The 72,089-nt window shown below is 46.5% G+C and overlaps 1 pseudogene; it reads left to right on the top strand.

The window, feature by feature from the left end:
- The first annotated feature begins 41,993 nt into the window (after nucleotides 1-41,993).
- LOC146856656 (pyruvate dehydrogenase (acetyl-transferring) kinase isozyme 2, mitochondrial-like) lies at nucleotides 41,994-52,199 on the top strand (annotated as a pseudogene).
- The last annotated feature ends 19,890 nt before the right edge of the window (nucleotides 52,200-72,089 follow it).

Below are 72,089 nucleotides of genomic sequence, written 5' to 3'. Positions count from 1 at the left end.
CACTCGACATCCTTTGTGAGACAGCTCAAATCCAGCTCCTGGTTGTCCTCAACGCCTCCTGGTCCTTTTGGCTGAAGAGCCAAGCTTCACCTCCTTCACCTGAAATCACCCAACATCGAGGTGCATTTGCTCATCGCCTTCCTGGTCACTGGCAAGTGACCCATACTCTGTCCACTCTGCTTTCAAAATCTTCTCATTTTTGATCCAGGCTTGGATCTCTTCGGACACTTCGCATCTTCACGGAAACAGCACTTCTTCGCCAGCTCCCATTGCAATCGACGACGCAACCCGACACCAAAAGACACCTATGCATCTGGCTTCCCTGGGTGAGGTAACACGAGTACTCCAGTGCTCCCGTGGGTGCTAGCCCTAGAACTTCCTAAGTCCCAAAAGTTTTAGTCCTGACTCATTTCTAAGTGTTCCTAATCTTTAAAAATCTAACCGCGACTTTCCCCATAGAAGCTAACAGGAGCTCACAGCTGTGTTCACACACTGCACACGGCCTCCGTGGGTCCCCTGTGTCACTACCTTGGGTGGTTCCTTGGGGTCCCAGTGATTCTACAGGCTCTAGGCCTTGTGTCTAGTTAAGTCATGGTTCTTATACCACTATTTTAGTATATGGTTTGGTTCGCCCCTAGGGCCTGACGTGTATTTGTGCTGTTTTACTGTACTATTCGAAGTGTAACTTATGTGTTTAGACCTCTAGCCTCATAAAGAGACTAGTAGGGTGGGTTTAGAAATAAATAGATATATTTTATATAAATACCTGGTGTGGTTGCCTTTCATTTGGTCATTCAAGAGATTATATACTGGTAAAACAAGCTGCTTTACATTCCTTCAAGACTTAGCCTGAAGGCTGCTCTCCATAGCTACCACTAGGATAGCTTTCAATAAAGGTTGTCTTTAACCTATCATCAATAAGGGGTTGTTTGGACTGGTGCAAGGTGCCCACTATAATTAGTGGACAGCATATACCAGGCCAACGTCTCACAATCATAAATGCATACAAGTATATAAAACACATGATAAAAAGAGTGCGTACTCCTATGATATCTCTCCAACTAGATGTACCTAAATGTACCTAGCATCTATGTAGGTGTTATGACAAGAATCCCTCTAGGATCTAGTCAACCCCATTACCTGAGAAGGAGAGAGTATGGGACCCCGTGCTGGTCTCGAATTGGACAATCTGCGAGGGATGTTAGACCACTGCGTGCTGGAGTGTCTGCATGCAGGAACCAAAGCATCTCTGGTCAGTGTGTAAGCCGGGAAGTCTCGGTCTCCTCTATCTTTCTAAGCAAGATGTGATGTATAAATACCGATAGGTCTCCCCAGGGGTCCTACTTTGCTGTGTTACTGTGTCGGCCTAAAGGATGACGTTGGGCCTGAACTTTATACAGAGATATTATACAGGAGAGGTTGCTCCTGCTGTGCTTCCAAGAAGTCTCATGCATAATGTATGAGATTCAAACAAGGGATAAACCTGCATTCTGAATGCAGTGTCATATCAAGGTAACAGGTCAGTCCCTATGAACTGTTAAATATGTAATGTAGGGAAGAATATAAGTGAAAGGTTGTAATGTTACCTGCGCCTATATAGGATACCTATATGGAATACAACACCCACTCCTCTTCCGACTGGAGGACATATGTAACTACTAGGCTAACTGGATATTGGTATGCACAAAGTTTATAAAAACATCTCTTTAGCTAAAATGTTTAAAACTTCTAAAAAAAACGTAAAAAGTCTAATAAAAAATTCAAGCCATAGCTCTAAAGTGTCCATAGTTATAGTCCGAATCACTATAAGCATTAGAAAGCCATGTATGCCCAATAAATGAAAGGGATGTCAATGTCAATTTAGCTTTTGAGTTCCAAATTTAAGCATGTTTATAAAAGGGCGAATTTCTTCCAGCACATGATGAGCCAAAAAAATGAGTCAAATGTTGATGTGTCCTGGCTGGTAGACGCAACATTTTAGTTGCTTGCTTCCACGGTAGACGGCCCCTGTAGCACCTCGCAGAGTATGTCAATTGAGCACAGATGATGTTCCGCGCAGTCCGCAGCCTGTGCTGGGGCAGCCCATGCACTGTCCAAAGCCTGGGTGTCAGTGGAGGGGCCGGTGTCCATTCCAACAGGTGCAGTTACTACCTGTGGTGGCTCAAGGAATGCCGCATACAATATTGGAATATGCTGAGGACACTGCAGAACATGGGCCGTTATTGGGTCCAGTAGAGCATTCACGTTCAGTTGCGCACATGTTGGGAGTGTCAAACAAAGGTCTAACACGCATTCTTCTCCGCAAAACAGGCATCGCAGGACAGGTAAGATGCAGTCCATCCAGACTGGTCGAAATGACAAGAATCAAGATGCACTTAGTTCTCCTAGGCGAGGCATGCCTAGATGTTGTACCATGCAGTCACGGTATTTACACTCCAGGAGTGCTTTTCCCATCTCCTTGGTGACTGAGACGTCCATTGCGTAGCAGGTGGAAAACAATCAGGATATTTGCTATTAGAAACAGGATCAGCGGAGATCCTCCAAAGAAGCTTCAGAATACGGAGTGTATAAAGTTTGGTATAACTCCAAGTACCGTCTGAAAGGTGCCTAGAAGTCCAGATGGAAAATCGCCTTTGACGCAACAACCTTCGCGTACTCGGAGTTCCGGAAAAAATTGAGGGCGATGATGTACGCTCATTTATAATCCAGCTGTTCAAGGACACACTCCCTGAGCTTGTATCCTGGAACTGGGACTTGGAAATTCAACGTGTTCATAGAGTCCCAATTACTTTAAAGACTTCACCACAAGGGGGATACCCCCGTGCAATTTTGGTCTCTTTTGGTAATTTTTTACTCCGCCAGGCTATCGCGGAGAAAGCAAGACCTGAAGCTCGGCGTAGCAGAGGCGCTATCTCCTATTTTGTGAGGCCTGATTTTTGTCACACTACTGTTGAGAGGAGATGGCGTCTCCGCCAATTGATCAAACCTTTTCAGAAAAAAAAAGTGCAGGTGTATCTCAACAACCCTGCTAAGCTTAAAGTTATCCTCAATGGTCAGGCTAAATTTTTTGCTTCAGAAATTAAAGCTAAGGAGTTTTTAGATAGCCTGCCCTGAACCTTTAAACTCTCTTGTTAATATCATATATATTATATATACTAGTAGTACTGAGTTAGGAAAATGGGCTGGGTTGCTTAGTTTCTCTATCTTTTTTTCTTTTCCATTTTCTTCTCTTTACCTTTTTGCTCTCTTGTACCATGTTTGCACCCATTTGGCCTTATTGGCTTTTCACTCTTGATGTTTATTCCTTATGTGCTGGTTAGGGTATATCTCTCCATCACTATAGACTCCTTTGGAGTCTTAATGCCCTGTCGGCTGCCGTTTGGGGAGGGGGGGATTGGGGGAGTGGGAGGGAGGGAAAAGTATAAAAATGAGCAATTTCATGCAAATAAGGTAACTTTTAGTTTTTTCTATACTGAATATATTCTAGTAATTAGAGGGGACCAGATTAAGACTTATGTTTTGTTTCTTATACAGCCTTCTGTCTTTTTGGTGTTTAGGTTCCGGAATTTTTCTTGTTTTTATAGATGGGGAGAGTAAAACTTTGTAGTTGGAACATTGCTGGTCTAAACGATAGAAAAAAAAGGGTACAATTATTTCAACTTTTGCGGCAGGACCCTGTCGATATCTTATGTCTACAGGAGACACACATTTCAGAATCTGATAAAGAACTGCTTAATTTTCCAGGGTACAATGTTATTATAGCAACTTCACAAACATCTAAAACACGCGGGGTTGCTATTCTTGTAAAGCCCTCAATTGGAGATCCTACTCGAACACTGGCCGATAAACATGGCAGATGGGCTATAGCTCAATTAAAATCTGGTCTCGTAATTTGTGCAATCTATGGCTCAAATCTGGACGACCCCCTACTCTTTAGAGATCTAGAGCTGGAATTAGCCTCTTGGTCTGGACCTCTTATTCTATGTGGGGATCTAAACATTGCTATAGGGAGTCATTTTCATACTCAAACTTTCGCAAATTACAAGGGACGTAAACCTAGGGTATACAGGGCCTTCCGTCAATTGATGGATAGCCATAATTTACAGGATATATGGGGACTAAAGAAGAAAAATGATGACGGATTTACCTATTTTTCATATCCACACAACAAGTATGTCCGAATTGATTATATTATGTCATCATTAGAGTCCCCGTTTTTGTTAGATATAATTAAATCCCCGAAAACGATTTCAGATCATAACACACTTACCCTTATATTTGATTTTCCAAACAGTATGAAGCCAAAAACGCAATGGTCCTTTGATAGAAAGCTACTCGTTAATTATCAATATATAGCCCATATAACATCTTGGGCCCAGGAATTTTTCGATTGTAATCAGTTTAGTGCTTCTAGACTGATCGTATGGGATTGTTTCAAAGCAGCATTAAGGGGGGAGACTATTGCGTTTGTTGCTAAACGCAAAAAGATAGAGGATAATATTAATATGAGCTTAATGCGCGAACTGTCCAACCTCGAGACGTATCATGCTACCCAGATACAACAGGGAGTCCCAACTCTTGATACTCTTCAAAAAATACTGGTATTAAAAGCTGAAATTAATGGTACCTTAACTCGAAAAGCTGTAGAAACATATGAAGCCAATAAAAGTAGATTATATGAATCTGGAGAGAATGTAGGCAGATATCTAGCCCTCCGAACACGTCAAAAACAATCTCAAAACAAGATTCAGAAGATTGAGTACGAGGGCCAGGAATATTCCTCCTCATGTGAGATTGTGGAGGTATTTAGAAAATATTATCAAAAACTTTATCACAGCGATAATTCACATTCTGACAATGCCTTAAAAACTTTTCTTAAAAATTGGCCATCGGATCAAGATCTTAACCCGGTGGCTGATGAATTAGTTAAAGAAGATCTCGAAAGAGAAATTTCAATGTCGGAGTTGGAGATTGCACTTTATGATCTAGCAAATGGCAAGGCAGCAGGACCGGACAAAATTCCACTTGATCTCTATAAGGTGCTAGGTAAACAAATCTTACCCTACTTACTGGACTTGTTTCTGGGGGTTCAGTATCATTCACTTCCACCTGAATCATGGAAACATACTAATATAGCCATTTTTCTGAAAAAAGGTAAACCCCCACATATTCCATCCTCTTATAGACCTATATCTTTAATAAACTCCGACTCAAAACTTTATGCTAAGATTCTAGCTAATCGGCTGAGTGGGATCGTCGAACATCTTGTCTCCCCATGGCAACATGGCTTCATCCCAGGTAGGGGTACTACGGACCACACGCGGAGAGCCATCACCCTTTTTGACATCATGGGCAGCACGGGGGGGGGGAGATGTCGATGATCCTTCTCGACGCCGAGAAGGCATTTGATCGCGTCTCATGGAGTTTTCTTTGGAATATCCTGGAATTTAACAACTTTGGGAACAAGTTCATCAGAGCTATAAAGTCCCTATATATCGATCCTAAAGCAAAAGTATCCATCTGTGGTGTTGAGTCGGAGTTTGTTGAGATACAGAGAGGCACGAGGCAGGGCTGTCCCTGTTCTCCTATATTATTTTCTCTCTATATTAACCCCTTAATTGTTAAATTGCTTTCCTCACCCGTTATACGGCCTATTGATATCGGTGTGTCATCGACGAAAGTCCTGGCCTATGCCGATGACGTGGCCATTTTAACAACAAATCCTGCTGATGCAGTTCAGGAAATTGAACTAATCACTCAGTCCTTTGGTTTCTTTTCAGGTTATTCCCTCAATAAGGATAAAACAATGGTTCTGTGTACAAATAATACGGTTTTTGATAGTCCTCTAAGAGTGAAGCAAGCCACCTATCTAGGTGTCTGCCTCTCTTCTGATGTAAAGGAAATTGATCATCTTAATTATACTCCCTTGATTAATAAAATAAAGATTGACCTCAGGAGAGTAGATAATTTACATCTATCTATAATTGGCAGGGCAAATTATTTAAAAATGAATATTTTCCCAAGGATACTCTACCTGTTTCGAGCAATCCCGCTTCTACCTGGAGGTAGTTTTATTAAGATCATTGACTCCTCCATGTCCAAGTTTATCTGGAGCTTTGGAAAGATCAGAAGAGCCCTATCCTTTTTAACTTTGCCCCAGAGGAGAGGCGGGATGGGTATTCCCAGTTTAACATTATATTTATGGGCAACATTTCTTCAACAAATGGCCCCATTATTAAGTTATAAAACTACCACCTCGCTTAGTATGGAATATTTTATCCCTTCCATTTATGAGCTGAGTCTTGGAACCAAATGTCAAGGTTTATTTTTAAGGCAGGTTGAGCCGCTATATTATAAAAAAATTAAGCTAAAGGTAGTCACGGATGCTTGGAAGGTATGGAAATCTGTATCCAAATATTTATTAATTCCAAAATTCTCGAAATACACCCCCTTATGGCGTAGCGCTATTATTCCTATTAGTCTTAATGATTCTACCACCCGTAGGTGGGAACTTTTAGGTATTAATACAGTGGACGATTTCTTCGGCCAGGATACTACTTTGTCATTTGGACGGTTGCAGCAGAAATTTAATATTCCAACTACTGATTTTCTGAAATACCTTCAGGTGTTTACAAGCATTCGTGACTGTATACCTAGAGTTAAATTGGACAATATTAATTTCTTTTCTATTATTGAGAAACATTCCACTAAGATCGGCACTCTTTATCAATTGCTGAACCAAAGTACTCCAGATGATTTAGAACGGGTTGAACAGGCCTGGGCCACAAGGTTAGCTAATCCAAATGTCGATGTTGATCTTTGCTTGGTCCTTTCATCTGAGCTTTTTATTCCATCGAATCTTAAAGCCCAATATTATAGAGTTCTTTATAACCTTTATTTTACGCCCGCAAAGTTATTTTCTTGGGGCCTACGGGCTGATGATAGTTGTCCGAGATGTACCCAACCCCAAGCGAATTTAGTACATATGTTTGCAAACTGTCCCAAATTAGATTTATTAAAGGCTTCGTTTATGGGCTTTTGGGCTCAGGTATTTGGTCATTATATTCAAGACTCAATAACTCTTTATTTATTGGGACATGATGAATCGCTCGGTTATAGTACTGAAGAACAAAGGATACTTTTTTTGAGTACCGCTATTTTTCGTATTATTTTAGCTGCACGGTGGAAAGATTCTGAATTACCTACTTTTCAGATGTGGCTTAGCCGGTTTTTGGCAACATATAAACAGGAGCTTTTAATTTATAGCTCTAGAGGTAAAAAAACCCGGCTTATTGGGGCTCAGATTTGGGCTCCTATTTCTAAATGGTATCTAAAACATAGGTCTAATGATATACCTCCTTTGAACTAAACGAGCTGTTCGTTATTTAAGTCCTATGTTTCTTTGGCTTCTAAAATTAGTCAAATGTAAGTCCCCTCTGCTGGGCTTTATATTTATGTAAATCTTGATTTGATTTTCTATTTCAGATTTGGTATTGTATTTTCTGTATATTGTTTGAAATATTATGCTGTATGAATTTTGCTCGATAAAAAATAAAAAAAAAAAATAAAAAAAGAAGAAGTCCAGATCCTATGGTCTTAAATAGGTGGACTATGCCTGTCGTATCAGACATGTTAAAGATACAATGTACCATTTCTGCAAAATGGAAAGGGCAGTTTGTATGGATAAGTGCCTGTACCTCTGCCGAGGACCTAGCGATTTGGAGATCAAAAGTCTCTCGAGCGGAGGTTAAGGGCACAGACTTCTGTAAAAGCATGGCTTTCATTCTGCTCAGAGTATCAAACCGTATTAAAGAAACATTCAGCAAAGGCCATAACAGCGCCTCCCTGTCTGTATGTGTCGGTGGAAACAATACTTGCATACAACAAGTAACCCTGGAGCTCACGGTTACTAGATATGCAATGCCCGGGAGCATTCCACAGCAGCCTTGACTGTTCACCATCAAGTAACTCCCATTTGAAAGTAGCCCAAATGCTGGATTAATCACTGCACCTGGGGCACCAGTCAGATGACAGGACAAGTTCGCTACAGAACCATTACAAGCTCCGTGCAGCATTATATCCTGACATATGAGTGATCCACTTAAAGCGTTTTCACAGTTTGTACCGCTTAGAAACACTTCTCTGTCCCTACTCCGGCTTCGAAATCTGTATGATAATTCCCAAGATTCCTTAATGTATCCCTTATCCACTTTTTCATATCTGCCTGCCTGCTTTTGCTCAAGGGAATACTGAAGCTGAAAAGTAGTGACCAGTAGAGTTATGTGGCCATGGATTAGTCATTCTGTGGACGGTGATTCTGCCACTGTAAATGGTAATCTATCCACTTTTTCTATAGCAGCATTGTATATTTTGCTCCACTATGTGCTATTTCTATCTGTTTATCTGTGAGATTGTATTCAGATAACTGAGACGTGCTGTTGATAAAATGCCAAAGCACATAGCCTGCACACAAAGATTGCAGCGTCCAGCTTAACAACACAATAGAACGTAATTGAGATTGCCCATGTTGTAATATGTCCAAATCTTGTTCTAATATGTCTATCGCAGAAGATACAATGTTGCCTAAGAAATATATTCTGGAGGTTAATGAAGTAAACCCATTATCTACCTGTGTACAGGGAGATGGCCCGGGAAGGGACAAAAGGATAAACACGCCACGAATAGAGGGGTTTCTCTGGTTCTTTATTTCCCTTTTTATGTTTTTGACAGCGATATCCCAGCACTCCAAAATTATAGTTATTAATCGTATTGTAAAATAAAGCACGGTATAATAATAAGAGACTGGCTTTGGAACAGAAAGGACCTCGCAATGATATATAACAAAGGATAATTTAATTAAGAATTTTACAAAAAGGGCGGAATAGAAATCGCAATCATAAATACAAATCAGAGTTCCCTAATACAATAGGTTCTAATCATTGTTTCGTGAAAGAGAGACCTATAGTCTCCACATCTTGATCCAGATGGATAACAGCCGACACGTGTTTCGTCACGTATAGTGACTTCCTCAGGGCTTCGATTATCATTTTTAGAGACAATATAAGTATCAGTCATGCGATTTAAGCTAGGTTTCGGATGATAATTCGATTGTTTGTTCAAAACGCGCTCATTAGTTCAAGAGATTCTATAGAAAAATCCGTAATCGTTATCCTTGTAGGTATTTGAGAATGTTGTTAATTAACATAGAATATGGTCCTGGTATTTATTCTGCTTGCTTTTGAGGAATAACAAAACTCCGTCAGCTGTTTCTAATATTTAGGACAAGTAGACCATATTACAGTTGATTATAACCCAGTAATTGGTGATTGGTCGCTATAACAATCTTCTTATAATCATCTAAATAATGATTCTTAATATGGTTACTGGCTCCGCCATGTTAAGTGAGGTCAGAAAACCGGCTATGATAAGCTCGCACTGATGTAAACGGTGATGTCCGAAAAGCGACTCCCGTGTCTTCTTCACAACGAAAGACCTTTTTATGTGACAATCATTTGTGGGAACCTTGTTTTGTTAGTCCCATAGGATCTATGGGCTCACAGAATACAGGCAAAGTACTGATTTTCCATAAAGAACAAACATAGAACGGTTAGGGATCCTCTTCTCTCGGGTGGCCGTCGTCTTCAGGGCTTCTGAGGCTTGCTACCAGCATGGCCCTTGGCGTCGTGTCGTCCCTCAGCCTGTGCAGTCCAAAAGAGAAGAGGGGAGGGAACAACAAGTGTACTGTCCGCTCTCTCTCTTGGGTCTTAGTGTTACCACCAACAAAAAGAAGTGCTGGGGAAGAAAAACGGAGAATCGCGTGCAGGTGCCTTATGTGAATGAAGTGCACAAAAACAAAAACACACGCATGCTCTACGTCCCCACGCTGCCACACCACCACCAAAACGACCCTCTCAGAGCTACTTGCCTTGAGCCACGGCCCTGGACCAGGGCCGTGGTGCTGGGACGCGGGGCGTCCTCTGCCTTCTCTGGGCTCCAGGAGTTGGTGGTATTTCGCCACTGGGCTCCTCTCTCAGTTCGCCGCGTTCCTCTTCCTTCTCCGTCGCCTTCGGGTTGCCTCTTTTGTCTCTCTCGTCTCTGAGCGTCTTGCTGCTTGAGACCCAGCCTTTTAGTTGGTCGGCCTCCAGTGACATCAGGCATTCCTCGTTGGGGCGTCTAGCGCTGCTAGATGGCTGGGTTCTTCCGGTCCGTTTTCTGTGTCCCGGCCCGTTTTGCTACACTTCCGGTTTGCCGGTTCCTCGAAACCCTCACACTACCACTGCTAGAGATTTTTCCAGATGTATACAGTCTATTTCCCATAATGTCTCTGCAGCCTCTTGTTGGGATATTTTCCATATTTCATTGTAGGCAGTATAAATGCCAGCATAAATGAAAGGTTTCTGATGTGGCTTCCTGGGACCTAGTAAAAAATCCCTAAGATCCACATCTTGTGATAGTAAGGGTAAATGTTGTTTCACCTGTGTGAGTGTTGAGGTTTCTAGCCATTCAAGGCACAACTTCCCAACACTGTAGGATGTCACTACCCCTGGATGTTCTCTCTGTATATAACGTGGATCTGGCCTATGGATACTGACCCCTTCGGTACTACCCATGAACCTAGCTTGACAACTATTGGTCTCTGTGGGCCCAATCAACCATTTCTTCCAATCAGGGTATGATCTATTGCATCATATGATGTCATCTAATGTTATCCCTTTTTGTGATGTTTCGTTTCCCTCAGTGTGTGATCGAGTTGGCAGCCGAGGTGTGTTCAAGTCTTTGTTCTTGGCTAGTCCAAGGCAATATGTCTGTTGTACTGTCACGTTCAAAAACATGATCTGTTGAGGGATAAGGCATGCTCTAAACAAAACTTCTGTCCCCTGAGCTTGCCATTCTCTAGTACCCCAGACTGATTTTAAGTCTATGGTGCCCTTTCATAAGTCAAAACCTTGTTTAGACATCTGGGCAACAAATGAAGCAGAGTAAATCTGTATGGTGCTTGTTAACATATTTTTCTGTGATGATGTTGGTGCAACCTTATAATAATATGAGGCTGGGTCAGACATATTATACCCTGAAAAATATGGAAACTTTTCAAACTGCCCTTCGGCGATGTTGGATAATGTTCCCACTCGTGGTATGTGAACATATTTCTAGGATTAGCAGATTTATGCAAAAAATGAGGACCATAATGTTGATAACAATACATTTAAATGAAATCTGTGTGCTTTCCAATGTTTCACTATTAGAAAATGCATCAGATTTCTCTAAATCAGACAACATGTTATTTACAGTCTCAAAATCCCAATCATGGGAACATGTACTTGAGGTAATGATATCACTCAATGATATTTTAAATAAATAAGGAATCTTTAAAAGTTTGGTCGGCAAAATATATTAAAATCAACCTTGTCCCAAACTATACCATCAGGTATTGGAACTGCTGTAATGTTCACTGATGACAAGTCTCTTTGTTCTCGATGAGATGATTGATGTGGTTTTAAAATTAAATTCATCTTTTGGGCTGCAGAGCTTTGTCAAAGGTATTTTCCATTAACAATCATTATAAAAACTATTACTAAGCCTACCCAGAAACGAAAGAAAAGTATCCTGTGATTACCCATAGTTCTACCCAAGGTGACACCAGGTAAGTCTTTTTAAGAAAGTTCTAAAAGTCTTTAACTTGCTGTTTGCGTGATATTTGGGCTGGCATGGTTTCAGGTTCACTTGGATCCAAAGAAAACATATCAAAGTTTATGAAGAAGCCAGAAGCAGTTCGATCAATTGTTGGTATTGCATCAGGATTTGTTGAAATGGTAGTTTGCTCTTGTCGAGGCATGTTGATGTAGATATCTGTATTTGGTCGAATAGAAATTTGTTGTTCATTTTGGTTCTGAATTTGAACTTCAGGTTCAAGAGGAGCGAGTTCCATAGCATCATTGCATAGTCCTTCATTCCCTGCAGGGAACTCTTCGAACGTGATGATTCTTTCCTTTTGAACTTCTTGAATTGTAGCGAGAGGAGGGCGTCTGCTACTTTGGAGCCCACGTGGCCTACTACTCAGTATCGGCCACACAGTGTGGTTTGATTAGGTCAATTGAGTCAAATCTTTTCTCCTTTTTTCCGGCAAGAGGCGGTAGAAGTACAGTTCTTGTTCCTTCGACTGCTAGGACTTGTACAGGCTGTCTGTAGGATGGCCCAAATTATTTCTTGTCTGCTATTTTTTCTCTGATCAGATCCCTGACTTTTGGGATCCAGACAGGTCTTGCCGTGACTGATTTGACTTCCCCAGTGGCGGTCTGCTTCAGGTGGACATTACTTTGTTGTGTCCTGTATTCATTTAGATCCTGTAAAACAGCCAAGCAATCATGGTTGTCAAAACGTTTTTATCCGCCACTGCACCTTCACAATCAAGATCAGATGCCCACATTCTCATCCCAAATAGGACCTCATATGGAGTGACCCCCCTTAGAGAACTTCATGGCATATTGTTCAAAGATCACTGCACTCCATAAAGCTGGTTTACCCAGCACTCACACGTGCCTAATACTCTGGCTGTCAAAGACTGCTTTAAGTCTCGGGTTTTCATCTCCACGACCAAATTTCCCTCGGAATGGTATGGAGAGGAGTACCGCAATGCTACACCCAATCCTCGTATGGCCTCCTTGTAAGCCAGAGAGCTAAACGCAGGGGCCCTAGTCAGAATGTAATGTGCCAATTGCGTATGTACCTTTAAAGACTCGCAAATCTTTGAACAGTTCGAACGTCAGCCGAGCGTTGGGGCCACACCCATAGGAATCTTGAGCAGGAATCCACTGCAACCATGATATACCTGTAAGCCCCATCTCTTTTTAAGGGGCTGCAGTAGTCCAAATAAACACACACTAGTGGTTTGTCAGATATTACCAATGGTGTCTGCGCTGGATCTGTTACAGTGGAACATTTCATCTGCTGGCAGATATCGCATTTCAAGACATAGTCTTTAGTCTTCTTTGTTAACCCCGGCCACCAATCGTGTTGTTTCAATTAAGAAACAGTCACCATAACTCCTGCATGTGCAGAACCTATCCCTTTGTGTGCTGCCAGAATTAAACCTAACCTACGATCCATGTTTGGAATTACTCAATCCCCCACTCCAGGAATCTGAGCAAATGGAATGTTATTGGCATCTAACTTGTAGGAGTACTTAAGTGGAAACCTTTTTGGTAATGCATTGCTGTTTTTCCGTGAAGCAATGACAGCCACCATAATCTCACCGTCTATTCTCGTTTAAGAACTAGTGATTGCAGCTATGGAAGCCGTGCGTACAGCTCCCTTTACAGCTTCATCAGCTAATGAATTCCCTTCAACGTGAACGCCATCACGCTGATAACTCAGTGTATGTATCACGTGAGTTCTCGGTAGTTCGGTTTTCAACTCCACTACCTGTTCCCAAAGCATTTTATGCTGAATTGTGCCACCTTTTGCGTCTTTGAACCTGTTTTGAATCCAGTGCTGTAAATATTCATTGTATGACTGTACACAGTAAATGAATTGCACACAATTAGTGTGTGGAATTATCTATCTGTATTTACCAGTGCCAGTATAAAGGCTTTTAACTCCGCCAGCTGTGCCATGCAGTCTCCTAGGGATTGCATTTTCGTGCAACTTGGATGGAACTTTCCATCCCGCATGCAACCTTTTTTTTTAAAAACATATTTTATTTGTCAATTGCAGACACGTCGCAGGGCTCTGTACACCAGAGACAACTACCACATCTAACCATACAGTGGCACAGGAGCAACTGACTTTTGTAGGTGGCAACAAGATAAATAATGAAAATAAACAAAATAATACGACCAAACCCCCCCAACTCCCCCCTCCCTCACCCTCTCCCCTCAAGTCACACCAAGTCCACATAGCCCTAGCCACTGCCGTTATATACGGCAATAAAGTCATAGCATGATAACACTCGCCCCCTGATCCTCCCCCCTACCCTGCACCGCCGCATCCCTGTGTACATCAGAAGTCATCCCCATTAATGAGCTGCTCCAGCCACTGGTGGCTCCAGCCACAGACCCCGGTAATCCGCCCACCTTTTCCATATTCTATAATGTTTACGCGAACATCCCATAGCTACAAAGACAGGCTGTTCCAGCACTATGCAAAAGTCTATGCCGTTCTTCCAAGCGGTCACCGATGGGGCCCACGGCGCTTTCCACGCCCTGGCGATATCTCGCTTTGCCAATGTGAAGCCTAGTTGCATGAGGTGCCTTTTATAGATGTTACCCCCTATTCCTTCCATAACATGGAGCAGAGCTAGCCGCGGCGTCCGCAGGAGTTCCCACCCCAGAACCTCTGAGAGGCAGGAGAACACCACCCTCCAAAATCGATCCAGGGAGAGGTGCTGCCAGATAGTGTGTATGAATGTACCTTCCTCCGACCACATCTAAGACACTCTGGGGAGGCAACCAATCCCGCTCGATACAGTCAAGCCCGGGTAAAATAGACCCTGTGCAGGTATTTAAATTGGATGAGGTGAAGGCGCATCGCTATAGCCGCCCCCCCCCCCCGTGGAGCCGCCAGGGCCTCCCTCCAGTTCTTCTCCTCCAGTGTGCCCACATCCTTCTCCCAATCCCCACGCAACTTCTGGAGTGGGGTAGAGCAATGCGTGACTAAGGATTGGTAGATCCGGAAAATCTTTTTGGTCTCTAGATCCCCCATAAAGACCTTCGCCTCCAATGGACTGAATTCAGGGAGAGATTCCATCCCCTCCAAACTAGGGGACAGCGCATGACGAAACTGGAGGTACCTATAGAATTGTGATTGGGGCATACAAAATTCCCTCTGTAGGTCCCGGAAAGACTTGAGTGTCATGCCCCTCACAACATCTCCCAGAGTCGAAATACCAATATCATCCCATCCCCGGAACCTCTGTAGGGCCGCCAGTTCAGGCAGTTGTGGCTCCATGACCAGGGCGATTAAGTATGGAGATAGGAGGCATCCTTGCTGGGTACCCCTCTGGATCGAGAATGTGGAAGAGACCGCACCAGCCACCCTTACCGTCGCCGTAAGGTCTGTATAGAGGATTATGAGATAGGAAAGGAAACGTGGGCCAAGGTTAAGCCAGCGCAGTAATGCAAATAGATATACCCAACTAAGGGAATCAAATGCCCTGTCCATGTCAGCTAATAGGAGTGCCGCTAATTCCCCCATCCGTCGAGCAGCCACCACTGCAATATTTTCCCGCCTTATATTGTGCCTAGTCGCCCTCTGGGGCATGAACCCCACCTGGTCGGGATGTATAAGGGTCGAGATATGAGGCAAGAGGCGAGTGGCCAAAGCCTTGGTCAGGATTTTAGCCTCCACTTTCAGGAGGGAGATGAGGCGATATGAGGCTTGCTGCTCCGGGGGCCGGCCGGGCTTAAGGAACACCACCACCTCTGCATGCTGCCAATCTGGGGGTAGTAGGCGCTGTTCCCAGGCTTCCTCGACCACTGCCTGATAGTGGGGGGCCAACTGCGTATTATAGCGCCTGAGGAACTCGCTTGGGAACCCATTGGGCCCAGGAGCCTTCCCGGAATTGAGTTCACCCAAGGCTGTGCCCAGCCCCTCGTCAGTCAGGGGCAGCTCCAATTGATCACGTACCTCGTCCGACACCGCTTGGGGCGGTAGATCAGCTAGGAATTTATCGACAGTGTAGTCTGGCAAACACTCCCAGGGGGCATATAGATCAGCGGAGTATGCGGCGAAGCTGTCTGCTATTGCAGCGGGGTCAGTAATTGGCATTCCCACCTCATCCCGAAGACCTGGAAGGGCCTGAGAATGGAAGGTGCCCTGACAAAGCCAATGGAGCATCCTGCCGGACTTGTCCCCCCATTGATATACCCTGCTACGTGTCACCAAGCAGACTTGGCGGGCCTCATCCATCATGAGGGCGGCGCAGGACTGTTGGGCCAGAAGTAGTTGTCTCACATGTCGTCTGAAGAAATCAAAACCTTCTTAGGGATTTCACTGATAAACCTGGTCCTTTTAAATCAACAAAGAAGAGATTGGCACAGAAGCTGTAATATAAAAGACATCTTTTTTATTAACCTCAGATGAGGGAGATTGTGTCACTGTAGGGGGTATTCTAAGGAGTACAGAGAACAGGGACCTTATATACCCACACAGGGGCTCAAAAGTAGGCGGTATAATTACACAGGAGAAGTGTTACACACATAGATGGTCATACAAAAAATGCACAGTCAACAAGTAGGCGGAGTAATGAGTTGCTGACATCAGTTAGAACAGCCTGACAGTTCTATACCAGGAGCAGGTGCATTCTACTAGCTAGGCCCCTCTGAGCATGTGCAAGGCTCTGGAAGAGAGAAACAGCAAATGGCCAGCATTTAGCTAACTAAAATGGCTGCCAAGTACAAAATGGCTTTCAGCTCATGCTAACAGATCCCTGTAATCTTTAACAGGTCCATCTCCCTCCTCCCGAGCCCGGGGCTCAAGGGCCTCTATTTCGGCCTCCGCCCGAATCAATTCCTCTTTACGCTTCCTATGAGCCGCCACACACCAGGATATGTCGGCACCTCGCAGGGTAGGCTTCAGGGCCTCCCATAAAGTCGCAGCACCAGGCACTGACCCCTCGTTTAAGGTTAGGTATTGGTCAATGGCCTCTCTCATGTGCGTATCATATTCTTGATTCTGTAGATGCCACACCGAGAGGCGCCATCGGAAGGGTTGTTGCCCCCTACCTATATAAAGCTCAAGAGACACTGGGGAGTGATCCGAGAGGCCTCGGGGTAGGATTTCAGCCGACGCCACCCTACTAACCATCACTCGAGGAATAAAGAGGTAATCAAGCCTGTAGAAGGATTTATGGACCGCTGAGAGGTACGTAAACTCTCGTCTATCCCCATGGACACGCCTCCACACATCCACCCAGTCTAGGCCTGTCACTTGCGAGTATAATTTCGTGGGATGACCACTCCCTGAGCCACCCCCAGCCCCACTCCTGTCTCTGGCTACCTCACTGGAAGAAGAGTCCGATTCCCTCCCAGGCGGCGTGTGCGCTCAAACTCGTACTGTTTCGTCTGTCCATCGGAAGACCTTCTCCGGGGTGTCTAAGAAATGGGTGCGGGTTCGGTATACCACCCGCAGACGAGCGGGAAACAAGAGGGCGTAATTCTCTTAGGTGGGCCTTCGCGGCCATAAACAACTGTTGTTGCACGAGCTGCGTATAATCAGGAAAAATTAAGATGCGCACATTGTCATAGAGCAGTGGTTCTTTAACCCGGGCCTGTTTCATTATGGCATCTCGGTCATGATAGTTCAAGAGATTTGCTATCACTGGTCGTGAGCGAGTCACCGGTGGTGGTTTCTGCATGAGGGCTCTGTGGGCCCGCTCCATGAAAAAGCACCGTGACATAGCCTCTGGGGGAAGCCAGCTTTCCAGCCACCGCGTGAGGAAGCTTTCCATGTTACCCTCTTCACAGCCCTCTGGAAATCCCACACATTTGAGGTTATTGCATCGGGCGTGCCCTTCTGCATCCTCAACATGGAGCACCAGACGCTTCTGAGCCGTCTCCATATTCGCCATTTTCTGCTTTAGGATTGCGACCCCGTCTTCCACTCCCGAGACGCGGGTGTCAGTTTCAGTGATACGGGACACTGCATTGTGCAAGTCCTGCCACAGCAGCGTGACGTCTGACCCCATAGCTCTGATTTTAGCATCCAGCATGTCCCTAGATTGGGTGATGGCCGCCATGAGGGCTGCGTTGTCTGGAACAGGCTCCGGTTGGCCCCCTGTCGTGCCCACCGCTGCGCCCGGACTGGTGAATTTGTCAATGGGCCCATGCTTGGCCGAGCCGCTACCACTCTTATCCCTCGACATAGCTGCCTCTAGGGTCCCGATCAGACCCAAGGAGAGCCGGACCAGGCACACACGCAAGGATCTCTGTTCAGGCAGATCCACACAGGTCAATCGGAGTCCCGGTTAGTTGTCTAGATTATCAGCAGCTGCACCAGGGTCAGTGAATCGCCCCGGGACCCCGAAGCCACCAGGGTCTCCTCGCAACATGCACGCAGTCCGATTTGACCGCCAATGGTAGGACGCTTGCTAGATGATGGGGGGGGAAAAGCCCAGGCAAGTCCCAGTCCAAGCGCCTCCAACGATTTGCCACAATCACCAACCTCCAGGGTTTTAGGGTCCAGTTAGCCACTAGCGCTGGTGACCCTGAGGCGGGACAACAGAGCCCCCAGTCACTCCCCCCGTGGCCCGACAGCGCCGCCGATCCCCAACTGCCAAGTTACACCTCCGATCTCCTGTTACTACCCTGTGGATGGGGGAACAGTCACGGCAAGTCGTCTCTTCACGTCCACCATTATTCTCCACCACGGGCTGCTGCCCTCAAAGCGCCTCTGCACTCTTCGCTTGCGCGGCCCGACCTGGCCGCCGTGCTACCCTCTCCAATCCTGCTCAGGTCACCGTGCAGCGCCGAGATGGGGTAGTCAACCGCAGAGGCCGCCACTGCCGACCCACAGCGTTTCTAGGGCCTCCTAGATATTCTACCACCCATGCATGCAGGGGGCCAAGGTCATGCAGGCCGCCACCGCAAACACTCGATAGAAATGAGGAGGAAGAGGGCCCAAAACCAAGTCTCACTGTCAGTCAGCCCCCCCGTGGCTCGACCGTGCTGCCGATCCCAGACTGCAGTCCCAAGCAGGGGGGGGGGAAATACGAATCCTCCACATGCTGCCACTGGTCCCGTTTCATGGAGGCACCCACCGCTGATACGCGCTCTGCTCATCTAGGGCACTACCGCTACGCTGGCCGCGCTGCACCTCTCCTCACCCGCGCAGCCTGATCCGGCCGCCGTCTAATCTCCTGCCGTCTCCTCACCAGCGTCTCCGCAGGGTATCTGGGCCGCCGCCAATTTTCCCACTGACGCTGCCGTCCCCCGCAGCCATCAGGTCCCTCAGGCAGCCAACTCCGCCTGCGGGTGGGACCCAGCGGGACACCCGGCACCTCCAGGAGGAATCACACAACACCCCGGCTCCTCCACAGCAGGCAGACCGTGCCACACACTTAGCGCGATCACTCCGGCAGGAACCTGCTTGGGCACCACCAAATCACATCAGGCAACAGCTATGGTGGATCAACGCTGTGAAGACTCCTCCAGAATCGTTTGGGAGTCAGAGGAACCAGGATACATGTAGGATTAAAAGCGGGCTGGACGGAACTCGCTTAGCACACGTCCGCCATGATGGCCTGCTAAGCCATGCCCCCCGCGCAATGCAACCTTTAACAATTGCACATACTGCACTATATTGTTGCTTACTTCCTATGGCTGGTTAAACAGATCCGTCAGTGTAAATAATATATTCATACTGAATGAATGAATGAATGAAATAAGCTTTATTTCGATAAAAAAATATCTTAAAAAGCACAGACAGATATAAGTTATACAAACAAGTGATACCAAAAAACCAATCATATGAATATAATATTGACATAATCCCAAGATATACAAAGAATTGTAAAATACATATAAACATTATAAATAGGACAATATAAAATAGATATGGATATGCAGACAAACAGTAAAAAACAGTCTGATTACTTAGTCGAGGGCTGCAAGGCCTTTAGATCTCAAAAGCCAGGACCACCTCAGATATTTCGATAAAGCGCAAACGAACAGAGATCGTGTGTCTGATTTAAGAATGCGCAGCGCTATGAGGTGGTCGCGTGTGCCCAAGGTTCTGCATAAAGGTTTAAGCCAATATGATCTTGGGATTTTATATTCTGGGCATGCAAAAAGCACGTGTGCAATAGATTCAGGTTTGGTTACACAGAAAGGACAGGAGGGCGAAGTTTGGAAGGGAGGTTTCCAGCGGGCAGTCAGCTCGCGTACCGGAAGTGTGCCAATCCTGAATTTAAAGTAGAGGGCTCGATCGTATGGCTTCTGGATAATATCAAGATAAGGCTCAAAGTGGACGTCATCTTTGAGCAGAAGAAATTCGGTAGTGCATCTACTGGAATGGGAGCTGGAATTCCTTTTTCCTATAACCCAACTCCAATAAAGTTTCTTCAGCTCAGCTTTCGGAGGCGAAGTTCTATTTACCCAAGCATCTTGTAGGCCGAGATCAAAGAGCAGGGACTTTACCTCTTTCGGCCATTTGATTTTGTTCCAAGAAGGCATAGAGAGTATTTTGGATAAGCCCTCCGCATACTTGGCTAACTCGGGGGTCCGCCAGAGCCGGGCCCAGAGAAGTAAAGGGCGTACTTTTGCCAAATCTTTCAGCGCATGGCACCCTAGATCCGATAGCAGAGGCACTATAGGTGTGCTCTGCGGAAGTGCCATCAGTTCCTCATAGAAACTGGAATCAGATTTGGCAAGTTCCTCGATATTATTTAAACCCCATAATTCAGCACCGTAAAGTGCCGAGCTCACGCCCTTAGCTTTGTATATGTCCAGTGCTGGGGCTATTGGTCTAGAAGAAGAGGAACGATGTTCTCTGAGAAGGGCGCCAGTGACCCTCTTGTGAGTTAGAAGCATTTTTTGCAAATGAGATGTCCATCGCATAGTGTCTGTAATGCGAATGCCTAAATAGTCAAACTCTTTAACCCTTTCGAGAGAGACTGCATTCAGGACTGGAGGCTGACCTAATTTTTTGGGGGGATTTAAAATTAAGTATTTTGTTTTGGCAGTGTTGATGATGAGACCTCTATCATTACAGAAGGTTTGGAAACTGTCAAGAAGGGTTTGCAGGCCCATGGGTGTTTTGGAGAGGAGGAGAGTATCATCAGCAAACAGGAGAGTTGGAACACGTTCGCCCGCCAGGGATGGTGCATCAGCAGGAACTTTCAGCAAATGGTCCACTACCCCATTCACATAAAGTGAAAAAAGGGTGGGAGCAAGAACACACCCCTGACGGATGCCCCTGTTTACTGGAATTCTCTCAGTTTTCTGGCCCTGTGGACCCCAACGTACTTGGGCATAATTGCCATCATGGAGTTTTATTAACAGGGCCAACAGGTAGGGAGGAATGTTCATGTTGGTCAGAACACGCCAAAGGGTGTCGCGGGGGACAAGATCGAACGCTGTTTTTAGGTCTATAAAGGCTAAATAGAGAGTGCCTTTTCCAAGGAGGACAACCTTCCAATAGATAAGGATCAATCTAAAGACCTGTTCTATAGTACCTGTCCCGACCCTAAAACCTGCTTGATAGTCTGACAGGACATTGTTGTCATTTGCCCAAGTTAGTATCCTCTCCAGAATCACTTTCCCGATAACCTTCTGAGATGAGTCGATCAGGCTTATTGGGCGGTAATTAGCCGGATCTTCTCGGGCACCCTTTTTAAAAATGGGGACGACCTCGGCCCCCTTCCATGATTCAGGGACCGGGGCGCCATTAGCAATAGCATTAATAAGGGTGGAGAGGAGCTTCCCCCAGCTAGATGGGTCAAGTTTAAGCACATCACCGGGGATACCGTCCGGACCAGCTGCTTTCTGCGGGACAATAGACTGGATAGCACTGTGTACCTCCCTGTCAGAGAAGGGGTCAATTTTCGGAGCGTCCACGACCCCACTACTGGTCTAAAGGGATTATTTCGATTAGTAGAGGATATTCTTGTTCGGATTGCAGAATTGCTTGTGTCTTTAGATTTGGGTCATACCTGTATTCTACATCTGTTGCAGTGAGAGAATTAGCCCATTGTATCCATCTCGGATGTAAGGCTTCAGCGTTAGGAACGCTCGCTTTTGTTGCAGCCTCTAAGACTGGAACCAGAGTCTCTACTATTATTTGTTTCCCCTGAGCCAGTGCTCTTTCTCTCACTACAGCAGTCTGTCCTGCTGTTAGAATCTTTTTTGTAGATGCAAAGCGCATCTCAGCATTTGTGTACAAATGTCATTTGTATGCAATTGGTACCATTTCACCTTCATTATATGTTAGATAGGTGTACCTAGATTGACCCGCAATTATACGGATCACCAGGTTGCGTACGTTCATGCATGCCTGTATGTGTTTTGAAGTTATCATATCAACTTGTAAGGAACGAAGTGTATCTGTGTGTTCCTGTGTCCATTGTCTTTCTGAAATATCAGGTTTTATCAAGTCATAGAAAGGTTTTACTTTTTCTGCGTAAACCAAAATGTATGTTCTACCAAACTTTAGGAATCCCAGGATTGATTGTAAAAATTTGTATGATTTTGGAGGTTGGAGCAGTCCACATTTTTCTAGAAATTTGCTGCTAGGCTTTTGCCTTCACTTGAAAGCTCATATCCTAAAAAAAGGACACTGAGGAGGGCAATTTTAGATTTTTTAAGGTTGAATTTGTAGCCCTCAGATGCAAATCCCAAAATTATGGTATTCACTCTGTTCAAGTGCTCCTCTAGGTCATCATCCGTTAGATAAGTATCATCTACATAGGACAATGCCTCTTCATCTGAATTTTGAAGTAACTCAGTTACTCTTGCTGAAAACAACCCCAGGCTATTCTTATACCTTTGGGGGAGTCGACAAAATTATCTCTGTGACCCTAGCGCTGAGAATGCTGTTAGATACCTACTTTCAGGTGCTATATTTTTGGCAGAAAAATCCATTTGAGATATCAAGTGTTGTTTTATATTTTTTCTGCACAATGTTATTCATTAATGTGGCACTGTGTGCATTTTGAACTGCAAATGTCTTAGTGCAAGTGTTTAAATGTCTGTGATCTAAAACTAAAATATATGAATTTTCAGGTTTCATGACTGAAACAAAGGATTGTTCATTGATGAGGTGCAGTTTTCGGTCACCCCTTGATGTTCAAGTTGATCTAAGATCTCCCTGACCTGTTGTTTTGCTTTTTGCTTTATTGGATAGTGCCTCTGTGAAGTTGGAGTATTTTTTAAAGACATTACGTGGTGGGTTGAATCCTCATCCCATCAGACATGGTTATTGTATAATGCTGGAGCCTGGGCTACCGCCCACTCTTGCGCATATGTGTGTTGTAAGTGCCTGGAAATATGGTCTGAGAAAGCTGGTAGAATTACCATTTCTCCTTTAGGGCAATCCATGATGAATGCTGACGACCAATCTCATTCAGCTAACAAAATGTCATAGCCAAACGTAAGATTCTCCCAAAAGAGACTTCTCACTGTTCTACATTCGTCCCCCTCCATCTGGAGCATTATTTCATATACTTTATGTGGGACACTCACCCTAGTATAGGGTGTTTGTACCGTGATATAATCATTCAAGTCCGCTATCTCCAGAAATTCCATCAGGTTCTAGTGAGCTATTGTTACCTCTGCAGCACTGTCTAGCATCGTCAGAGCCCACTCCCCGTTCTATAGTAGAGTCCTCAGAATTCTGGGAATGTGTTATCTTTGGAACTGCAGCCTTCTTCTTTATGATCTGTGGCTTTTGCTTTGGTTTCTCTTCTTTTTTAGAAGTGTAATCCTGAGCGTGTTGCTTGTCTCTGGACTTTGTACGCTCTTCTTGTCTGTATGACCGTCCTTCCCTCTTGGAGTTTTTCTATGAACCCTGAAAGGAACGAGAGGAACGTGTATCAGTATCCTGATACCTGTCAGGTTTCCTAATATCCCTATTTCTAAGGTTATACCTCTTTTTGAGGGCTCCTGTGGAGGAGATCTACCTCGGGATTGAGATCTATTTCCTTTAAAGTTTTGTTGTTTTTTATTGTACCACTACTTCATTGTTGAAGGAGGTGTCTGCTTGGAAATGTCCTTTTCAGAACTGCCCATCAGTTGTGGTTTTAAAGCTTTCCCACCCAGACTGTCTCTGCCTAATTCTGCATATGCAGTTTCAATAATTTTTGGTAGTTTGTGTTCTTGTTCTAAAGGACTGAACTGCCTTAGGCATTAGCAGATAGCCACCGAAGCTGCTTCCCCTTTCATATTAGCTAATATTATGGCTGATACCTGGGCACAGTTACCCAGTAACTTCATCCCGAAGTTCAGATCAGGCTCTGCTCCGTATTCGTTTTGTATTTGTATCAATACATCTGGTATCACTGCTAATGAAGGAATACCATGAGTCCTGGTATAAATGGCAGCAAAGACTGTACCCCAAGTGGTATAATCATCTACTCGTGTTGTTATTCCCAGAGGCAAGCAGATTGTTAGCATTCTGTGTTATTTATACAGGGTAGTATTCGGGAATACTGCCTTGAGCTGAGTTATTTTCCGAGCTACCCAGAATGGCACTTGTTCACGTTTCGTGGGCATTTTCCCCATCACTGCGTGTAATGTTTTTTTTTTCCCAGGGTTAAACCCACCAAACCCACAAGGAGTTGGACTCACTCAGTTATCTTTTAGTTTTAGGGGAAAAGAAAAAAATTAAAAGAAAAAAGACAAAAATAAACCCCAAGATGGACATATGATATTTACTTATTCTTCTTGAGCCACCTGGTCAGCGGTGCCCAACTTTTTAGGCCTTTAGATCGAGACCGCAATCCCCTCTTTGCGTGGATGGCTTTTTTTAAATTGTAATTTGCCAGTAAGCGAGAAAGCCATTGGTGAAATCCGGACTTGAAGGTATTTGTAGAAATCTCTCCGATCTAAATTATACCGCTCTTTAAGATTTTCGAAGCAGACTATATCGGTTAGGGAGTAAAAATCACCAAGCTTGGACAGACAAGTATCACACCATCTTTTGATAATAGGATCTTTAAACATTTCTGGCAGATAGGGGTGATTCAGGCGGCCTAGCCCTAACAATTTCTGAACTGATCTCATAATTCTATGCCCTCCTATTAAGGTTTTAAAGCCGACCTTCTTATAATGGCTGTCATTCAAAAATCCCCAGACCCACCCCCATGCGTCTTTGCCCATTATAAGTTATATAAGTGTTGGTATTTCTTCCATTGTACTATCTCTTGGCTTATCACGTATAAGGGTTAGATTAATTAATAAAGTAGTGGCCCAGTAATATAATCTTATATTAGGTAAGGCCAAGCATCCCCTTTCTCTTGGTAAGGATAAACATTTATATGCTCTTCTGGGCTTTTCATATGCCCAAATAAAGCGAGAAAATAAATCTTCAATTTTTTTCAAACAAATAGTGGTGAATTCTAGTGGGATTGCCCTAAAAAAATACAATAACTTAGGGAAAAAAATCATTTTAATTAAATTACATCTACCAATAATCGACAGGTGTAAATTATATAATCTCACTAGTTCGCTTTTTGTTTTGGCAATCAGAGGATCAATATTACCATGAACAATTTTATCAACATTAGCCATAATATCAACTCCAAGATACGTTGCCTTTTCCACCTGTCTAGTGTCATTAACCATGCTGATATTATTGCAATCAATTTGGGTTTTAGTGCAATTGAGGGAATACCCCGAGAGCTGTCCAAATCTCACCGCTTCTGCCTCCATCTCGACTATAGCTGTTTCAGGATCAGGTCTAATAATCATGTTGGTTTCAAGTTGTCGTAAAAAGTGGTCTATATATAGTGCAAACAAAAGCGGGGAGCTCGGACAACCCTGTTGGGTACCTCTAGTTATCTCAAATGAGTCTGTAAGTACACCATTTAAAAAGAGTCTTGCACTGGGGTGGAAATAAAGCATCTTAAAAGCCTGTATAAGTCCCTTGCCTATTCCGACCCTTGCCAGGGTGTGCCATAAAAAGAACCAGGGGACCCTGTCAAAGACATTTTCAGCATCCAGCAATATAAGTGCTGTCGGATCTCTAGAGATGTTAGCGGTATCAAATAGTGAGATGACTCTTCTAATATGGTCAATCGTGCCACGCCCTGGTATGAAACCATGTTGTCGGGGTGAGACTACCTTGTGAATGACAACAGCTACGCGAGTGGCAAGGATTTTAGAATAAATCTTACTATCAACATTAATCAAGGTAATAGGGCGATAAGAGCCAGGTTCTAAAGGTGTTTTATGTTTTTTGAGAAAAACTATAATTGTAGCTTGTGTCCAGGATTGAGGTGGTCTTCCCCCCTTAAATACATGTAGAAATAATTGTAGCATACAATATTTCAACTGTATCGCAAATTTCCTATAAAATTCTAGGGGTATGTTATCTAAACCAGTGGCCTTGACACTTGGAAGAATGTTAATACATAACAAAATATCCACCCATTGGGGGAGTTCCTCAAGTTGTTGTTGATCGTCTTGGGAGAACTGTTCCATTGCAACCTGATTAAGATATGACATAACATCCCCCAAGTGGCCAGGTGTTATCTCTTGATATAGATTTTGGTACTATGAATAGAACACATTGCGAATTCCCTCTGGGTCTGTAGTTCTCCCTCGCATAGGGTCAGTGATTTCAACTATTATGTTCCATGTAGCTTTTTGTCTAGCTCTAATTACAAGGTGAAGCCCGACCTGCTCACTACACTCATATGCCTTCTCCCTCCATACAGCTAATCTATCTGCAGCTCTTTTTGCTGTTATCTCAAGAATTGCTGACTTGGATACCATCACTTTTATATGTGCTTCCGCGGAATCTTCCCCGTTCTGGAGTACGGTAATCAAATCTTCTTCTGCGGCAGCCAAGCTACCCTGCATATCATTAAGAAAGCGTCGCTTTTCTTTATTCAAAGATAGCGAGAAGCTAAGTGTCTCTCCCCGTATTCCTGCTTTCAGCATATCCCATACCATGTCTACCCCTACACTCCCTATGTTCTCTGTAAGAAATTGGGGGATCCACGTTCTCATATGTTCACAGTATTCCTCGTTAAGTAGTAGTGATCGTTCATAACTCCAATTAGTCATACCCATATTTCTAGACACTATCCCCTTGAGTTCAACTATTAAAGGAATGTGGTCAGCTAGTATACGTGGGACTTTCTCGATTAAGCATGCATGAAGAATAGTATGAGATGCTAATATAAAATCTAATCTTGCATGTTTATTGTGTGGAAAAGAAAAAAATGTGAAACCCGGGTCCGTGGGGCTCTGCCAGTTCCAGATGTCTGAAAGTGCTTGCTCGCGACACAGTGTCCTCAAAGCTCCGAACACCTTAGGTTTCCAACCACTGTAAATCCAGTCATTGCCAAGAGCTAGATTTTGATTGGCAGGCAAATTTATGTCAAAATCTCTGCAGACAATTATGGGTAGCGACCAAGTAGCTAGTTTGTTATTTATATGATCAAATACAGCTGGATCATCTAGGGTACTTCCATAAATAGAACATATTGTAATTGGATCCCCATTATCTCTGTGACATTCTGTAATTACCCACCTCCCATTCTGATCAACTACTGTTCGGATAAATTGAATAGATCGACTAGCTGTCAAAATTGCTACCCCACGTGTCCTTGAATTTTGAGTTGTAGCCCCTACCAATGTATACCCAAGTGTTTCCAACAAATATATCTGTGCTCTTTCGATATGCGTTTCTTGCATGCAGATAACATCAGCTTTTAAAAGTCAGAGCCCCATAGCAGTATTCCGCCACTTTTTAAGATCGTAAAGGCCACAAATATTAATTGTTGCTATGCGCAGTTTACTCATTAGTGATGGCATTATCGCCCAACATGAGAAAAACAAAACCCCTTAAAACTAGCCCCCGAAGTGCCAACCCCTTCCCCCTTAACCCTGAGCCAGTTGTATCTCCTTGTCCCAATCCCAGGCGTGTAGTTCCGGGAAAGATCCCTTGAGGGTTGTGATCATAAAAGTCCTTTGATCGTTCCCTTCCGCTCCCTCCGGAATACCAAGAACGCGTAGATTATTACGGCGTGATCTGTACTCTTGCTCCTCGACTTTAAGCAATAGATCTTTAACTATACCATCGTGTTCATCTCCTTGTGTCTTCAAAGTAACAATGTCTTTCTTGAGGTTATCAGTGCGTACTTCGACTGAGGCCATTGTGTCCGCAATTTCAACACAGATCTTGCCCACTTTCCTTCTGGTGCCTTGTAGTTTCTGCGTGGCTAGGCGTAATCTTCAGTTATCTAGCTTGACCTCCCCTTGAAAGGTCTTAATAGACTGTAGCACTACAGCCAAAGTAGGTTCATTCTTGGTGTCGGCGGCTCCATCCCCTATACTTCCTGAGAGTGTGCGGTTGCCCCTTGAGCACACCGTTGGGTCGGTCAGAGATGATAATTGTGAAGCAGAGTAGTCCCATCTGAGATCCATCGTGCTACTCAGGTTTTTTTTTTGTGCAGATGCTTTCATGGAGAGCTCTGAATCTGTGCTGCTATCCCAGTTATGGCTCCCTCTTTCGCTAGTGGCGAATACGCTTGCATCTGGAATTTCTGATTTGTCAGTTAATGAATAAAATGTATCTATGTTGTCTGGCATTTTTGGCAGGGGTCATGGGTTTTTTCGTTTTCACTATGGATAGCCGGATCCTTGTTTGTTGTACCGCTTTCTCAGCTACAGTACCATCAAGATTTTGTAGGTTGTCTATGGGGCAAGTTGGGGGTTTCTGACCAATTTCTTCATGAGTCAATCCAAGGCTCTTGGCTGGACTTGATTGAAAAATAGGATTAGTAATCTCCAGTGCATTTCCGCGCAGAACAACAACATCGACTATACCAGTTTGATCAGTCTGGCCCTCACTTTCAACAACTTCTACTGTTAACACATTATGGGGCCGATTTCAATCCTGTAAAAAGGCAGTACGAATCGTTGTACGGAGCGTTTTCTCCGTACTACTCGAACCCGGTAAACTGTCCTTACAACCTAGGAAGTACGATTCGTACAGAAAGCCTATTTCCGTACAAATCGTACAAAAGACCGTACGTGCAAAAAATACCTACGATTCTGATCCGGAACAGCTTGTACGTGACGTCCGGACATATTCAGGCAGCGTTTTCCGACCCAGCAAGTACGATTCGTCCCTACGTCACTCCGTACAGCTCTTTTTTTACGGGAGTCAAACACAGCCGGAAAAGCAGAGTTCGACGCGAACCGCCACACAACGAAGCCCAGGTACGCGACGTACACGCCATGAACCCCATCGTACGTGTCATCCCGGTCCTCCTAGCCTACGACCTGATGCACCGGACCCGACGCACACGCCGCAGAAGGTGAGAACAACACCCAGGGGCCAGAGTGGGGGTCAGGGGCAGGAAACATACCCCATACCCAAATCCAAACCTATAATATGGAGCCCATACATTACCACCAGGGTCTGGTCACTTGGGGGGGTGTGTCCAGCAACCCCTGCGTACTGCAACAACGGAAGTGGACGTGTACGGTGCGTACCTCACGTACCCCTACGGCACCATTAGAACAGTGACACGGACCGTACACATGCATAGAATGCGTGGGTACGGTGCGTACCACACATACCCCTACGGCACCAGTACAACAGAGATACGGACCGTACACACGCAATGAATGCGTGGGTACGGTGCGTACCACACGTACCCCTACGGCACAGTAGAACTGTGATACGGACCGTACACACGCAATCAATGCGTGGGTACGGTGCGTGTCACACGTACCCCTACGACACAGTAGAACAGAGATACGGACCGTACACACGCAATGAATGCGTGGGTATGGTGCGTACCACACGTACCCCTACAGCACCATTAGAACAGTGATACGGACCGTACACACGCAATGAATGTGTGGGTACGGTGCGTACCACACATACCCCTACGGCACCATTAGAACAGAGATACGGACCGTACACATGCAATGAATGCGTGGGTATGGTGCGTACCACACATACCCCTACGGCACCATTAGAACAGAGATTCGGACCGTACACACGCAATGAATGCGTGGGTATGGTGCGTGTCACACGTACCCCTACGACACAGTAGAACAGAGATACGGACCGTACACACGCAATGAATGCGTGGGTACGGTGCGTACCACACGTACCCCTACAGCACAGTAGAACAGTGATACGGACCGTACACACGCAATGAATGTGTGGGTACGGTGCATACCACACATACCCCTACGGCACCATTAGAACAGGGATACGGACCGTACACACGCAATGAATGCGTGGGTATGGTGCGTACCACATGTACCCCTACGGCACCATTAGAACAGTGATACGGACCGTACACACGCAATGAATGTGTGGGTACGGTGCGTACCACACATACCCCTACGGCACCATTAGAACAGAGATACGGACCGTACACATGCAATGAATGCGTGGGTATGGTGCGTACCACACATACCCCTACGGCACCATTAGAACAGAGATTCGGACCGTACACACGCAATGAATGCATGGGTATGGTGCGTGTCACACGTACCCCTAAGGCAACATTAGAACAGAGATACGGACCGTACACACACAATGAATGCGTGGGTACGGTGCGTACCACCCGTACCCCTACGGCACAGTAGAACTGTGATACGGACCGTACACACGCAATGAATGCGTGGGTACGGTGCGTGTCACACGTACCCCTACGACACAGTAGAACAGAGATATGGACCGTACACACGCAATGAATGCGTGGGAACAGTGCATACCACACGTACCCCTACGGCACCATTAGGACAGTGATACGGACCGTACACATGCACTGAATGCGTGGGTATGGTGCATACCACTCGTACCCCTACGGCACCATTAGAACAGAGATACGGACCGTACACACGCAATGAATGCGTGGGTACGGTGCATACCACACGTACCCCTATGGCACCATTAGAACAGAGATACGGACTGTACACACGCAATGAATGCGTGGGTACGGTGCGTACCACACGAACCCCTACGGCAACATTAGAACAGAGATACGGACCGTACACACACAATGAATGCGTGGGTACGGTGCGTACCACCCGTACCCCTACGGCACCAGTAGAACAGTGATACGGACCATACACACGCAATGAATGCGTGGGTACGATGCGTGTCACACGTACCCTGTTAATACGAGGCGTACACACGCCATGAATGTGGGCGTTGAGGACTGGCCCAGCATGTTACCTTCATATTGGCGTGTGTAGGTCCAGGCCAGCAGTGTACTGCTCCAAGGGGGTGCGTGGGTGGGTGCAGAGGACTCCCAGCAGTGTCCACACATATGAGGGGTGGGTGCATATGACTCCTAGCAGTGTCCACACATATGAGGGGTGGGTGCAAATGACTCCTAGCAGTGGCCTGCAATATGAGGGGTGGGTGCATATGACTCCTAGCAGTGGCCTGCAATATGAGGGGTGGGTGCATATGACTCCTAGCAGTGGACAGAGATATGAGGGGTGGGTGCATATGACTCCTAGCAGTGGACAGAGATATGAGGGGTGGCTGCATATGACTCCTAGCAGTGGCCTGCAATATGAGGGGTGGGTGCATATGACTCCTAGCAGTGGACAGAGATATGAGGGGTGGGTGCATATGACTCCTAGCAGTGGACAGAGATATGAGGGGTGGCTGCATATGACTCCTAGCAGTGGACAGAGATATGAGGGGTGGGTGCATATGACTCCTAGCAGTGGACAGATATATGAGGGGTGTGTGCATATGACTACCAGCAGTCGACAGAGATATAAGGGGTGGCTGCATATGTCTCCTAGCAGTGGCCTGCAACATGAGGGGTGGGTGCATATGACTCCTAGCAGCGGCCTGCAACATGAGGGGTGGGTGCATATGACTCCTAGCAGTGGCCTGCAATATGAGGGATGGGTGCATATGACTCCTAGCAATGGCCTGCAACATGAGAGGTGGGTGCATATGACTCCTAGCAGTGGCTTGCAATATGAGGGGTGGGTGCATATGACTCCTAGCAGTGGACAGAGATATGAGGGGAGGGTGCATATGACTCCTAGCAGTGGACAGAGATATGAGGGGTGGCTGCATATGACTCCTAGCAGTGGCCTGTAATATGAGGGGTGGGTGCATATGACTCCTAGCACTGGACAGAGATATGAGGGGTGGGTGCATATGACTCCAAGCAGTGGACAGAGATATGAGGGGTGGCGCATATGACTCCTAGCAGTGGACAGAGATATGAGGGGCAGGTGCATATGACTACCAGCAGTGGACAGAGATATGAGGGGTGGGTGCATCTGACTCCTAGCAGTGGCCTGCATTATGAGGGCTGGGTGCATATGACTCCTAGCAGTGGCCTGCAACATGAGGGGTGGGTGCATATGACTCCTAGCAGTGGCCTGCAATATGAGGGGTGGGTGCATATGACTCCTAGCATTGGCCTGCAACATGAGAGGTGGGTGCATATGACTCCTAGCAGTGGCTTGCAATATGAGGGGTGGGTGCATATGACTCCTAGCAGTGGACAGAGATATGAGGGGTGGGTGCATATGACTCCTAGCAGTGGACAGAGATATGAGGGGTGGCTGCATATGACTCCTAGCAGTGGCCTGTAATATGAGGGGTGGGTGCATATGACTCCTAGCACTGGACAGGGATATGAGGGGCGGGTGCATATGACTCCAAGCAGTGGACAGAGATATGAGGGGTGGGCGCATATGACTCCTAGCAGTGGACAGAGATATGAGGGGCAGGTGCATATGACTACCAGCAGTGGGCAGAGATATGAGGGGTGGGTGCATATGACTCCTAGCAGTGGCCTGCATTATGGGGGTGGGTGCATATGACTCCTAGCAGTGTCCAGACATATGAGGGGTGGGTGCATATGACTCCTAGCAGTGGCCTGCAATATGAGGGGTGGGTGCATATGACTCCTAGCAGTGGACAGAGATATGGGGGGGTGTACACCATCATCAGATGACCACACCTACATGGTGGTATGGACGCATCCCTAACTTTGGACAATGATTTTAGTGCCATTACAACACATCACTGACAGCAGGGTCCCACTCCCAGGATGATGGATGTCTGTCACATACTGCATGACATACCACATGTGGGTGTGAGGACATATAACACATACATACCCACCCATGGCGGATGCAGCACAATACAAACCCTGATTTTATGCCAACAGACTGTATAGTCATGTAACTGCATACAAAACTAAGATAGCCAAAGGGAACACACACTGTCACACACATCCCAGGACTGATAGGAATGTACAGGTGCTGGTCCAGCCACCAAGATGTTGTCTCTCATAGAAGGAATAGGGTTCAATTCCACCACATACAATGCCCACAATTGTGAGTCATGTGCCCAAATACCCTGCATAACAAGCACCATTTGTGTGGTAGGCCGTGATTGCACACATGCATAGTGCTGAAAAGGGCCAATTTGTCCCTGAAGGCATTCCTACATACCCAAAACACAAGTACAGTGACTAGCAAGGATGGCACAGACGATTCAGAAGGAGATATCGGTGAGCAGGCATGGCCATTGTTGAAGGGATCCGTCACCAACAAAGGAAATGTGGACACAGGTCAGCACAACAATTGTGCAACTGTTTGCAGGGAAGATGTCAGGTGCCACAGAGGAAGGAACACTCATTGGGACAATGTCTCCAAACTAAACGAACACACCCTACCAATGAATCTTTGCATGATGGCACACAGATACCATGGTCCACCTCATGACCATCATACAAAAACATTTCTCAGAACCCTAACACATTACCAGAACACCAACTCACGGAGCCTCATCGCCAACATCAAGTACCTGAAATGCAATAGTGTTGAAAGTAAAAGAAAAGGCTTTATTCAGCACCAAAAATAAATTAATGTAAAAGATACTATGTACAAAGGCCAATGGCCAGTCCAATTCTCAAGTCCAAGGGTGGACGTAGGGTACCGCGTCCACCCCTACCTTGCCTTCACTAAGGAACCTCAAGGTTTGTCGACCGGGGGGGGCATCATCTGTGACAGGACCAGGCACCGCAGGGACATGAGGGGGAGTGGTAGGTGTGGTGGGTACAGGGGTGGATGTCTCACCACAGGGGGTGGGGCAGCGACAAAGGTGGAGGTAAACACGGCGCTGCACACTGCTGCTAGGGCCTCCATCCTAACCCCTGCACCTGAAGATACCCCAGGGCCAACGGAGGGTGTGGTGGCAGAGGGATGGGGTGCAGCGCTCTTGGGGGATGGGGTAGACATGGTGGGGGACTCAACTCCCGTGCCCAGGGACTTCCTCGCCCGCTTGTGGGGTGGTGGCTCAGTGGAGGCGAGGCCCAGCCCAAACATACAGGTCTCCTTAGGTGACAGTTTGGCAGGGGAGCTAAGAGGAGTGGTTTTGGAGGAACAGGGTTGTGTGGACTGCGGACTGCGACTGTGGCTGCGTGTATGTCGTCTGCCCCCAGCCCCTGTGGGTGTGCCTACATCCCCCTGAGTGTGCGTGCCAGGAGGTGTGCGCTGTGCCTTACTTGGGGGTGTGCTGGATGTGTCTGGTGGGGTGCGTGCCCGTGACTGTCTGGGTGTGCGTTGGGCAGGCATGGGAGAGGGCAGTGTGGATGGGTCCGGGGTAGGGGGGGATGGAGCGCTGCAGGAGAGAAACTGCTGCCATCAGGGAAGAGTCCATGGACCGCAGAAACCTGCGTTGGTCAGACATCGTTGCTGACATGCCCTCCATGAACGACACCATCTGTGTGAGCAGTTTAGTGTGTCCATGGAGGGCAGTCAGCACTGAAACCCTGCCCAACCTGCAACTGCTGCAGTATGTCCAAAGACTCTTCACTGAGAACAGCAGGGGTGACAGGGGCAGGAGGTGCGGTGCCTGGGACGAAGGAGAAATGGTGGGACTCGGCACGGACAGAAGGGACAGGAGCAACTGGGAGGGCGGAGATGGTAATGGAGGAGGCTTGGACAGATGTGGGGATGCTGCCAGTTGGAGTTGCAGCCTCCGCCTCCTCAGGGAGGTCAGCCTCGGACCCGTCGGCGTCGTAGCTGGTATCATGTCCAGACAGGTCCTCCGACTGACTCCCCTCACCCTCTGTGCCACTGGGATCACTGACTAAATATAGAAGGTCAAAATATCGACCTACAAAAATATCGGAACAAAAATATCGATGTCAAGAATATCGACATCCTATCTACATCATGGTAAGTACAAAAATATCGATAATTAAATATCGAAGTCAAAAATATCGTTAGTAAAAAATATCGTTTTTTTTTAATTTTAAAAATATATGTAAAATAAACCAAATAATACTTATAAATAAAATAAACATAATTAAATATATTTTATAATATTTAAAATTAATAATTAATACATATAATTTAATAAAACATTAATTAAACAGATACATATAATATATAATATATATACTTACTTAATAATTAGTTTTAATAATTATTTTAGTAACGTATCAATTATTAAATGTTTTTAAAAATTACCAATACATCTATACACATAAAACAATTACATTAATAAATATTAAATAATTACATATAGCAAAAAAAATAATTGAATTTGAATATTTTTTATTATTAATGATATATTACATTAGCTAAAATAATACAAAACATATTAAATATCAGAGAGAATAAAACTACTAGTCCAACTCCAACAAAAACAACAGTAAGGAAAATGTTGGATAGCGTAGGACTAAAAATTACTATTTCCACCACAGGGAGTGTAACAGTAGGGAAAGTGTTGGATAGCGTAGGGGTAAAAATAACTATTCCAACTCCAGAGAGTGCAACAGTAGGGAAAGCGTTGGATAGCGTAGGGGTAAAAATTACTATTCCAACTCCAAAGAGTGCAACAGTAGGGAAAGCGTTGGATAGCGTAGGGGTAAAAATTACTATTCCAACTCCAGAGAGTGCAACAGTAGGGAAAATGTTGGATAGCGTAAGGGTAAAAATTACTATTCCCACTCCAGAGAGTGCAACAGTAGGGAAAGTGTTGGATAGCATTGGTGTAAAAATTACTATTCCAACTTCAGAGAGTGCAACAGTAGGGAAAGTGTTGGATAGCGTAAGGGAAAAAATAACTATTCCAACTCCAGAGAGTGCAACAGTAGAGAAAGCGCTGGATAGCTTAGGAGTAAAAATTACGATTCCCACTCCAGTGAGTGCAACAGTAGGGAAAGCATTGCATAGCGTAGGGGTATAATTACTATTCCCACTCCAGAGAGTGCAACAGTAGGGAAAGCGCTGGATAGCGTAGGGGTACAAATTACTATTCCCACTCAAGTACATGTCCATGACAAAGGATTTAGAGAGATTGCCCGACAGATCCAGCGTATCCATGAAATTAACAAAACCGTCTATTAGACGCTGCAAGCCCCTGGGTGTGCGTGCTAGAAGTACCGCGTCATCTGCGTAAAGCAGAGCCGGGATTGGCCTAGATCCTACCCTGGGGGAATCCACCTTTAGATCAAGTAATGCTTGCTCCAATCCATTAATATATAGGGATAACAAAAAGGGGGCCAAAATGCACCCTTGTCTAACCCCACTGGTGCATGAGAACGATGCTGATAGGTTCCCCTCACGGTTATATCGGACTCTAGCAGATGTGTTACAGTGTAGGTCCCTAAGTATATTTATAAGTCCCCCATCCACCCCCAGCCTACTTAAAAGGGCCCATAATTTCTCCCTGTTTACATGGTCAAATGCAGCCATTAGGTCCTTAAAACCTAAATAAACCGACCCCTCACTTGCTAGTGTATATTTAGCCACTAGTAAATATAAATTTATACACTGGTCGGATGTAGATTTCCCCGGTCTAAAACCATATTGAACATCAGTAATGACCCGATTTTCCTCCGACCAATCCATCAATCGTGCTAAAATCACACGTTCCATAACTTTCGCTGTGACGTCGATCAAAGAGATCAGGCGATAACATTGAGGATTGTCCCTATTCCCTTTTTTGAATATAGGGACAATTATCGCTGTGGACCACGAACTGGGACAGCCAAACGTTACTGCAGCATTGATCACTCTTGTCAGTATGGGCACCCACAACTCAATATTACTTAGAAAAAGATCCGGGAGAATGCCATCCGGTCCTGGCGCTTTATTAGGGGATAGACCCTGTATTCCCCCAATGATCTCCTCCAACGTAAACATAATTGCAGGTACCTCCCCTGCCTCCACCTCAGAGGGAATTGTACTATCCGCTACATAATTATAAAGGCCTCTGAAATGTGCTACCCAATCTTCCGGCAAGATATTGGTGCCGAGTGCGGGAACACTGGCATCCTGGAAACATGGATTATTAATTATTTTCCAGAAAGCGGATGTGTCCCTCCTTAAGGCAGCCTCCCTTAGGTCTTCCCAGGCCTGTGTTTGAATGGCTCTTTTCCTGCATTTAATGGCCAGATTATATATCAGCCTTAACTCTTTTACTTTCAACTTATCCCTTGGTGAGATTTTTAAACAACTTTTTAAATTTTTAAGGGCTGAGGTGCAGGATTTATCAAACCATCTTGGATTATCCATAGCTGGACCATGGTGGGTGGAGCACAACAACTTGTCCACTTAATGGGCAACTGCCTCAAAGCATTTAACTACTTCTGGACCCTCAACCACGGGGTCCAGGCACCTTTCTAGTTCTCTCTTGCCTTCTCTTATGAGTTTTTTATAAAAGGTACATCCATCCACTTTGGCCCATTTTAATCTTCTCCCCTGGTCTGTTATTTTCTCTATGCTACCACCCCTTCCCTTCTTCTTAGATTTTTTAGTGACCACACCCTCAACCACCAATGTTAAAGGGTTGTGGTCACTAAAAGCACTTAGGTCAATATCAGCCCCACTTACCCGGTCTTTTAAAAATTTAGAGAATACTATAAAGTCAATGAAAGAGGAGCACCCCCTCCCCTTAAAAGTGGGAATAATCTCTCTCTCCCTCTCTTTGGTTATCAAATCCACGGTATGTTCAAGGGCGTGTTTGCTTAACACCCTTCCCAGCTCATTGCCCTCAATTGAGTGCTCAAAGTGTGGTCCGATCCTAACCGGGCACGAAGACCAATTTCCTTGGGCCGGTCTCAGATCAGGGCAAAGATGACAATTAAAATCACCCACAATGGCTACCAACGGGGCCACCGCCCCCTTGTAGACCCAATTCCCTGCAGTGAGCCTAGCATCTAACTCTTCCACACCAGACCCTGTCTTTTTTTGTGACGTTGGGTTATAAAAATTGATCAAGAGAATACAGTCCCCATAATTAGAAAACCTAAGGGCCTGCATACAAGCATAGGACCATTTTAGATCGGTCCAAGTGCCTCCCAATTGTAGGTCCACAAAAATACACAATCCCCCAATGGCTCTCCCTGAGCAGGACTTTCGGGCCGGGACAGCGAAGCGCTTGTAACCTAATAAGTGAATATTACTACAATCTATTATCCAGGTTTCCTGTAAACATATAATCTGGAAACCCTGAATATATTGCAGCCAATCAGGGTCCTCTATTTTGGACGCAAGCCCTGCAATATTCCAAGATGTTATTTTTATTATATTGGAATTTTTAACCTTGTGTGCTTCCAACTGTGACGAGTTTACGGGGTCCTGTGCTACTCTTTCTGGTGTGATACCCTCTTACAGTGCTACCATAGTGGCAATCCTCCCTGCCATCCCTACATTTTCCATTAACAGGTCCATGTTATCCCCACACCCCGCATCAACACCCTGTGAGACCCTACCTGATTCCTTTGTTTGGTCTAGCTGCTGTTCCCTTCCATTTTTCGCCCACCGTCAATCCACCTCACTTAAAACTCTCCTTCTAAGCAGTGGGTCGAACCTGTTGCGTAAAGGGATATCTCTCACTCCCCCTGCTCCATATGCACATTCTAATATTCCCTCTCCATAATTGCTAACCTCCAATGCTAATCTTGCCGGCTTTCTATAAAAGAATTCCAGGGGCAACAAGCCTATCGCCAATCGTTCCTCCCACGCTCGATCTCTGAAGCAGCGAAGTACTTTGTCCACCAGGTTAGGGTGCCTGAGGGTTACTACAACACAGTCCCCTGGGTATACTTTTTTAGACTTCCCTTCCCATGCTACTCGCCTCGCCATTAAAATATGCCTAAGGTCTGTACCATTAAACCTCGCATTCTGACTTAGCCAGTGTGTCGTCTTGTTTATTAATATTTCTGTCGTTTCCCGGGTATTCCCTTTGGGTGCCGGCACGCCCACGAGAACCAATGTGTATGGGCTGCATGCAGGAGGGAGATCTAGATGTATCAACCCCTTTGATCCCTGCACACAGCCTTCGCCCTCCGAGTCCCTGTTATATTCCTTACTCAAGATCCCCTTAGTAGCCTTATCCGGAGTAGGTCCCCGCCTCTCTGTCTCGCCCTCATTAATCGCTTGTCCTTGGTCCTGTTTTTTTCTAGTATCGGGCACTTGTTTGACCCTCTGTGCTCCTAGTCCATTCTTCCCATCAGAAGGCCTTGTCTCTACCGCCACATGATCACTAACGGTCCTCCCTATAATATCCACACCTTTCCCACTTATCAAACTCTCCTGGTGCAACTCGGGACCCTTTCTCCAATTTCCCATCTCCATCAAGTGAGACTCAATCCGGTCTAATTTAGATAATGAAGGTTTTAAGGCAAGGATAAGGAGATGCTCAATTTTGGCCCAAAGTGCGCTATTCCTAACCAATTCTAAATCAATCTCCTCATGCACCACATTGGGACATGAAGCTACTTTGTTTGAATCATCTACCCCCTCCTCCCTCGCCCCAGCTGCGCCAGTCGAGTGCTTACTTATATTTCTTGGGGGGCCCCCTTTGTTTTTTTGCCTGGGCTGTTTGGTTAATTTCGATTTTATTCCCCCCCACCCCCTTTCACCACCGGCTCATAAACTGCTGGACTTGCTTTTTTCTGGGACCGTGTCGTAACTGACCTATTTCCCCTGGCTAAAATCGGGTCTGCGGCATTTTCATTAACACCCTCATTCATACTCTCCCCCATTTCCTCATGGATCTCAACAATCACACTCTTGCCCACCTTAACTGAATTATGTGCCTCTTTACCCTCCTCCCCCTTTGACCCTTGATTATGGCTAATACTAGTACCATCCTTGACCCCCCCTGGACACTGTGGCGGACTTAAAGGGCGTGACTGTGATTCTGTAATACAACACGGATTCCCCTCTGGAATCACAGACTGGCTCAGCCTACTCGTAATTGGTGATTTTGACAGGGCAATATGCCCGAGCGATGAGCGTCTCTGTGCCTGCGCCAGTTCAGTCGACACCTTTCTTTCCGTCAGCTGGATTTGATGTGACACCAGGGATTCTGCTCTTATGATGAAAGCGTCCAAAGTCCCTACAATGCTGCATCCTCCCCCCCGTCCCGAGGTTCTATGTTTACTCATAGTTCTCCGCTCACGCTGATGGTCTCCAAGAGGTAATTACCGGCTTTTGTGAGAAGTCCTTAGGGGTGTGGCCCTGCCCTGCCTCTACCGGCCCACTAATGACCACAAACGGCCCGCCCTTGGCCCGGGCTGAGCCCGGCGTCCTCCGCGGGTATCCGGAGCGCGTTTTTTGAGCGCGAGTCAGGAGTCAACTCCTCCCTCCAGGGAGTAAGGACCTCTGGAACTTAGAGTCCCTGATGGAATGCACTGCAGGCACTCACCAGATGCCAGGGGAGCCTGCACACTAATTAGGGAGCTCTGGCACGAACCACAAAAGGGAACAGCCGCCTCCCAATTGTTGTCAGTCAGTGCTACAGCATGCAGGGGCCCAGGTGGACAGACCAGGGACCAGGAGTAGAGGTAAAAACCTCAATTTTATTGTGACATCTGCTAGATGGCCAGTGCGCCACCGCCGCCGCAGTCCAGGAGACAACGCACATTAATTTGTCAGTCACAGCGGGACCATCCGCAGCCCCCAGGCCCGACAGCGGCATTCAAACATCTCAATTACCGCCGGTCAGGGCCCTGCTGCAGTACATGCACCAGGGTCGCCAGAGATTCCGAGCCGGGAGCAGCCTGCTCTGTCGGGGTCACTGACACCCAGGCCGCGGCAACAACGTGCACCCTACCTTGGGGGCCTCAGCTCAACAAGCGCGAAAAACCTCCAATGTTGGCAGGGCGTCTCCAAGTGGTTCTCTCCGGTACCGACTCCCGGGGTTCGGATGTCTACCTTACAGCCAGGGCAGCGTAGTACATCGGCGCCTTCCCCTCCGGTCCGGAGGATTGCAAGTTTCACTCGTAGCTCCCGGAGGCCTCCGCACCACCAAATCGACCCCAGCCGAGAGCGCCTGCTGTAACCAGCTTGGCGTGCCCGGAATCGGTGCTCCTACTCTAACATTCTGCTTATTCTGCTCATCGTCGGTGTTAAGGGGTAGGTAGCGTGTTTTGCGACCAGGATGGCCCCCGCAATGCCACCCGTATCTGCAGGATCGCAAGCCCGGTCCCTTTCACTCATATATGCATGTTTTCACTCATCCATCTTCACATTCTTCTTTTCACTCATCCATGCACCCTCTTGCCCATCCATTCTGTCAATCATTCATCCATGCTATCATTCATCCATCCATCCTCCCTTTCTCTCTCCAATCCCCTTTCAATTAGCCACCCATCCTTCACCCATCCACCCACCCATCCAGTTGCAGACAGAAGAGGCCCATCTAGAACTTCGCCCATGCTGTAGTTCCTAAAGCAAGGGGTGGGGTGGGGGAGAGTTCACTATGCCCCTGCACATAGGCAATCTGAAAACTTGAAAGTGATGAGCCATGAATGATGCACAGTGCCAGGACACAACGTGACTTTGACATTGTGTTGTTTCCAGGGCTTCAAGTGGGATGAATAATCTGGGGGTCTCTCCAAGGGGCGTGTCTGATGTAATTAAGGGTGTGGCTTAAAACACCCCACCTTAAAATATATGCTGAGCATAATGTGCCGCCTGACTGGTATTTTGCTGTTTCTATCATTGCATCCAGTAACATTAGACCCACAACAAGCCAGGGCTATTGGCTTTGTCAATGGATGTTAGTTGCATAAAATAAATAAAAAAGCAGCAACTATGTCTTCATTTTATATAATAATAAAAATGCTTTAGCTCTCATTCGGCAAGAGATGTAGAGTCAACTGAGACCCTCTGGACGAGGCCAGGGCCCAAGAACCCGAAATCTAGAGGCGGAACGAATAGAGTTTCAATTGAAATCCGGAAGACATAGCAGGCTGGGAGAGTTGAGCCTGACAACCCTGAAATCAAGCCCTGAATTAGGGCTGCAGAGAGCAGACACGCAGCAGCCCATGCACGTCCTCCTCTGACAGCCCCACTATGAGGATGCCCTCGGTTCGCACCCTGATGCTAGCCCCGAGCTGGGCAGAGGGCGCCCCAAAGCAGATTGACTATTTCTCTAAGTTTACTCCCTCCCCGCTCTCCATGAAGCAATTCCTAGACTTCATGTCTGGCAATGCCTGTGAAAAAAACCTCCTTTGCCTTCCTGCGCCAGAAGCTGCCAGTGCGCCTCACCAACATCATGAAAGAGATTAACTTGCTACCAGATCGACTGCTGGGAACCCCTTCCGTTCAGCTGGTGCAGAGCTGGTATGTTCAGAGTTTGTTGCACATCCTGGAGTTTCTTCATAAGAGTCTAGAGGACCAGAGCACCCTTGAACAGTTCGCAAACGCCCTCATCACCATCAGGAACTGGCACAATGATGTGGTCCCAACTATGGCCCAGGGGGTCATTGAGTACAGGGAAGCCTTCGGCGTCGACCCAGTGACAATTCAGAATGTGCCATTCTTTACGGACTGCTTTTACCTGAGCCGCATCTCTATCCGCATGCTGATCAACCAGGACACTTTGATTTTTGATGCAACGACGAACCCTGCACATCCTAAACACATTGGAAGCATCGATCCGAACTGTGATGTGACTGACGTAGTGAGAGATGCCTATGAAATGTCGAAGATGCTGTGTGATAAATTCTATATTCCATCAAGGGGATGCTGGCTCCGGGCGGCGAAGATGTCGCTATTAAGATGAGTGACAGAGGAGGTGGTGTCCCACTATTTAAGATTGAAAGGCTTTTCAGCTATATGTATTCTACTGCATCCATGCAACAGCTAGGTGTAGGTGAAACACCTCTGGCTGGTTTTGGATATGGTCTTCCTGTTTCTAGACTCTATGCCAAGTACTTCCCGGGTGATCTGCAGCTGTGCTCCATGGAGGGCTTTGGAACTGATGCAGTCATTTATCTTAAAGCGTTACAACAAACAAATGATGGACGGAATGCTGACAATGCAGACATTCTCCCCCAGTCAAGAGATCTGGGTTAAATCCATCGTTCTTTTGCCCACTACGCCACCCCAGTTTAGACATGGCCATATGCAAATCAGTCTTGCCCCTGTGCCTCATGGGAACAGTCCAGCCCGAACTGCCAAGCCATGTCTTCCCTGGACCGGAATCAAGCATCCTAGGACCGGTTTCTGGCTATCAGCCGTCATCAGCCAGGATAGCTTGACTCCAGTGGTGTAGTGAGCACGGGTCCCACGTCTGGGAATACCCATCCCACTTAGGGCGAAAAGCGTTACAACAAACAAATGATGGACGGAATGCTGACAATGCAGACATTCTCCCCCAGTCAAGAGATCTGGGTTAAATCCATCGTTCTTTTGCCCACTACGCCACCCCAGTTTAGACATGGCCATATGCAAATCAGTCTTGCCCCTGTGCCTCATGGGAACAGTCCAGCCCGAACTGCCAAGCCATGTCTTCCCTGGACCGGAATCAAGCATCCTAGGACCGGTTTCTGGCTATCAGCCGTCATCAGCCAGGATAGCTTGACTCCAGTGGTGTAGTGAGCACGGGTCCCACGTCTGGGAATACCCATCCCACTTAGGGCGAAAAGCGTTACAACAAACAAATGATGGACGGAATGCTGACAATGCAGACATTCTCCCCCAGTCAAGAGATCTGGGTTAAATCCATCGTTCTTTTGCCCACTACGCCACCCCAGTTTAGACATGGCCATATGCAAATCAGTCTTGCCCCTGTGCCTCATGGGAACAGTCCAGCCCGAACTGCCAAGCCATGTCTTCCCTGGACCGGAATCAAGCATCCTAGGACCGGTTTCTGGCTATCAGCCGTCATCAGCCAGGATAGCTTGACTCCAGTGGTGTAGTGAGCACGGGTCCCACGTCTGGGAATACCCATCCCACTTAGGGCGAAAAGCGTTACAACAAACAAATGATGGACGGAATGCTGACAATGCAGACATTCTCCCCCAGTCAAGAGATCTGGGTTAAATCCATCGTTCTTTTGCCCACTACGCCACCCCAGTTTAGACATGGCCATATGCAAATCAGTCTTGCCCCTGTGCCTCATGGGAACAGTCCAGCCCGAACTGCCAAGCCATGTCTTCCCTGGACCGGAATCAAGCATCCTAGGACCGGTTTCTGGCTATCAGCCGTCATCAGCCAGGATAGCTTGACTCCAGTGGTGTAGTGAGCACGGGTCCCACGTCTGGGAATACCCATCCCACTTAGGGCGAAAAGCGTTACAACAAACAAATGATGGACGGAATGCTGACAATGCAGACATTCTCCCCCAGTTAAGAGATCTGGGTTAAATCCATCGTTCTTTTGCCCACTACGCCACCCCAGTTTAGACATGGCCATATGCAAATCAGTCTTGCCCCTGTGCCTCATGGGAACAGTCCAGCCCGAACTGCCAAGCCATGTCTTCCCTGGACCGGAATCAAGCATCCTAGGACCGGTTTCTGGCTATCAGCCGTCATCAGCCAGGATAGCTTGACTCCAGTGGTGTAGTGAGCACGGGTCCCACGTCTGGGAATACCCATCCCACTTAGGGCGAAAAGCGTTACAACAAACAAATGATGGACGGAATGCTGACAATGCAGACATTCTCCCCCAGTCAAGAGATCTGGGTTAAATCCATCTTTCTTTTGCCCACTACGCCACCCCAGTTTAGACATGGCCATATGCAAATCAGTCTTGCCCCTGTGCCTCATGGGAACAGTCCAGCCCGAACTGCCAAGCCATGTCTTCCCTGGACCGGAATCAAGCATCCTAGGACCGGTTTCTGGCTATCAGCCGTCATCAGCCAGGATAGCTTGACTCCAGTGGTGTAGTGAGCACGGGTCCCACGTCTGGGAATACCCATCCCACTTAGGGCGAAAAGCGTTACAACAAACAAATGATGGACGGAATGCTGACAATGCAGACATTCTCCCCCAGTCAAGAGATCTGGGTTAAATCCATCGTTCTTTTGCCCACTACGCCACCCCAGTTTAGACATGGCCATATGCAAATCAGTCTTGCCCCTGTGCCTCATGGGAACAGTCCAGCCCGAACTGCCAAGCCATGTCTTCCCTGGACCGGAATCAAGCATCCTAGGACCGGTTTCTGGCTATCAGCCGTCATCAGCCAGGATAGCTTGACTCCAGTGGTGTAGTGAGCACGGGTCCCACTTCTGGGAATACCCATCTGTGATGGTGCGGGACAGACGGACCCCAAGGGACTCACCGAATGGTGGACACACATGCCGGTCTGACCCCCTTTTCTCCCCTCACAGCAGAACGAGTGGAGGTCAGAAACGGAAAGCGAGAGAAGGAGCTGGGACGAAGCGGAGCCCTTTAAGAAAAGCTCGGACGGATCAAGAGACACACCCCCGAGTGACGCAGGGACGTCAAAAGGCAGAAGAATCACAGAACGGACGGACGGCGTTTCCTGGAGGAGTGGAGTTTACGAGTGGAGCAGAGGTGGTTCGAGTGAGGTAGCAGAGCGGAGCAGGAGAGAAGCAAGTGGAGGAGAAGAGCGGGAGGCGACGGAGGAGTGCGAGGTGGACGATAGAGGACGGCGAGAGGAGAGGGAGAGTCGGCCCGGAGGCCCAGTACACCGCGAATCGCCCAGCCACGTTCCCAGAGGAGGAGTGTGGCTAGGACAGGTACGGAACCGCGTAGCGGGGTGGTTGGCGAGAGGGGAAAATCAACCTCCATAAACTGTGCCCAGTGTCGGGAATAATCCCCTGTTTCCCTATCCTCATGCGTATTGCTGCACTACACCTCCCGACGTATAGTTAGTCACGAGCACTCACTAGGGTGTATCCTCACTCCCCGGTCCCGGTCCTAGGTATTAATACGTAATAGACCCAGTAATCTGATACTTGTCCTCTTGTCTCTTCCCTTCTGGGCCGGAGCAATTGGGGAAGAACCACGGGACTATCCCCAAGAGGCTACCGGAGACGGAAAGACCCCAGACCCCAGCCCTCCTGGAAGTCCTCCTACATAGAGCAACCACGGATCCTGCGGTGTGGCCAAGAGAGAGACTGACAAGTCGATTACGGAAACGTTATATTGCAATAAAGCCTCGTTTACAACGCATACGTGTCCCGCCTGTCCCTGACCCACCGCCACAACTGGTGTCAGAAGTGGGATCTCCAGCTGACTCCGTCGGTAACGAGATGGAGGCCCTTATACAAACTCTAATTCAGGGACAGGAAAAACTGGAATGGGCGGTGGAACGACAAATGACGTCAGCACAAGCCGATAGGGAATCCTTTCAAAACGCAATGACCGCTCAGCTAGCTGCTCTTCAGAAAACACCCACAGATCCCGTGATGCCGGTACCGGCCGTGCGTCATGTGCCCCACCCTACTGGCATGGCCTTGCAAAAGTACATGACAGGAGAAGACCCGGATGCCTTCATGACCAATTTTGAACGGGCAGCCAGGGCATGTGGTTGGCCAGAGGAGAAGTGGCCCTTCTTTTTAGCCCCCCTGTTATCGGCGGAAGCCCAGGCCGCTTATCAGATAGCCAACCCATCCGGGGTCACTCCTTACTCCGTCATCAAGGAAGTTATACTAGAACACTTGGGACTCGACGCCGAAGCCTATCGAGTCCGTTTCCGCAAAGAGAGAGGGGCGGCAGGGGAAAACCCGAAGACTTTATTCTTCCGCCTAAAAATGGCCGCCGATAAATGGCTTAAACCTGAGAGCCGTACCAAGGAGGAAATCATGGACTGTATATATTTAGAACAGTTCATGGAAGCAGTGCCTTACGGAACACAAAGATGGTTAAAGCAACATTCTAACCTGTCAGTGGCCCAGACAATAGAGATGGCGACACAATATGGGAGGGCTCAACCGCGCTATGGGGTCGGAGACCATGATAAAGTGGAAAAAAAGGCCCCTATGGTGCGGACCGAGAAAAAAGGCAAGGTCCTCCCTGAATTGGTAAGAACCAAACCGGTACGGATGGATGTCACCCCTATCAAAGGACCACAATGCTATGACTGCGGGGAATGGGGGCATATTGCCCGTCTGTGCCCTCGGCGAAGGAGTGAAGAACCTATGGACATCGGTTTTCTACCAAAGACCGTCTTATATTCGGCCGAACTGGGTTCCTCCTACTATGTAAATGTAAGGATGAATGGAGCACTAGTCAAAGCACTGTTGGATTCAGGGTGTAGGCAGTCGGTGGTGAGAAAGACCCTTGTGAGGCCACACCAATACCTAACAGGCCAGGTAGTTCACATCAGATGTATACATGGGGACGTAAGGCCCTACCCCCTTGCCGTGGTCCCCATAACTCCCCTCAACCAACCCCCTCAAAACGTCAGAGTAGGAGTAGTGGATACGCTCCCCGAGGAAGTAATATTAGGGGTAGACAACCCTAGCTTTTTGTTGCTCTTTAGAAAGGAATTAAAAGAACACCGGCCCGGGAGGGTAGAACCAACCAGTGCCTTAGTCAGCCCGGAACCTTGGGTGTTAGACCGCAGCTTTCGATTTGCCCAAGCCAATGATAGATCCTTATTCAATGCGTGGGACCAAGCCCAACAGAATCAGAACCAAGGGGAGGGGGGATACCCCAAATTCAGGATTCAGAATGACCTATTATACAGGGAGAGCGGGAAAGGAGCACCTCTGCAGTTGTTGGTCCCACAACCCTTCCGAGAGCAGGTCTTGTTTTTTTCTCATACCCACCTCACCGCAGGGCATGCCGGCAAGGAGAAAACTTCCCACAGCATATTAAGATGTTTCTATTGGCCAGGGATTTATAAAGACATCGAGAACTTTTGTAAAACCTGTGAGACGTGTCAAAGGAAAAGCACATATAAACCTCCTCCGGCCCCCTTGCGCCCCATGCCGATCATAGGGGTACCATTTGAAAGGATAGGGATGGACCTGATGGGGCCCCTGCCACGGACCAGCAAAGGACACCTACATGCCCTAGTGATAGTGGACTACGCCACTCGCTTTATAGAGGCCTTCCCGCTCCGAGCCCCAACTACAAAAAACCTGGTAGAAAAGGTAGTCGAATTATTCTCCCGAGTAGGTTTCCCCAAGGAGGTCGTGACCGACCAAGGGACTCCCTTTATGTCACGGCTAATGAAAGAAGTCTGTAGCGTCTTAGACATCAAGCAGCTGCACACGTCAGTCTACCATCCACAGACCGACGGACTCGTGGAAAGGTACAATAGAACCCTAAAAAGTACCCTGAAGAAGATGTTAACGGTGGAAGGACGGGAATGGGACAGATTGCTCCCCCTTGCTTTATATGTGCTTCGGTCCCAAGTACAGAGCAGCTTGGGGTGTTCCTCCTTTGAGTTATTATATGGGAGACAACCAAGATCCCTCCTGGAGATGACGAAAGACGCCTGGGAATCAGAAGAGCGCCAGGATCACTGCAGCCTTCTCGAATATACGGCGCAATTAAAGTCCAAAATTAGCAAACTAAGAGATCTCGCCTATTCCAGTCTGGAAAGAAGCCAAGGAAGACAAAAAAAACAATACGACAAAGGCACGAAGTTGAGACGACTACAGCCCGGGGATTGGGCGCTGGTACTGCTTCCCTCCTCCGCCAGCAAATTCAGGAGCGAATGGCAAGGTCCGTTCCTGGTGCGGGAAGCCGTAGAGGATACAAACTACAAACTACAAATGACGCCCGGGAAGGCGCAGTGTTACCACATCAATCTGCTGAAGAAGTGGCTTGGACCGGCTCCACGGGCGGCCCACTTCGTGATCCCCAGCCAGGAAACCCCAACCACTAAGATAGACGAGTTGGTGGTGAACCCCGAGCTCAAAGAAGATCAGAGACAAGAACTCCAGGCAGTGTTAAAACCCTTCCACCCCATATTTTCGGATTTACCCGGTCGGACCCGGCTGGCTGAACATGGGATCCAGACGGCGCCCGGCAAGATCGTCCGACAGAAGTCCTACAGGGTACCGGCAGCCCGGAGGGAGGCGATTCAGCGATAAGTGGAAGACATGTTGCGCTTGGGAGAGATCCAACCCGCCACAAGCGACTGGAGGTCCCCTATAGTGATGATACCAAAGCCGGATGGATCCACGCGCTTCTGTATGGACTTCCGCGCATTAAACGAAATCTCAACCTTTGATGCATACCCGATCCCCAGGGTGGATGACCTTATAGAAAAGATCGGCGATTCCTGTTACATCACCACGTTAGACCTAACAAAAGGGTACTGGCAAGTGCCCTTAAGAGAAGTGGACCGGAAGAAGACGGCCTTCTCTACCGATCAAGGATCGTTCGAGTTCACCGTCCTGCCGTTCGGACTCCATGGTGCTCCGGCGACGTTTCAACGGTTGATGAATACCGTCCTCCAATCATATTCGTCATTTAGTTCGGCGTACCTGGATGACATCGTAGTATACAGCTCATCATGGCAGGAGCACCTACAACATCTGACTATCATCCTCAATGCAGGACTACATATAAATGCAAAAAAATCAAAAGCCGCATTTTTTAGGGTTAAATACCTCGGGTATGTCTTGGGAGACGGGGTCATAGCCCCTCAGAGGGAGAAGATCAAAGCCATCGAAGAGACACCCTTCCCTACTACTAAAAAGCACCTACGGGGGTTCTTGGGACTTATAGGGTATTATAGGAGGTTTATACCTCAGTTTGCGGAAGTGGCCTCTCCCTTAACGGACCTCCTACGCAAAGAACACCCTACCTGCAGGTTAAAAAACCCCTCGGAGGAGGCCCTACAAGCCTTTAGGACCCTAAAATCCCTGATCACCACCCATCCGGTATTAATCTCTCCCGACTTTAGTAAACCATTCCTGGTCGCCACAGACGCCTCAGAGACAGGGATAGGGGTGGTATTGTCACAGGTGGGGATGGACGGCTTCGAACATCCCATTCTGTATGTAAGTCGGAAACTATTTCCCAGGGAGGCCAAATACCCCACCATTGAACGTGAGTGCCTGGCTATTAAATGGGCAGTAGAAAAGCTCAGGTATTATCTCGAAGGCAGGCCCTTTACGCTATACACTGATCACGCTCCCCTAAAGTGGATGTATAAAAATAAAGGGCAAAATCCCCGGGTCCTCAGATGGTTCTTATCACTACAGCCCTTCGCTTTCGAGGTGCAACACAAAAGGGGGAGCGAGAACTGTAACGCGGACTTCTTATCCAGATCCTTTCCTCTCCCCGATCGGGAGCAGCCAAGGGGGGAGGAGTGTGACGGTGTGGGACAGACGGACCCCAAGGGACTCACCGAATGGTGGACACACATGCCGGTCTCACCCCCTTTTCTCCCCTCACAGCAGAACGAGTGGAGGTCAGAAACGGAAAGCGAGAGAAGGAGCTGGGACGAAGCGGAGCCCTTTAAGAAAAGCTCGGACGGATCAAGAGACACACCCCCGAGTGACGCAGGGACGTCAAAAGGCGGAAGAATCACAGAACGGACGGACGGCGTTTCCTGGAGGAGTGGAGTTTACGAGTGGAGCAGAGGTGGTTCGAGTGAGGTAGCAGAGCGGAGCAGGAGAGAAGCAAGTGGAGGAGAAGAGCGGGAGGCGACGGAGGAGTGCGAGGTGGACGATAGAGGACGGCGAGAGGAGAGGGAGAGTCGGCCTGGAGGCCCAGTACACCGCGAATCGCCCAGCCACGTTCCCAGGGGAGGAGCGTGGCTAGGACAGGTACGGAACCGCGTAGCGGGGTGGTTGGCGAGAGGGGAAAATCAACCTCCGTAAACTGTGCCCAGTGTCGGGAATAATCCCCTGTTTCCCTGTCCTCATGCGTATTGCTGCACTACACCTCCCGACGTATAGTTAGTCACGAGCACTCACTAGGGTGTATCCTCACTCCCCGGTCCCGGTCCTAGGTATTAATACGTAATAGACCCAGTAATCTGATACTTGTCCTCTTGTCTCTTCCCTTCTGGGCCGGAGCAATCGGGGAAGAACCACGGGACCATCCCCAAGAGGCTACCGGAGACGGAAAGACCCCAGACCCCAGCCCTCCTGGAAGTCCTCCTACATAGAGCAACCACGGATCCTGCGGTGTGGCCAAGAGAGAGACTGACAAGTCGATTACGGAAACGTTATATTGCAATAAAGCCTCGTTTACAACGCATACGTGTCCCGCCTGTCCCTGACCCACCGCCACACCATCCCACTTAGGGCGAAAAGCGTTACAACAAACAAATGATGGACGGAATGCTGACAATGCAGACATTCTCCCCCAGTCAAGAAATCTGGGTTAAATCCATCGTTCTTTTGCCCACTACGCCACCCCAGTTTAGACATGGCCATATGCAAATCAGTCTTGCCCCTGTGCCTCATGGGAACAGTCCAGCCCGAACTGCCAAGCCATGTCTTCCCTGGACCGGAATCAAGCATCCTAGGTCCGGTTTCTGGCTATCAGCCGTCATCAGCCAGGATAGCTTGACTCCAGTGGTGTAGTGAGCACGGGTCCCACGTCTGGGAATACCCATCCCACTTAGGGCGAAAGCGTTACAACAAACAAATGATGGACGGAATGCTGACAATGCAGACATTCTCCCCCAGTCAAGAGATCTGGGTTAAATCCATCGTTCTTTTGCCCACTACGCCACCCCAGTTTAGACATGGCCATATGCAAATCAGTCTTTCCCCTGTGCCTCATGGGAACAGTCCAGCCCGAACTGCCAAGCCATGTCTTCCCTGGACCGGAATCAAGCATCCTAGGACCGGTTTCTGGCTATCAGCCGTCATCAGCCAGGATAGCTTGACTCCAGTGGTGTAGTGAGCACGGGTCCCACGTCTAAGTGGGATGGGTATTCCCAGACGTGGGACCCGTGCTCACTACGCCACTGGAGTCAAGCTATCCTGGCTGATGACGGCTGATAGCCAGAAACCGGTCCTAGGATGCTTGATTCCGGTCCAGGGAAGACATGGCTTGGCAGTTCGGGCTGGACTGTTCCCATGAGGCACTGGGTCAAGACTGATTTGCATATGGCCATGTCTAAACTGGGGTGGTGTAGTGGGCAAAAGAATGATGGATTTAACCCAGATCTCTTGACTGGGGGAGAATGTATGCATTGTCAGCATTCCGTCCATCATTTGTTTGTTGTAACGTCATTTATCTTAAGGCACTGTCGATGGGCTCAGGGGAACACCTTCCTGTCTACAACAAATCTGCCTGGAAGCACTACCTGTCAACTCAAGAAACAGATGACTGGTGCATCCCCAGCACGGAACCTAAAAATCTCTCTACATATCGGCTCAGCTAGCTGGCAGCATTTTTCACATTGGCCTGGCACTATGTCAAGGACTAGCTTCGACACCCTCAAAAGTCTAAGTCATGAACTAATCCCACACCTGCTGCAATATAGAGGGTGATGTATGCAAGTGGCATAGGGAACCGCATGAGGTTTTGTGCAATGTTCATCTGTTTTTTGTGTCCAAATCCTTCACTGCGGGACCAGTGTGTCCGATTATCTCACATCACGAGTGCTGTGGCACTTTAAAGAACATGTCTCGAACCTTCATTTGAACAATTTCCAGCACTTTGAACACTCCAAGTATTTTGACCTACCTTTTGCAGCTGTTACCACTAAACTGAAAAGAAACCTGATGGAAAGGCCTTAAATGGGCCTGAAAGGGGTATTTGAGAATGTGAAGTTTTGAGACTGAAGAAGAGAAATCGAGAGAACAGACGTGCACCCTAGACGGAGGCCACCACATGCTGGAAGAGCCTAAACTGGTCCATTGTCATTCTGTATGTGGCAATCAGCCGCAGGCAGAATGACAATGGGCAGGTGGGGCTGCTCTTATGCTCCTACGATGAGTGCGAGGCACCCCAGCAGGGAGCAGCGGCCTCTCGCAGGGGAACAGCTCTGTTCCCCTGCAAGGCCCAAAATTACGGACAAAAGGCGTCCGTTAAAAGGATCCTCACGGACAACAGACGTGAGGTCCAAATTACGGTCGGTCCATGAAATTTACAGTAGGTTGGTCACCCTACCGCAAACACTGCTTGTAAAACCGGGGTCTACAAATGTAATCATTGAATGCGTTTTGCTTTTATACATTGATATAAAACAGGACGGAGGTGCCATGTCACCTTCTGTCCTTACATTCTTTGGCTGCTCTCCTGTCTGGCCCAGAAGCTGAGGAGCAGTTGCGCATTTTGTGGAACGAAGACCGTGGTTAGCTTAGTAGTGCATGAACATTCTTAGGTTTAAGGGTAGTGATAACAGCCGAATATTAATGATGGCCATTTTTGCAAAATATCATTTGGTTCCATGGGTGTACACCCAAGGCAATATTCCCAATCTCTTCTAATTGGATATACGGCAGAAACAGTGGTGCAATTGTAATGCGGCGTGTTGCTTTTGTGTTTTTTTTTTATAACATAACAGGTTTCAAGCCACAAATGTTGACAAACTTTCAGAAGGTGGCATTATATCTCATTTGTTACGTCGGGAGAGTGGATGAGAAGGGTTTGTATTCAGGGCTTCTGAGTACTGACGATAGTGCAGAACCTTGACTCTTACGTAGGCAGGAGGCATAGCAGGGAGGATTATCCTGCCATACATGAATCCTATTTTCGCAACATAGAATTAAAATACCTGTATAGACGGACCGTGAAGCCGTTACCAGCTAGCAGGGTCTTAGGAAGAGGCACCATATTGCGTAAGCGCAGTCGTGCTCGCCAGTACTTTTCACTTGACACCCACCGAAACTTCCCACATATTACAATGTCTGGCAGCACTTTCCTTTGGCAACTATTGTAGTGTAATGCATTTAACCTTTGAGAAAGGGCCTGTGATCCGTCAGAATGTGTTTCTACTTTACATTATTACTCTAGAAAGGAACACCTTTGTTTAAGGTTTATTTGCGCTCTTTCAAATAGAGGTGTTTTATTCATCATCAGCTCAAAAATTTGCAATGCAAACTGATTTCAAACATGACTTTTAATGAATTGTTCTCCAACTTATTTTTCTAGAATAAAAAGCGTGCATCTTGAATTACAGCCAAACCCCATGTGTGGTTCTGGTCTTCCTTTTTGAGACCTCTTTTTTTTATATAAAATATTTTTATTGAGTAAGGCAAAAAAAAACAATTTCTCTTCCCCAGTATTTTTTTTAAATACAAGTCAGTGCCCACCACCACCCTTCCCTTCATTTTCATACATCACACCGTCTTCGTCCTGTAACTTCCTGCTCCTTTACAGACCTCCAAGGGGACATTCTCAAACACACTTCTAGACAGTTTCAAACCTGATAATACACTCCAACCTATGCGTTCTGAGTGACCTCAACATTTGGTTTGACAAACCCAATATGGCCCATCCGAAAACAATAATCACTGGCCTTGATGCACTGAACCTGCATCAGGTTGTCTACAAACCCACACACATCGCTGGACACATCGTAGATGTCATTTTTGCTAATTACAAACTAGTTACCTTTCAAACTATAACTCCAGTCACGGGGTCAGACCACCATTTGCATGCTTTCCAACATAAAACAACACTAAGCGACTCACCTATCATCCACCTATCAAGCGTGGAACACATTCAATTTGGAACACTTAGAAACACAACTAACATCCAGCACAGATCTGGAGACAATATATTCTGTTAAAAAACTATATGAATGGCTACTGGAAGCTTTTGATATCCTGATATATCTCAAAACCAAACAAGAGAACAAAAGAAAACAAGCACCTTGGAGAAATACAGAGATAAAAGACATAAAACAACAAATTAGAAAGCTGCAACGTGCCTGGCTCAAAACACACGCCAAACAAGACAAACTTCGCCCACATATTCTACAAGTCAGCTATCAAAAAAGCAAAGAAAAAGTACTATTCAGACAGAATTCAAAATGCAAAATGTGCAGATAAAGAATTCTATAAAATAGGCAATGAATTGCATAAACCAACTTGCCTAGAAGGATCTCGTCCAGTTACTCAAGATTTCACAGACAAACTGTCAAATGATTACATGGACAAAGCAGACACGTTGGATTCATACTTAAAACAGAGACAAAGCACCTGATGGAGCAGGGTTTTGTGAAAATAGAACCTGCTTGGATTAAATTCTCAGTAACATTCTTTAACATTGTGCTGTGAAATGGGTCCGGACAGGGAGTCGGGGCCAGACAGTGCGTGCAGCATTCTCCCTATGATATTGCAGATGTTCCCCCCCGTGCAGGCAACACATGAGACCTAACCAGACAGTGGTAACTAGACACAGTTTACCCCCAGTTATATTACCCCAGTTCTCCAGTTTAAACAATTGGCTGGCATATAGAACCATTTAATACACATGGCTGAAATTGAGAGCGATCACCCTACCGTAAGCACGGCCCATTGACTACCATGCATGGACTCATATCTAGCCCTGCCTACCATTCTATACAAATGGCATCCTGTATGACAATACCTGGTGGAACATGTATTTAGATGTTACTGTAATCCATGACAAGACGTATAAATAATGGATGTTACTCTACATTCACAAAAGACACTAATGTACTGTTAATTGTTGAAAATGACAATAAAAATGATTTTATAAAAAAAACAGCGTGCTGCGAAACCTTTTATTAAAAGAAAACTAAATTAAGGGGAAACGCTTTTGCGCATGCGTGTACTAATGCATGAAAATTAGGCCGCAAGTGCTTTGATTAAAAGACTAATGCTGCTTTTGTGCACGTTAATAACGTTTGCTAGGAAATAACAAGATGGGTTGAGCATGGGTTAGTGCAATGCTGGGATGGTCTACAATGAAATTACATTACATGAAATTAATAATGTTTGTGTTTGTTTTCTGTAGAAAAGCAAGCATGGGTCTATTCTTCTGCATGCTAGTTCAGGGTCAATAATTGGTGGAAAAATAACATGACCAAAGGAGGGTTTGTAGAGAGAAGAGAGAATGCTAAAGCTGCGTCACCTTCCTAATAACTTGTGTGACTGCCAAGCTATGGGGAAAAATGAGATAACCAGTGTGAAGAACCAGAACCTTTTGGGTCTGGCGGCGCAGGGTACGCCCAAAGTCTCCGGAGTTCTCCTGCTTCGCTACACAGAGACACGGGACACTCTGTTGGCGTTAGAAGATTGGATTTATTTAGCTGCAGCTAGTACAGTTATCCTAGAAGTACACAAAGTAGGTTCTCAGGAGACTGCCACTTCACTCTGTGGCGCATCATGTTAAATACTATGCAATGACACAATTATTGACAAAATACACTCCCAGAGCATACAAGAAAGAGCCAATAAGGAAAGTTGGAAAACAAGGCGGAACCAATAGAAAAGGTTTGAAAACAGAAATATCAGGTGACTCGAAGAGACCTCTCCTCTAACTGTGTTTGTCACCCCACCCTCAAGCTAATACATTAACAGATTCATAACTAACTTGCAGGTGGCGAGATACGTTTGTGTGTGTTGGAGGACAGTTGTGAAACGAGAGAATGCTAGCAGGAGACAGTGAAGGCCAGTCGATAAGATAAAGTCAGGAAAGAATAGTGTGATCCAACAGATAGTTGAGATGTGGATTAGAAAAGTCAGACAGGGATTAGTGTACTCGGCTAGTTCTAACACCAGCTTTGCAAATAGAGGCCGAGGGTGTATTTCGACACCGGGCTACAGAAAAAGCAGAATAGACTTTGTTCGCCGTGCTGCCTGAGTGATGGCAACACAAAATGGCGGCGGGCCACAAAATGGCAGGTAGATTCGATCGAAAATCGAAGTTCCTCAGACCCTCCTTTTGCCAGAACTCAGGCAAGATAGACTCATGTTAATCTGAGTCCACGTCAATAGCCATGAGGTCATCGAGCTGTTGCTGTAACATCATTCTTATGTTTTCTGTTACTCGTGGTTTGGGTTTTGGGATGCACATAGTAGCACAAAGATCACAGATAGCGGGACCACAGTGCATACAAAGGCACCAGGAAAATATAATGGTCAGGATTATACCATGGAACGTCAATGCTTTCCAACCCCATTTGGACAGTAGTCCCCAAAACCATTCCGTTAAAGACCAATCTCCTTCGTCCTGATGAATAGACTCAGAGATTATGTGCAACTTGGAGATAGCTTGGTATTCTGTCGGAGCGTCATTATGTATGAAAATACAGCAACTTGACCCGATCAATTTGCATACTCCACCACGATTGGCAAGAACAAAGTCTAAGGCAATTCGATTTTGCAATGTCATAAGACGATCCGCCTGTAGTTCTGCCGTGATGTTACTTAAGGCTCCTACAGTGATGTCTATTGTAGTTTCTACGACACGGACCAATTGCCTTATATTTCTGCTGTTAGCCATTGGACCCCAGAAGGGAAGAAAACCTTTAAGGAAATCTCCTCCCTCTTGTCCTGCTGTGTCCTTTGAATCAATAATCCCTCTGCCGTATCGGGTTCGGTGATTTGCGGAAGCGGTGTAAGTAGGGGGAAGAAGAAAGGCTATATAACAAGTACCAGAGAAACCCGTTGGTAACCAAGTGTAAGCTCTATTATAGCAGATGAAATAGGTGCCTTGAGACGGCACTAGAGGAGGCGAGTTTTGAGAGGAATAAACGTACGCGTAGGAGCAGTTATTCCTTTGTGTAGTGTCAGAAGGGCGATCATTTATCTGTAAGCAGAAGTTACCCTGATGTGGTACAGTCCAAATCGGTGAGGACTTTCCTTTTTCAACCTTACTACTGAGACTAGACATATATTGGGTGACGTTCCAATTAGTGTATGCTTTTCTTTTGTCAATGGGGATTTTACTATTCTCCATGATTTTAGCCATAACTACCATACCTTTAATCAAAGAACTAGGACTAAAATCCGGATAATTAATATGTGAACTAACAGATCGTCTGAATTTGCTTTGATAAGCATTAGAGAAAATGACGAAGTAAGCCCAAGCAGAACCCTCATAAGAAAAAGGGAGAACTAGATATGGCATTCTTTTCTCTGTGGTATGTGGCATAAGACCACACACCCAACAATCAGTTGCATTAACCACTAATTGGTTCTGATGTAATAGCTGGATAAAGGAATTATTATAATACTCACAGTTCTTCTGACGAGTTCATGCAAAGGAAGAGTATGAAAAAGGTGTGGAGAGATAGTAGAAGAAGGCAAAGAGGAAGAAGGGGAGGCATCTTTTGGCTGCAAAGCATAAATTATCCAACTAATAATCGCCAAAACAATACATAATGATATGATAACACATAAAGTTATACTAAAACGACTGTACATTATTTTACAGGATGCTTTCTTCATTTCATCTCTTCTTTCTTTATTACTTAGTGTAGTTTCCATCTTACTAATGGATGCTCACGGCAATCTTCCTCAATCACTCAAGTCACGATGTACTACCGTCCTATGACACTGAAGATCCTGCAGGCCTATTGCCACTACTCAGGTCGTGACCTAGACTCCTACGTGACCCTGCAACCGGGACAGAAAGCTACACAAGAGAGAAAAGAGTCTTAAATGTTCTTTGGTCTAGGTCTTAAATCATATCGTTCTTTCCCTGGAACATTCTGATCTTGGAACACTGTTCGTGGTTCAGTCGTATCCAAGCGATGATGCGATGGAATTGCTTCCTGTAAAATGTCGTTGTCCTCTTTCTCAGACAGTGTCCCACTCAGCTGTGCATCGCTGAAGGGTACAAATCGTGGAACTCTTTCGCCTTCACAGTCACCAACACCTCTGCGTACCCATTGATCGTAAGGCAAAGGCAAAGGCACTTTCTTACAATGCACACCGTGAAGCCAATTTTTCTTTCCTTCGACTTTAACTGCTGTTCTCGTGGTGAGGAGGACCATTCGAGGCCCCCGCCATCTGGGTTCCAAATTGTTGGACCTCTGAAAATTCTTCACGCACACCCAGTCACCTGGTCGGATGGAATGACCTGGGTCTGTGGAAGCCTCCGGCAAAGCACTCTGAACCTGTTGATGAAGAACAAGCAATTTAGTCGTAAGATCATGCAGATAATCAATCAACATTGGATATGGTAAGTCTGAGAATTTCTTAGGGCGAGGGATTTCCCATACGTTAGCCGGACGGCCAAACACCACCTCGTATGGGCTAACTCCCAAACGAGAGTGTACGGCAGTTCTGGTGGATAGCAGAGCTAACGGCAAAGCATCAGGCCAATTGAGTCCTGTACTTGCTTGAACCTTTGCCAACTTTAATTTCAAGGTTCCGTTGTAACATTCTACTAAACCAGCTGACTGTGGGTGATTTGCCGTGTGGAACTTTTGCTTGATACCAAGACCTGCACAAACTTTCTGCATGACTTGGCCAACAAATTCACTCCCATTGTCACTCCAGACAATGCGCGGCAAACCAAACCTGGGGTAGAATTCTTTTAAAAGGATTTTAGCTGTGGATAGGGCTGTGTTATCTTTTAGAGGGTATGCTTCTATCCATCTCGAAAAGGCGCATACTACCACCAGAACATATTTGAGGTTGTTGCATCGCTCCATATGAATGTAATCGATTTGCAACACCTCAAATGGATATGTCGGAGGAGCAAAGTGACCTGCTGGAGTTGGGGTTCCCTTACCCGGGTTGTACATTAAACAAACAATACAGTGCTTTACTACATTGTCTGCACATTTTGGGATACTTTCATTCTGCCACACTGGAGCCAGAAGTTTACAAATGCCTTTTGCACTTAAGTGGGCTGGACCATGTGCCATAGTAACCACTGGGAGAACATAGGCATCTGGTAACAGCCAACGTTGATGTTCAGATAGTTCCACCCAACAACCCATTTCATCTAACATTCCCGTACTTTCTTTCCACTTGCTCATCTCCCTCTCTGAAGCCTCTTTCTGAATTGCTTTTACACTTTCCACTGTATTCTCACACATTCCTCTCTCTCTGACCCAATTCGCAGGACCTGCCACATACATTCGACTCGTTGAATCTCTCACTGTTTTCTTTGCTATTTCGTCTGCAAATGCATTTCCTCGACCAACATCATCCGTAATCTTTTTGTGTGCACTACATTTCACTATCGCTATTTGGGTGGGTAAGGCAAGTGATTCGAGGAGATCAGTCACCAACTGACCATGTTGTAGTTTGGTGCCATGTCAAGTGAGAAAACCCCTCTCCTTCCAGAGATGCCCAAAATTGAACGCTACACCAAAAGCGTATTGGCTGTCAGTGTATACGTTCACTCTTTTCCCTTTCGATAATACACAAGCTCTCGTTAATGCTATCAATTCTGCTGCTTGCGCTGAATTGTGTCTAATGCGTGCAGTTTCCACAATCGTATGTAAAGTAGTTACAGCATAGGCTGAAACCGTATCTCCATTAGGCATTTTAAAGCAAGAACAATCTACCCATAGAGTTCCATCCGGATTCTCTAGCGGTGTGTCTCTCAGGTCAATTCTTCCCTTTGTCTCTTCCTCAGTACGGAAGAAACAATCATGCTGGTCCTCAACATTCTCCTCATTCGGAAGGGGCAACAAAGTAGCTGGGTTTAAGGTATTACATCGTTTGTGTATGTGACTAGCCAACAGCGTCAGCTCGTATCCAGTTAGACGAGCGCTCGTAAGATGCTGTGTTTTCGTTCTGTTTAGCAAAGTATCCACTGCATGTGGCACCATGACAATGAGAGTGTTATCCAACACTATTCCAGCAGACTGTCGGATAGAAATTGCTGCTGCTGCTGTCGCTTTGAGACAACTGGGCAATGCTTTAGCTACAGGATCTAACGTAGCCGAAAAATAAGCACATGGCCGCTGTTTGTCTCCAAATTGTTGCGCTAAAACTGACAATGCACAACCTTCTCTCTCATGCACGTAAAGCGTAAATGGCTTGGTGTAATCTGGAGTGCTTAGTACAGGAGCAGAACACAGAGCGGTACGTAAGTCAGTGAAACTCTTTTGGCACTCATCAGTCCATGGAAGGGGCTGAGGCGTATCTTTTAAAGTGAGTGCCAACAAAGGTTTGGCAATTAGAGAGAAGTTAGGGATCCACTGTCTACAATAGGAAGTGATACCCAGAAAGGCACGCACTTCCCTTTGTGTGGATGGTACAGACATTCGCGAAATCGCTTGAATTCGTTCTTGTGTCAATCGCCGTCCCTCCTTTGATAGGAGATGACCCAAGTAGGTAACCTCTTGACAAACATATTGTAGTTTGGAAGGTGAAACCTTGTGATTCAGTTTAAACAAGTGGCGTAACAAAGCAACAGTGACATCTTTGCAGATATCTTCTGAATCAGCGGCGACTAATAAGTCATCCATATATTGGATAAGAGCAGCACCAGACGGCAAGTGAAAAGTATCAAGATGACATTTTAAAGCTTGACTGTAAATAGAGGGACTTTCACAATAGCCCTGAGGTGCGCGCTTAAACCGGAAGCTTCGGCCTCCAAGAGAGAAGCCAAAAATGTCCCTACTCTCTTCTGCAATGGGAATACTAAAGAAGGCGTTCTTTAGATCGATAACAGAAAACCAAGTCGCTGTGGAAGGTATCATTGTCAACAAAGCAGTGATATCTGGAACAACAGGAAATTGTGGAATCACAATTTTGTTTACTTCTCGCAGATCAATTACAAAACGGTATACAGGAGGCTGAGAAGGATCAGTGCGTTTAAGAACAGGAAGAATAGGACTATTGCATTTATTACCTCTTGTTTCTTCAACCACATCCTTCCGAATCAAGTCATGAATGATTCCCAAAAGCGCTTTCTCACCTTCTGCAGAAATTCTATATTGTGGGATGCATGGTAATTCAACATTGGGCTTGAGAGTGACAACATAAGGCGGAATCTCAAGACAACCCACATCGTTCGGACCCGTGGCCCAAAGTGCTGTTGGAAGAGAAAGTAATTCAGGTGGAAACTGATCATTGGACAAATACATTGGGGAGACCAATTTCTGTCCTAAAGTAAGATGTACGCCAGAAGGAGAATATATGGTAGCATGCATTCTTTTCAATAGATCTAGACCCAACAGATTCTCACGGCAACCATTCGTCAATAGAAGTGGAGCTTCCAAATCATAAGGACCAACCGAAATAGGCAAAGGGCAAGAAACTGGATTGCGAACAGGGGCGCCAGAAAATCCTACGGAAACATTCGTTAAGCCAGACAAAGGTGCCCCAGGGAGTTTAGAATGAATGATAGAACTTCTCATTGCTCCAGTATCCAGAAGAAATGGCTCTGAAACACCCATTGTAGTGACGTTAACATAAGGTCCATTTTGATCTACTGGGATTGGCACAACTCCCTTACTTTGTCCATGGCTGTCCTAGTTAGCATGAAGACTCTCATTCTCACCCTCAACATAATGGTCTTCATAGTAATACTGTGTGGATCTCACAGTTTGCTGATCAAAGTGGTTCACAGAATTGGGAGAAGGAAGGGCACGCTGTTCTTGAGTCAACACACCCCGACCTCTACCTCTGTTTGCTGACTGGAGGCCAGCACGACCTCGTGGAGCAGATAACGCTCCATTGCGCTGCAGTAAAATCGGACAACTATTCTTAAAATGACCTTCCTCTCTACAATAGGCACATTGATTAGGACCTAACAAAGGTCGCGGATTGTATGACTCAGGTTTTTGATACAACCTCTGAAACTGTGGGGGCTGCTGAATTTGAGGCTGAGCATAACGTGGCGGATAGGCTTGTTGCAAGAGAACCTTAGTTTTTAAATCTTTCGTCTTTTTCTCTTGCTTTTCTTTTTCCTCTTTGTCCCTATTCTCATAATATTGCGCAGTAGCCAATATCTGAGCAGAAGAAGAAACAGCCCATGAACTTTCTGAATCTTTTAATTTGTGTGACAGCTCGGGAAGCAAATTAAATACGAATTTGTCCACGAATAATCGCTGTTGACCCTCTGTAGCCATATCTTGACCACTGTGGTCGATAAATGTCTCCTCGAAACGAGTAAAGAAGTCAGAGACACTTTCATCTTTCTTTTGTTTGCATGCTGCTAGTTTATCCCAATTAACTCTCAGTGCAGGCATCATAGTTTTCATTAACGTAATGATTCTACCAGGGAGTTCCGAGATCAAAGCATCAGACTTTGCGCCACCCACTTGGTCTCTATCTGTATTAGCTATAACATCCCAAGTACCACCTAGTTCCTGTGCGTGATCCTCTCTACGAATCTTAGCCCATATTGTCTGTGGGACCACATTACCCATTAGCATGTCAATGTCTGCTAGGTTCATAATACAAGCATCAACTGTCTGTGATAGCTCTTTGTAGTAACCTGCAGGGTTCTTACGAGGATCTGGTAGAGTCTGCTTAAGGGCCAAAACTTCAGATCTCTTCCAAGGGACATGTACCCATATACGTTGGAAATGAGCAGGAATAGCTGCATTAGCACCTGCTGCTGGAACCTCTTCCTTCCATACTGGAGGAACCTTTCTCATAGGATAAATTTTCGACGTCAGTTTAACCGACGGATCGGAATCAAGGAGAATCTGGGAAAACAATAAGGATCTATAAGAGATAAGTGTCCTTACAGCTTCCTCAACCTTAGAACCCACAATAATCAGTCTGAATATCTAACAGATCTTGTGAGACCGGACTCGAACTCACATCTTCCCATTCCTTAATGAGAATGTCGCACATTACATTGAAAGCATATCTTTGCGTAGGCGCATTCCATTGCAAAAAGGTAGGCATAATATCAAGCACACTGTATTGCGGACCCTTCTTGATCCATTTTCGTGCCAGAGGGTCTAACTTTTCTCGTTCCTCAAAATCTGGGAACTGACTACGAGATTGTCTTCGAACAAAAGCAGGAGACTCATTTAAAGCTCCAAAGAAAGGAGATAGAATACTAGTGACAGAGTCTGTGAGATGCTTACGCACAGATGGAGAATTAGACATAAGAATTGGAGACAGAGTATTAGGAGAACTAACAGGAGAAGAATGGATAACTGCAGGAGGAGCAGAAGGCAAAGGAGATCTAAGATCAGGAGATGAGGGCAAAGAAGTTGAGACTATCGGTAAAACCGGCAAGGGCGGTAATACTGGAGGAGGCAAATGCGGAAGAGCCGGAACAGGCGGAAGTACCACTGGAGGCTGAACAGGCTGTAACGGCTGAGGTACATTGGCACTTTGTGCATAGGGTGGAGGCAACCTTAATAAATGGGACATTAGGGGATCTTCTTCTATATCTTTCTTATTATCAGAAGGAGAAACAGGCAACACCGGATAGCATTTATCTATCGCCATACGATGTTGTCTTTCTGAAATTTCAGCCGCATTATCAACTTCATCATTTTTAAACTGTTGCACAGCCTGCATAATTGTCATACCCTGTGCTTTCCTATTTCGTTTTGCTTGTTTAATTTCTTTCTGTTTGGCTTCCTTACGCCAAAGGCGGAAAGAGTCAAACATTGCCGGCCGAGCTTTTCTTTTGTACAAAACTGCTTCCAAATTATCTAGCACATCAGGATCAAAACTACCATTTTCTGGCCATTTGAGAACACCATCTTTCTTCGTGTATCGAGTCCATGTCTCGTTAAAGGCAATGGGGCCGATACCATGTTTTGAATAGAGCTCATATGTGGGAGTTCCAACCGAAGGAATCGGACAAGAGTCCTCAAGTCGGGAATCCCTATTACAACCAAGACAACAAATTCTTCCAAACTTAGTCAGACCAGGCATCTCGAGATGTCTCTTGTCTGTTCACAAACTTCAAGGGAGTAAAACTCAGTTTACGCAGCACAAATGCACTTACCCTCGGCTTTAACTTTTGCAAAAGTTAAATCTAAGAACCCAAGGAAATCAATCAAAGAACAAAAAAATTGTGGGCGCGACCCACGAAAATACTTAACTAAGGACGTCTTCTTCCACCAACAGAGGCCCGTCTATCGTCTCGCCTTACCATACATCATCAAAGGAAGGGCCAAAGCAGGGCGGCAGTCAGGGCAGCGGTCGTCAGTAGCCGTCAGGAAGGAGTAACCGCGCTGCAAAAGACCTTCGGACCACTTTCGACATACAGGGGTCGCTTAGTGTGGCTCGCGAACCCTCCGGAATTTTCTTGCGGGGTTCCTCACGACCTTCGAGCAGAACGGGTACCACTGAAGCCGCCCTACGTTGGGTGCCAGTTGAAGAACCAGAACCTTTTGGGTCTGGCGGCGCAGGATACGCCCAAAGTCTCCGGAGTTCTCCTGCTTCGCTACACAGAGACACGGGACACTCTGACGGCGTTAGAAGATTGGATTTATTTATCTGCAGCTAGTACAGTTATCCTAGAAGTACACAAAGTAGGTTCTCGGGAGACTGCCACTTCACTCTGTGGCGCATCATGTTAAATACTATGCAATGACACAATTATTGACAAAATACACTCCCAGAGCATACAAGAAAGAGCCAATAAGGAAAGTTGGAAAACAAGGCGGAACCAATAGAAAAGGTTTGAAAACAGAAATATCAGGTGACTCGAAGAGACCTCTCCTCTAACTGTGTTTGTCACCCTACCCTCAAGCTTATACATTAACAGATTCATAACTAACTTGCAGGTGGCGAGATACGTTTGTGTGTGTTGGAGGACAGTTGTGAAACGAGAGAATGCTAGCAGGAGACAGTGAAGGCCAGTCGATAAGATAAAGTCAGGAAAGAATAGTGTGAGCCAACAGATAGTTGAGACGTGGATTAGAAAAGTCAGACAGGGATTAGTGTACTCGGCTAGTTCTAACACCAGCTTTGCAAATAGAGGCCGAGGGCGTATTTCGACACCGGGCTACAGAAAAAGCAGAATAGACTTTGTTCGCCGTGCTGCCTGAGTGATGGCAACACAAAATGACGGCGGGCCACAAAATGGCGGGTCGATTCGATCGTGATCGAAAACCGAAGTTCCTCAAGTGGAAGCGAGCAGCTTCCTTCTCGAGATGGCAGAGGCAAACAATGGAGGCGCAGAGACTTGCAACATGTTGTGAACTGCAGGAAATATGTACTATGATTGTGATTTGAAGTTATTTCCTGGGAAGAATCTGTCGTAATGCTGAAAGTTTAAGACAAAAGAACACTGGATAAAATAATCATGCTGAGAGTAGGGTGACAGTACACTCCCCATCCTTAGCCAATGAGAGATGGAGTTTGCCCTTATATTGAAACAAATGTGGGTTGGACATTTGGGTTTTAGGGTATAATTGAGGTGCCCGGTGGGTGGGGTTTGGCAGACGTGTCCCTTAGAGGTAGCAGGAGATCGTCGCTGTTGTTGGTTTGCTGTTTCCAGATGGAGGCTTATCTGTTTCTTAATTCCTGACTCAATCTTTGACACTCAACTCTTCTTGAGTGGCCTTGCTACCCTTTGGCCAGAGGGTAGATTTCCCCGATTTCTATTTGGGTTAGTATAGATAATATCCTGAATTTGCATAATCATTTGCAAATGTATTTTGTGTCTGAAACTTTTCTCTCTTCGCCTAGCCACTGTTTCAATGCATTGTTTATTTGACATGAGTTTGATTCTATACATTGCTAATACCATTTTCCGTGGTAATCTATGATTTGCATTGTATGATGGTACTTGATGAGGGTTGGACTTGGCCCATTTTGCAGGATCATCCCTGAACTTTTTGCCTTCCTCCTGTATTTTCTCTTACCTGTTTTTGTTGGTTTTATGACTCTGGGCACTTTATCACTGCAGATCAGTGCTAAAGTGCATATGCTCTCTTTTGTAAATTTATATATTGATTAGTGTCTCTGTAGGAGAGTAGGATCTGCACTTATGTTGCCCCCACTTTTTTTCTGATGTATACACTGGTTTCTGACTATAGTCTGGCTGGGTCCCTGCTAATCAGGGCCCCAGTCTCTCTGTTCTCTCTAAACGACTTGGTGTGCATATTAGATGCACTAGTGATTGGATACTGTGGTACCTTATGAGCCCCTAGTATATGGTACCTTAGGTACCTAGGGCTTCACAGGCCTACCAGGGGCTGAAGCATGTCTTATGCCACCCCTGGGAAGCATTCTCAACCTGACACCACAGGCCTGCTACTGCAGCCTGTGTGAGGTGGTGTTAGCACTCCTCACTGAGATATAGTTTCCTATATCTCACCATACACACACATATAAACCTATCAGCCATCCCGATGGCAGGCCCTATCAATCCTGAGGGCAGGGTGCTTGGTTTACAATGTGAGGGGGTGCCTCTGCCTGAGCAGGGCCCCTCTGCAGCTACCAGAGTCTATTCTCTATGGCTGTTTGTGGATGCGGTTAAACCATATACTCTTAAGTGCATTATAACCTCGCGGTAAATGCTAACTTTGGAATGAATGCATCAAAACATGTCGTGTTTGGTGTCAAACAACTTGGAATCATACCCCCACATCAGTCCATGATGTGGGAGAATGATCTCACCCTTCTAGAGGGGACGACATGTAAAACGATAGAAATCCTATAGAGCCCTGGCATCACAAAATGGATGCCACCAGCACAGACACTGTGCTGCCCTCCTGCTGCTGACTGAAACTCGCAGTGGAGGAGGCCAAACAAATGGCATCCTGTCACAGGGAGGTGTCGCCACCTTCCAGACAGGATTTAGTGTATTGGAGCTGGGTGGGTGCACTCATAGTGTGCTTTGAAGTCCTGCACTGGGGGACCAGTAGGCTCCTCTGTGCAAATGCCAGCTCAAACTGGTTCAGGGGATACCTGTCCCTGCTCAGGCACGAAACTGGACAAAGGGAAGTGGGTGTAACCACCCCCTCCCCTGACCGTCCCAGAGGAGTGGTCATAGAGCTAGTCCCTCCCCTATCTTCACTATAAGATAGCAAGCATTGCCCTTACAAATCAGATAACCCTGGATGACGCTCTACAAAGAAGAATCCTGGCCCTTCGACGTTCCACTACCTTTGGAAGACAGAAGAATCTCCCTTGGAGTCAAGGAGTGACTCCCCTGCTTGGCAGGCACCAAAAACCTTAATCAACGATTGCAAACTTTCCCGCTCCCGCTGGAGTCCGAAGTCCCTGCGACCCCAGAAGTGAATTTCCTGATCTCTCGACAGCCATTTTGAGTCCCCAGCGAAGCTGTGGCATCTGGACCCCACGAGTGACGAGGAACTGCAATACCTGCACTATTTTCGAGTGCAAACCCTAAACAACGTTCTACAAACTTGTGCTTTGGACCAATTGTGGCCCAATCCCCCAGCAGGTCTTGCACCAAAAATCAGCGGCCTGCCCCATCCCGAGTGACCGTGGGCTCCTGTGAAGCATTTCCTGTGGCGTCGTCTTTGCAATCACTTGCCTGTTGGCTAGTGGGTCCCTCGAAGACTTTCTCAATGACTCAAAGGATTCTCCTGGTTGTTCCGGGCCTGCCCTCACTTACCTTTGCTGGGTGAGTCCATCAGATCTTGCTGCTCTGCACCATCGACTTTCTTCAGTCTACACAAGACTTGCATTTTCCAAGGCTTGTTGGCTCCAATTAGGTTGCCAACACCGCCATCAGCTGCAGACGTCATGGGACACTCCAAATCCAGCTGCTGGTCATCGTCGATTTCTCCTGGACCTCGTGAGCGAAGAGTCAAAACACCATCAACAACCTGAATCGACGCGACATCTGTGGTCATCCATCTTGCTGGCCACCGGTCACTGGCAAGTGACTTTGAACACTGTCCCCTCAATCTTCAGGTCTCCTCCATCTTGAATCCACCTTCAGATTCCAGCTGACCCTTCTTCAGACGACGCAAGCAGCAAGTCTTCTTTGGTCTCCATAGAAAACAGCAACGCGACCCGACACCAAAAGACACCTATGCACCCGACTTCCCTGGGTGAGGTAACTTGTGCACTCCGGTGCCCAAGTGTGTGTTGGCTCTCGAAATACTTACCTTGTAAGTGGTTTGCTTGTAGTCTTCCAAGAAGTACCCTAGAACTGTAAAAATCTAACCTCGACTTGCACCATTATAACCAATAGGAAACCCGCGGCTGTGTTCACACACTGCACGCGTCTCCCGTGGGCCTGTTACTTACCTGCTAACACTGCAGTAGTGAAGCTCTAGCGATTCCCCAGGCCCTAGGCCCTAGGCCTTGTTATTTTGGAAGTCGACATCCTTATACCACTTTCTTAGTATGTGGTCTGGTATGCCCCTAGGGCTCCAGCCATATTTGTGCTTAATTTATTTTGAAACGTTGACATTTGAATGTGTACCTGGCTTCTAATCTCATAAAGAGATTAGTAGAGTGTGTCTAGTAATAAATACATATATATTTGATATATATACCTGTGCGGTGTCCTTTCATTTGGTAATTGAAGAAATTATAAGGTAAAACAAGCTGCTTTACATTCCTCTGAGACTTAGCCAGAAGGCTGCTCTCCACAGCTACCACTAGGATAGCTTTCTTTAAAAGGTTATCTTAAACCTATCTACCATAAGAGTCGAATTAGACTGGTGCAAGGTGGCCACTATAAAGTGACCAACATATGCCAGGCCAACTTCTCACAGTCTCCATAATTGGATTATTTTATTTACCTATCAGACCTTAGTATAGTGCACCAGGTGTGCCCAGGGCTTGTAAATCAAGTGCTGCTGGTGGGCTTGCCGCACTGGTTGTGCCACCCACCGAAGCAGCTTGTAAAGTGTGTCTCAGGCCTGCCATTGCAGAGCCTGTGTGCAGTCTGTGACTGCCATGTCGACTTGGCAAGTACACCCACTTGCCAGTCCCTAAACCTTCCCTTTTCTACATATCAGACACCCCTAAGGTAGGCCCTAGGGCAGGGTGCATTGTATGTAGAAAGTAGGTCATTCCCTGATGTGTGTGGTATGACCTGATAGTGAATTACAACCTATTTCGTTTTTTACTATTGCAAGGCTACCTGTCCCCATAGGTCAGAATGGGCAGTTTGATTATAACATTATATAGTCCTAACTGACCCAGGGAACATGGTAGGAATTCAAGTTTAGTATGCCTGAACTCAGAATGATAAAATACATATTTTAGTGAAGTTGATTTTAACATTCTGTGTTTGAAAATACCACTTTTAGAAAGTAGGTCTTTTCTTGCCTAACCATCCAGCCTGCCTCTGCTAGCTTGTGTATTGTAGGTCTAGTTCTGTGAGTGACAGGGTCTAGGGGGCTCCAGGAGACAGGGTGAGTCAGCACAAGGCTGAATAGACCTATCTGCATTGGGAGTGGTGGGAGGAGTAGCACCTGGGCCTAAATAGGGCTGTGGCTGCTTTCCACAATGCTGGCTCCACCTCCTGTGGTGCATCTGATGACCCTGGCCCACACTGACAAAGGAAGGAGGTGTGCACTGGCAGAATGCACCCAGAACTCATTTGGACTAGGTACAGGACCCTCTGCCTTCAGAGAACAAAGAGGATAGTAGTATAAATATGAGGGCCCAGACCCCAAGACTTTTGATCACTTCTGGGAAATCAAGACAAACCTTTGCCAAGGAGAAGAACCAAGGAAGCTGCAGGAGTTTGAACTGCCCCTCTGCCAGTGTGCTGTTTCGTTGGGTTGACCTGCAGTGGTTTCTTTATTGCCAAGGAAAGGAGAAGGAACTTTTAAGGAACTTTCATCATCTTGCAGAATATTTCTCCAAGGGCTTGAACATGTGCTTGCCTCCTGCTGAAGTCTCAGGGCTACAAGACTTCACCACCAGCTCCACCCCCTGAATTTCCTTGCTGGGAATTCTGTCTGTAGAAGCCTCCGTGTCGCTGGGAGCATGACTCAACGAGAAGAAGCGTGTCGCCGTCGCAGCTGTTGTCGGATCGCTGGAGAAGCGTGTCGCCGCCGCAGAGGCTGCCGCCACATCACCAGAGAAGTGTGTCTTTGTCGCAGCTGTTTGCCATCGCATCACCGGAGAAGCGTGTCGCAGGGCCTGTCACGGCTCAAAAGTTAGAGTTCGCCGCACGGCCATAGGGCGTGCACGCATCATCTTCACGTCGTCGCATCGCATCAAGGGCGCCAGTCTATCGCATCGCACCGGATTGTCGCATCGCATCGAGGCGCCATCTTGCTGCATCGTAACCGGAACGCAGTACGAGAATCAACGCATCACCTCCTCTACGGTAAGGAACAGATGCAACCCGTACTCTGCGCAAGAATTGAGGCATGACACATCACCTCCCCCCGAAGCAAGGAACCGACGCATCACCCTCCCTGCGAACCTTTTGTTTGTTTTGCGTTACGCATCCAAGGTACTTTTGTGAGAAACATGTCGCATTTATCATCAACTTGAACTAAGTTACTTCTACCACTTTTTTTTTTTTTTTTTTTTTTTTTAAAAACCTTTATTCGTGCATATTAAAAGAACAAATACGGGCCTACAACCTTCAGGCCGGCCACGGTACGATTAAGCACTGATACAAACAGTACGGCCCCTGTGCTGCAACGGTCAAGATTAGCAACGATTTATGAATCATACACTGGAGAGATCCTTGACCCCAGGGAAAGGAGAAGTGAAGGTTAATTTTAAAGTTTTCAAAATAATTTTATCAGGGAAAAAGTCAGTGAAGAATAAGAACCAAGGAGATTCGAGTCCGCACGATATCTTCACCACACGGGAGAGCAGCAGCATCATTAAAACAGCAATGGAAGTAAAATCTCAGGCAGTGAGGCAATGCAGTTATATAACAGGATAGTCACATGAGCAATTACGCACCCCTCCAGTGCCGCCCCCACTCAGTCAACCCCACACCCGGACCCAGAATCGAAACAAGTATAGCGAGAAACATACAAAGAGAAAAAAAAAAAGAAAGGCCCATAGAACTAATTAGAAACAGTAAATTACCCCCCCACCCTACACCAATGCGGAGGCTACGGCCTGCCCCCCCCCCCAGCATAGTGCCTGTCGCCCAATAAACCCGAAATATAGACAAGAAAGAGAGTAAGAATAGAGTAAAGAAAGATAAGAAAACAGTACACCTGTGATAAAGGGGGCGAGAAAAGAATAGGACTATTCTAATCTAAACTCCCAAAAAGAAGAAAGCGGGGAGGAGCCTGCGTATCATCAGAGCGCCCTAAACCATCGGCCATCTATTGCTTCCACACCCTGAGAACCCACTACACCAAAAGCGGTCGTGTGAAAATGAATTTGTCACAACAATTTAAATGAAGGAAGACAGATCGCGACGAGTGCGCACAAAGTATACATACAGTTCCAGTCCCAGTCCAGCCCATCCGTGAAACCATGGCGATATAAATCAGTCTAGCCCTGGCCCGATCGCGGGCTTGAGATTAAGCCAGCCCCTACATGAA

The sequence above is a fragment of the Triturus cristatus genome, chromosome 4_1 (genome assembly GCF_964204655.1).
Source record: "Triturus cristatus chromosome 4_1, aTriCri1.1, whole genome shotgun sequence".
NCBI classification, from domain to species: Eukaryota; Metazoa; Chordata; class Amphibia; order Caudata; family Salamandridae; genus Triturus; species Triturus cristatus.
The sequence above is the reverse complement of the archived record's forward strand: the minus strand, read 5'-3'. Positions and strand labels throughout refer to the sequence as shown.